The sequence below is a fragment of the Trifolium pratense genome, linkage group LG2, assembly GCF_020283565.1.
Source record: "Trifolium pratense cultivar HEN17-A07 linkage group LG2, ARS_RC_1.1, whole genome shotgun sequence".
Taxonomy (NCBI): domain Eukaryota; kingdom Viridiplantae; phylum Streptophyta; class Magnoliopsida; order Fabales; family Fabaceae; genus Trifolium; species Trifolium pratense.
In genome coordinates, this window is record NC_060060.1 from 68033643 (window position 1) to 68105731 (window position 72089).

Here is a 72089-nt window from a genome sequence, read left to right on the forward strand (position 1 = left end):
CTTGTGCCAATGAAGATTGGATCCTCTCCTTCACTATCCTCTCCACTTCAGGGACTTGGTTTGGAGAACTTTGCTACTCTTCTTTCTTTATTCATAGCTTTTCTTAAAACTATTTTCTTCAACCTTGTTAACCTTTCTGTCTTAAGTGGAGATGTTCAATTCTTTTCGTTTCATTATTTCTTTTATCGATCCCGAGAGCATATATTTTATTGATTAGTTATTTTCTCTTTGGTTCTGCGAGAGAGGTAATCGATAAACACAATTCCTTTTGGTTCTATCTTCCTCTTGATGTTGAGGTTTGATTTGGTTCTTCTTGCTGGTTTCGATCTTGGAATTTTCTGTTCATATTTTAATGATCTGCAGCTACTAATGAATCGTTTGGGTTTTAATTGATTTCTCTTCCAATTCTCCTTTGATCATGTGCACGTTTTGATATAATTTGTTACATGATAAATGTGCTTATTGCTTTTAAAATTATAAAGAATATTAAGATATTCGTTTATTCATTTTGTAGTCATCCGATTTCTGATTTCTGGATATCAGGAAAAATTTGCAATTCTTGATCATAATGGATACGAATGATAATTGCTACAGATTCATAGATAAAATTTCTTCATTGAATCGTTCTTTATTATTTTTGTTTGAGTTTTGATCGTAAGTCGGAAATTGAATTGTGAACCTGTTTTTTGCAGTGTGGTTCATCAAAATAATGATCTTCTTTCTCATGTTTGATCTTCCCGTTTTGTATTCCGATTCTTTTTTTTTTTAGTCTTTTGATTGAGGTTTGATTTGGTTCTGACTTTGATACATGTTAATCGAAAAATTGTATTAGGACTCCTCTGTATTAGGTGGAAGCCAAAATTGTATTATTTAATATGGCACATGATCTTGCAAATTTGATGGAAATATGTGTACTCTTTTTTATATAATTGTTCATTCAATAAATTTGCTATCGCTCGAACCTGTTCCGAAGTCAGTTTTGGATTCGGTTGGTGTTCCGACATCCCGAATCGAGGTGGCTCTAAATTCAGGTTTACCTACCTCTCTAGTTAAAGAGAGAAGATAGGGTTTCGAAATCAGATTTCCTCTCCTAAGTGCTTGATGGTTCCAGACTCCTAATCTTGGTTGGCTGTCATTTCTAGAGGAGTTGGACTGCTTTCCAATGATAGTATCCAACAAGGTCGCCAATGACCAGTACAACAACTGAAAGCCAGGGTATCTTACCCTAAAAGGCAGAGTTGGAATACTTAATTCAAATCCAATAGTAGTTAAAATAAAATGAATATCTGATATTCGTTGATCCAATTTTGCAGTGAGCTTATTTCTAATTTTTTATATCTGGAACAATTTGCAATTCTCGGTGATAATGGCTACAGATACATAGATCAAATTTATTTGATGAGTAATTCTTTATTATTTTTACTTTTGAGCTTTGAATGTAAGACAAAAATTGAATTTTGTGTACTTGTTCTTATGCAGTGTGATTTTCTCAAAATAATGATGTTCTTTTATGAGTCATTCTTTATTATTTTTATTTTTGAGCTTTGAATGTAAGACAGAAATTGAATTTTGTGTACCTGTCCTTATGCAGTGTGGTTTTGTCAAAATAATGATGTTCTTTCATCATAGCATGGAGCCTTGGGTTTTGGTTTGCATATCTCATTCTAAAGCATGTTTTGTTGATATTTTAGGTCATCTGGTGTTATAATTTTCTTTCTCTTGTTTGATCTTCAGATTTTGTATTCTGGTTCTTTTTTCTGGTCTTTTGATTTTGAGGTTTGATTTGGTTCTGGGTTTGATACATGTTAATTGAAAAATGACGTTGTTTTCTACAGTGCAACGTGTTTTGGAACAATAATATTTGAGTAGTATCAAGCCTCAGGTTTATGTTGGTACCTCTACTTGTAATGTGAAATATTTTCATTTCATTTTTTATCTGCTGATTCTTATTGTCTAGTCTTCTGGATTTTCTCCTGTATGATTTACCATTAATAACTTATTTTTTCTTTTGAATGTTCACATACTTCCCGTTCAGCCTATAATGTGTGGCTTTCTGGGATCCAGTGGCAGGAAGAGGTTCACATACTTTCTGCTCAGCCTTGGGATAGTGTTGGAGCATGACTGTGAAGCATTTAAGATTCCAGAGTAAATCTCTTTGCCATCCCTAAGGATGAGGAATTATTGACAAGCTTGGTTTGACTCTTCTTTTACTCATCAAGATTTTGTTTTGTATAATTTTTTGATATAACACTTTGTTTGATAATCGAGAGATGCATTTATCAAAGTTTGATATAACACTTTGCAGCGGGCTAAAAAGTTTCGATGTCCAAAATGACTTGATAAAATGGACAAGGGCGGAGAATGATTCAATATAGATAAATTAAACTTCTTTAATATGATTCGTTCTTTACTATTTTTTTTATTTTTTGGCTTTGATTTTAAGAAGTGCAAATTGAATTTTGAACATGTTTGTCTAGTTTGATTTTGTGATCTCTATTAAATTCTTTTCGTTTTAAAAAATTCTTCTATTATATATTCCTCTTGTTTTGATCTTCGCGTTCTGTATTCTTATTCATTTTTGGTTGATAATTTGGTATTTTGGTTGGTTTCGTTCTTGGAGTTTGCTGGTTTTATTTTAATGATTTGATATTATTATCGAGTTCAATATGGTTTTAATTGAATTGTTCTTGGAGTTTGCTGGTTTTATTTTAATGATTTGATATTATTATCGAGTTCAATATGGTTTTAATTGAATTGTTCTTCTAATTCCACTTATGCTTCAAATATTATTCTCCGTGTACAGATGGGTGTTACCCCATCACACTGAAATCATGTGAAGGTGATGAATTCTTCACGTTCCTACATCAAAGAAATTTTACCCCATCCCCTACACATGATTCACACTGAAATCTTTCAACATCGTGTCTACCTAAATCTTCTTTTATCATGTCTACATAACCTTGGTAGACAGATGAAATTTAAGTGATAGGAGAAACTGGGGGGTAATTTACCAAAGAAATCTCTTTCTTTTGATAATATTTTCGGATCTTTGTAACATGCAGAAGGTATATGTGAGTAAATATTTTTGACTGCTAGACATTTGATAGTTTCAAATCAGTGCATATCAACTTTCAACAACCATGCTTAATGTTGTTTCCATATTGTTTTTTTTTTTTAATTAAATAAGTTAATGATGGTTGCATATGATCTATATATCCAGGATATGTTCAAAACAGAGAAATAAAACTAAAAAAGTTAGCAATCCTTGCAAGCCCCTCAATGATCTGCTTGTTTACTCCAAGCAGTGCATTATTGTCCAATATGATTTTATATCCCACTATAAAGGATTTGGTAGAAAGGTAAACAGAGAAAGTGATTGATTGTAAAATTGATATATTAATACACTAAATCATGTTTTCCAATTTTCGTTTTTATATTCCAATTTTTGCCTTGATGAGAAAATAGGTTAATTAAAGAAGTTTTCCACCACACATTTGAAATATGATGAGACATCTCATTTTTTTCTTCAGAGACATCTCATTTATCTTGTAATGAATGCAACAAAATGTACAAACACTAAAATTGGACAAAAACCATATAAACGACCTAAAATAGGCCAAAAACATTAAAAACCACTACAAACATAAAAACGACTACAAACACTAAAATTGGCCAAAAACCATATAAACGACCTAAAATAGGCCAAAAACCATAAAAACAACTACAAACACCGAAATAGGCCAAAAACCATAAAAACAACTACAAACACCAAAATTGGCCAAAAACCATATAAACGACCTAAAATAGGCCAAAAATCATAAAAACGACTACAAACACTAAAATTGGCCAAAAACTATATAAACGACCCTAAAATAGGCCAAAAACCATAAAAACGACTACAATCACTAAAATTGGCCAAAAACCATAAAAACGACTACGAACACTAAAATTGGCCATAACCCAGAAAAACGACTACAAACACTTAAATTGGCCAATAACTACAGAACGATCCTAAAATAGGCCAAAAACATTAAAACCACTACAAACACTAAAATTGGCGAAAAACCATATAAACGACCTAAAATAGGCCAAAAACAATAAAAATGACTACAAACACTAAAATTGGCCAAAAACCTTATAAACGACCTAAAATAAGCCAAAATCAAATAAACGACTACGAACACTAAAATTGGCCATAACCCATAAAAACGACTACAAACACTAAAATTGGACAAAAACCATATAAACGACCTAAAATAGGCCAAAAACATTAAAAACCACTACAAACATAAAAATGACTACAAACACTAAAATTGGCCAAAAACTATATAAACGACCTAAAATAGGCCAAAAACCATAAAAACGACTACAAACACTAAAATTGGCCAAAAACTATATAAACGACCCTAAAATAGGCCAAAAACCATAAAAACGACTACAATCACTAAAATTGGCCAAAAACCATAAAAACGACTACGAACACTAAAATTGGCCATAACCCAGAAAAACGACTACAAACACTTAAATTGGCCAATAACTACAGAACGATCCTAAAATAGGCCAAAAACATTAAAACCACTACAAACACTAAAATTGGCGAAAAACCATATAAACGACCTAAAATAGGCCAAAAACAATAAAAATGACTACAAACACTAAAATTGGCCAAAAACCTTATAAACGACCTAAAATAAGCCAAAATCAAATAAACGACTACGAACACTAAAATTGGCCATAACCCATAAAAACGACTACAAACACTAAAATTGGACAAAAACCATATAAACGACCTAAAATAGGCCAAAAACATTAAAAACCACTACAAACATAAAAACGACTACAAACACTAAAATTGGCCAAAAACCATATAAACGACCTAAAATAGGCCAAAAACCATAAAAACAACTACAAACACCAAAATTGGCCAAAAACCATATAAACGACTACAAACACAAAAATTGGCCAAAAACCATATAAACGACCCAAAATAGGCCAAAAACCATAAAAACAACTACAAACACCAAAATTGGCCAAAAACCATATAAACGACCTAAAATAGGCCAAAAACCATAAAAACGACTACAAACACTAAAATTGGCCAAAAACTATATAAACGATCTAAAATAGGCCAAAAACATTAAAAACCACTACAAACATAAAAACGACTAAAAATACTTAAATTGGCCAAAAACCATAAAAACGACTACAAACACAAAAATTGGCCAAAAACCATATAAAGGACCTAAAATAGGCCAAAAACCATAAAAACCACTACAAACACTAAAATTGGCGAAAAACCATATAAACGACCTAAAATAGGCCAAAAACAATAAAAATGACTACAAACACTAAAATTGGCCAAAAACCTTATAAACGACCTAAAATAAGCCAAAATTAAATAAACGACTACGAACACTAAAATTGGCCATAACCCATAAAAACGACTACAAACACTAAAATTGGACAAAAACCATATAAACGACCTAAAATAGGCCAAAAACATTAAAAACCACTACAAACATAAAAACGACTACAAACACTAAAATTGGCCAAAAACCATATAAACGACCTAAAATAGGCCAAAAACCATAAAAACAACTACAAACACCAAAATTGGCCAAAAACCATATAAACGACCTAAAATAGGCCAAAAACCATAAAAACGACTACAAACACTAAAATTGGCCAAAAACTATATAAACGACCCTAAAATAGGCCAAAAACCATAAAAACGACTACAATCACTAAAATTGGCCAAAAACCATAAAAACGACTACGAACACTAAAATTGGCCATAACCCAGAAAAACGACTACAAACACTTAAATTGGCCAATAACTACAGAACGATCCTAAAATAGGCCAAAAACATTAAAACCACTACAAACACTAAAATTGGACAAAAACCATATAAATGACCTAAAATAGTCCAAAAACAATAAAAACCACTACAAACATAAAAACGACTACAAACACTAAAATTGGCCAAAAACCATATAAACGACCTAAAATAGGCCAAAAACCATAAAAACGACTACAAACACTAAAATTGGCCAAAATCTATATAAACGACCCTAAAATAGGCCAAAAACCATAAAAACGACTACAATCACTAAAATTGGCCAAAAACCATAAAAACGACTACGAACACTAAAATTGGCCATAACCCAGAAAAACGACTACAAACACTTAAATTGGCCAATAACTACAGAACGATCGTAAAATAGGCCAAAAACATTAAAACCACTACAAACACTAAAATTGGCGAAAAACCATATAAACGACCTAAAATAGGCCAAAAACAATAAAAATGACTACAAACACTAAAATTGGCCAAAAACCTTATAAACGACCTAAAATAAGCCAAAATCAAATAAACGACTACGAACACTAAAATTGGCCATAACCCATAAAAACGACTACAAACACTAAAATTGGACAAAAACCATATAAACGACCTAAAATAGGCTAAAAACATTAAAAACCACTACAAACATAAAAACGACTACAAACACTAAAATTGGCCAAAAACCATATAAACGACCTAAAATAGGCCAAAAACCATAAAAACAACTACAAACACCAAAATTGGCCAAAAACCATATAAACGACTACAAACACAAAAATTGGCCAAAAACCATATAAACGACCTAAAATAGGCCAAAAACCATAAAAACAACTACAAACACCAAAATTGGCCAAAAACCATATAAACGACCTAAAATAGGCCAAAAACCATAAAAACGACTACAAACACTAAAATTGGCCAAAAACTATATAAACGACCTAAAATAGGCCAAAAACATTAAAAACCACTACAAACATAAAAACGACTAAAAATACTTAAATTGGCCAAAAACCATAAAAACGACTACAAACACAAAAATTGGCCAAAAACCATATAAAGGACCTAAAATAGGCCAAAAACCATAAAAACCACTACAAACACTAAAATTGGCGAAAAACCATATAAACGACCTAAAATAGGCCAAAAACAATAAAAATGACTACAAACACTAAAATTGGCCAAAAACCTTATAAACGACCTAAAATAAGCCAAAATTAAATAAACGACTACGAACACTAAAATTGGCCATAACCCATAAAAACGACTACAAACACTAAAATTGGACAAAAACCATATAAACGACCTAAAATAGGCCAAAAACATTAATAACCACTACAAACATAAAAACGACTACAAACACTAAAATTGGCCAAAAACCATATAAACGACCTAAAATAGGCCAAAAACCATAAAAACAACTACAAACACCAAAATTGGCCAAAAACCATATAAACGACTACAAACACAAAAATTGGCCAAAAACCATATAAACGACCTAAAATAGGCCAAAAACCATAAAAACAACTACAAACACCAAAATTGGCCAAAAACCATATAAACGACCTAAAATAGGCCAAAAACCATAAAAACGACTACAAACACTAAAATTGGCCAAAAACTATATAAACGACCCTAAAATAGGCCAAAAACCATAAAAACGACTACAATCACTAAAATTGGCCAAAAACCATAAAAACGACTACAAACACAAAAATTGGCCAAAAACCATATAAAGGACCTAAAATAGGCCAAAAACCATAAAAACCACTACAAACACTAAAATTGGCGAAAAACCATATAAACGACCTAAAATAGGCCAAAAACAATAAAAATGACTACAAACACTAAAATTGGCCAAAAACCTTATAAACAACCTAAAATAAGCCAAAATTAAATAAACGACTACGAACACTAAAATTGGCCATAACCCATAAAAACGACTACAAACACTAAAATTGGACAAAAACCATATAAACGACCTAAAATAGGCCAAAAACATTAAAAACCACTACAAACATAAAAACGCCTACAAACACTAAAATTGGCCAAAAACCATATAAACGACCTAAAATAGGCCAAAAACCATAAAAACAACTACAAACACCAAAATTGGCCAAAAACCATATAAACGACCTAAAATAGGGCAAAAACCATAAAAACGACTACAAACACTAAAATTGGCCAAAAACTATATAAACGACCCTAAAATAGGCCAAAAACCATAAAAACGACTACAATCACTAAAATTGGCCAAAAACCATAAAAACGACTACGAACACTAAAATTGGCCATAACCCAGAAAAACGACTACAAACACTTAAATTGGCCAATAACTACAGAACGATCCTAAAATAGGCCAAAAACATTAAAACCACTACAAACACTAAAATTGGCGAAAAACCATATAAACGACCTAAAATAGGCCAAAAACAATAAAAATGACTACAAACACTAAAATTGGCCAAAAACCTTATAAACGACCTAAAATAAGCCAAAATCAAATAAACGACTACAAACACTAAAATTGGCCATAACCCATAAAAACGACTACAAACACTAAAATTGGACAAAAACCATATAAACGACCTGAAATAGGCCAAAAACATTAAAAACCACTACAAACATAAAAACGACTACAAACACTAAAATTGGCCAAAAACCATATAAACGACCTAAAATAGGCCAAAAACCATAAAAACAACTACAAACACCAAAATTGGCCAAAAACCATATAAACGACTACAAACACAAAAATTGGCCAAAAACCATATAAACGACTACAAACACAAAAATTGGCCAAAAACCATATAAACGACCTAAAATAGGCCAAAAACCATAAAAACAACTACAAACACCAAAATTGGCCAAAAACCATATAAACGACCTAAAATAGGCCAAAAACCATAAAAACGACTACAAACACTAAAATTGGCCAAAAACTATATAAACGACCCTAAAATAGGCCAAAAACCATAAAAACGACTACAATCACTAAAATTGGCCAAAAACCATAAAAACGACTACGAACACTAAAATTGGCCATAACCCAGAAAAACGACTACAAACACTTAAATTGGCCAATAACTACAGAACGATCCTAAAATAGGCCAAAAACATTAAAACCATTACAAACACTAAAATTGGCGAAAAACCATATAAACGACCTAAAATAGTCCAAAAACAATAAAAATGACTACAAACACTAAAATTGGCCAAAAACCTTATAAACGACCTAAAATAAGCCAAAATCAAATAAACGACTACGAACACTAAAATTGGCCATAACCCATAAAAACGACTACAAACACTAAAATTGGACAAAAACCATATAAACGACCTAAAATAGGCCAAAAACATTAAAAACCACTACAAACATAAAAACGACTACAAACACTAAAATTGGCCAAAAACCATATAAACGACCTAAAATAGGCCAAAAACCATAAAAACGACTACAAACACTAAAATTGACCAAAAACTATATAAACGACCCTAAAATAGGCTAAAAACCATAAAAACGACTACAATCACTAAAATTGGCCAAAAACCATAAAAACGACTACGAACACTAAAATTGGCCATAACCCAGAAAAACGACTACAAACACTTAAATTGGCCAATAACTACAGAACGATCGTAAAATAGGCCAAAAACATTAAAACCACTACAAACACTAAAATTGGCGAAAAACCATATAAACGACCTAAAATAGGCCAAAAACAATAAAAATGACTACAAACACTAAAATTGGCCAAAAACCTTATAAACGACCTAAAATAAGCCAAAATCAAATAAACGACTACGAACACTAAAATTGGCCATAACCCATAAAAACGACTACAAACACTAAAATTGGACAAAAACCATATAAACGACCTAAAATAGGCCAAAAACATTAAAAACCACTACAAACATAAAAACGACTACAAACACTAAAATTGGCCAAAAACCATATAAACGACCTAAAATAGGCCAAAAACCATAAAAACAACTACAAACACCAAAATTGGCCAAAAACCATATAAACGACTACAAATACAAAAATTGGGCAAAAACCATATAAACGACCTAAAATAGGCCAAAAACCATAAAAACAACTACAAACACCAAAATTGGCCAAAAACCATATAAACGACCTAAAATAGGCCAAAAACAATAAAAATGACTACAAACACTAAAATTGGCCAAAAACCTTATAAACGACCTAAAATAAGCCAAAATCAAATAAACGACTACGAACACTAAAATTGGCCATAACCCATAAAAACGACTACAAACACTAAAATTGGACAAAAACCATATAAACGACCTAAAATAGGCCAAAAACATTAAAAACCACTACAAACATAAAAACGACTACAAACACTAAAATTGGCCAAAAACCATATAAACGACCTAAAATAGGCCAAAAACCATAAAAATAACTACAAACACCAAAATTGGCCAAAAACCATATAAACGACTACAAACACAAAAATTGGCCAAAAACCATATAAACGACCTAAAATAGGCCAAAAACCATAAAAACAACTACAAACACCAAAATTGGCCAAAAACCATATAAACGACCTAAAATAGGCCAAAAACCATAAAAACGACTACAAACACTAAAATTGGCCAAAAACTATATAAACGACCTAAAATAGGCCAAAAACATTAAAAACCACTACAAACATAAAAACGACTAAAAATACTTAAATTGGCCAAAAACCATAAAAACGACTACAAACACAAAAATTGGCCAAAAAACATATAAAGGACCTAAAATAGGCCAAAAACCATAAAAACCACTACAAACACTAAAATTGGCGAAAAACCATATAAACGACCTAAAATAGGCCAAAAACAATAAAAATGACTACAAACACTAAAATTGGCCAAAAACCTTATAAACGACCTAAAATAAGCCAAAATTAAATAAACGACTACGAACACTAAAATTGGACAAAAACCATATAAACGACCTAAAATAGGCCAAAAACATTAAAAACCACTACAAACATAAAAACGACTACAAACACTAAAATTGGCCAAAAACCATATAAACGACCTAAAATAGGCCAAAAACCATAAAAACAACTACAAACACCAAAATTGGTCAAAAACCATATAAACGACCTAAAATAGGCCAAAAACCATAAAAACGACTACAAACACTAAAATTGGCCAAAAACTATATAAACGACCCTAAAATAGGCCAAAAACCATAAAAACGACTACAATCACTAAAATTGGCCAAAAACCATAAAAACGACTACGAACACTAAAATTGGCCATAACCCAGAAAAACGACTACAAACACTTAAATTGGCCAATAACTACAGAACGATCCTAAAATAGGCCAAAAACATTAAAACCACTACAAACACTAAAATTGGCGAAAAACCATATAAACGACCTAAAATAGTCCAAAAACAATAAAAATGACTACAAACACTAAAATTGGCCAAAAACCTTATAAACGACCTAAAATAAGCCAAAATCAAATAAACGACTACGAACACTAAAATTGGACAAAAACCATATAAACGACCTAAAATAGGCCAAAAACATTAAAAACCACTACAAACATAAAAACGACTACAAACACTAAAATTGGCCAAAAACCATATAAACGACCTAAAATAGGCCAAAAACCATAAAAACGACTACAAACACTAAAATTGGCCAAAAACTATATAAACGACCCTAAAATAGGCCAAAAACCATAAAAACGACTACAATCACTAAAATTGGCCAAAAACCATAAAAACGACTACGAACACTAAAATTGGCCATAACCCAGAAAAACGACTACAAACACTTAAATTGGCCAATAACTACAGAACGATCCTAAAATAGGCCAAAAACATTAAAACCACTACAAACACTAAAATTGGCGAAAAACCATATAAACGACCTAAAATAGGCCAAAAACAATAAAAATGACTACAAACACTAAAATTGGCCAAAAACCTTATAAACGACCTAAAATAAGCCAAAATCAAATAAACGACTACGAACACTAAAATTGGCCATAACCCATAAAAACGACTACAAACACTAAAATTGGACAAAAACCATATAAACGACCTAAAATAGGCCAAAAACATTAAAAACCACTACAAACATAAAAACGACTACAAACACTAAAATTGGCCAAAAACCATATAAACGACCTAAAATAGGCCAAAAACCATAAAAACAACTACAAACACCAAAATTGGCCAAAAACCATATAAACGACTACAAATACAAAAATTGGGCAAAAACCATATAAACGACCTAAAATAGGCCAAAAACCATAAAAACAACTACAAACACCAAAATTGGCCAAAAACCATATAAACGACCTAAAATAGGCCAAAAACCATAAAAACGACTACAAACACTAAAATTGGCCAAAAACTATATAAACGACCCTAAAATAGGCCAAAAACCATAAAAACGAATACAATCACTAAAATTGGCCAAAAACTTATTAAACGACCCTAAAATAGGCTAAAAACCATAAAAACAACTACAAACACCAAAATTGGCCAAAAACCATATAAACGACCTAAAATAGGGCAAAAACCATAAAAAACGACTACAAACACTAAAATTGGCCAAAATCCATATAAACAACCCTAAAATAGGCCAAAAACCATAAAAACGACTACGAACACTAAAATTGGCCATAACCCAGAAAAACGACTACAAACACTTAAATTGGCCAAAAACTACAGAACGATCCTAAAATAGGCCAAAAACATTAAAACCACTACAAACACTAAAATTGGCCAAAATCCTAAATATCGACCCTAAAATATGCCAAAAACGATAAAAATGACTACAAACACTAAAATTGGCCAAAAAACATAAAAATGACTACAAACACTAAAAATTGGCCAAAAACATTAAAAACCACTACAAACACTAAAATTGGCCAAAATCCTAAATATCGACCCTAAAATATGCCAAAAACCATAAAAACGACTACAAACAATAAAATATGCGAAAAAGCATAAAAACGACTACAAACACTAAAATTGACCATACATGTCATGTTGAGGTCCACTTTCAGCACGTCAAGCTCAACTCGACCATTCAGGGTCACATTGAGCCCCCCCCCCCCCCCCCCCTAGTTAAAATCTAAGTTATTTGGACCTCGAGTTAGTGTCTAAGTTGTGGTCATTTGTCTTGGTTGGCCACACATCCTTCTACAATATAGTGACGTGAACTACGTGTGCTCTAGCTCTACATGATTTGCATGAACGAGTGATGTGACCTACACGTGCTTCAACTCAACGTGTTTTGTACGGACCATACATCTCCCACTTCAATTACTTTAATTAGTTATTAAAATACAATTAAATGTGTATAAAATCAAATATATTAACTTGTAATGTTTTATTTATTTTATAGATAAATATTATTATAAGGCTTAATGTTGAATGGGTTGTGATGGGTTGGATCGTTCTTTCTAGTCAGCCTATTGAGAGGTCCATGCCTCCACTAGGTTGGATACACGGAAAAACAGAACACGCATAATGGCTCATCAGTGAGAGGTAGAAGCATCTCTTAACATTTTTTCTCAATTTCAGTCAATGGATTTTTCTTTCATTCCAGGTACACGGTTACAGTAAATTTTAATTCAATATTCATGTTTATACAATTATGTTATCCTTCATATCTATAAAATGATTTATAAAATTCTTTCAATTGGTATCAGAGCGGCAGGTTTAACCTTATGTTGAAAGGTCTAATGGGATAACGTTTATATAACTGAACGGCTGAGGGCAGGGACCTCTGATTGAGCTTAACTGAATGGTCTAACTCATCACGATCCATTCAGAAACAAGAGTCTAATCAAATAATTCATCAATAATTAAGTGTTTAATATAATAGACCATAATTTATATGAATAATAATTTTTAATAATTGATTATTGTCAATCGATGATTGATTACTTAAATAATTAATCCAACAATCTAGCCAAAAATTGTTCCTACCAGAAATCGAACTCGGGTTCTCTGAGCAATCCCAACAGCAAAGGATAAGGTTATAAAGAAAGACTGACTTAAACTAAGATACCAGCATCCTAAAATTAATTTATCAGGCTGAAACTAACCTAAGGTGAAAAAGATCATCAAAGCATTAGTGACATCTTACAATAAATTAATCTATTACTTCTCTTCAGTGATTATCTTCTATTCTAAATTAAAAATATAATAGATATAGATTATAATTTGTTCGATTCTGACTAAAATAAAAGCAAGCCTTTGAAATAAGAACTTGATTAAGGAAGATGATGACTTCCTCAATTTGATTATTTATCCTCTATTCCTCTATATGTTACTACTATCCAACTACAGACACCTAAACTGATTTGAATAAGGAACATTTTACACACTTGCATCAATTTACTCATAGTTCATACATGTTAAAGAATAAATGAAGATCCTATGTTTGTTTCTCTTAAGCATCATGTTGAAGATTTCATTAAAACAAATTGAATTTCATAATAAAAACATGAACACTTCACGCATTAGGCGTGTCCTGGTGTCAGATGCAACACCAACGACACAACGATATTTATAGTTACATTAAATTGTTTCATTTTCTCAAATTATGTGTGTTTCATGGCATAAAACCACGAGGATTTATTGACATTAGAGTATGTTAATTCATACAAATACTAATGTATACTAATAATGTCAAGTTACCAGTATTACAATAATCACTAAACTAAAACCTGAGCAAAGCACTGTGAAAACCTGAACAATAGACAACCTCACCACCTTACTGCAAAACCAAAATGATTCAAAAAAAGCAAAACATCAATCATAAAAACAAAACAGACCCATTATAATTAAAACAATAAAGTTATGTTTTTTACATCTTTGAGAGCTTGTTGGGTGCACCATCGGTGACTTTAGCAACACAGAGAAAGGAGAGTTCAGCTTTAAGGTCTTTCAACTGAGCTATTAGATCAGCTTTGGTTTTCTGTCTCAACTCGTGAACCTTGACTGCAAAACACAATACACATCAATTAGTGATATCAATCATATGAGAAAGTAGGGTTTTAAAAAAATTACCCATTGTTGAATTCTACAGATGCGGCTGAGAACCGTGACTATTGAGACGATGCAAATATCATGAATAATATATTGAGACTTTGGGTTTGGGTCATTATTTTGGTTTTAATTGGCCTTATTTTACCTATTTGGGCCATATTAGTTTTTTTTTATATATACAATGAGTTGAGGATCGAACTCATGATTTATAGCGTACTACTCAAACTCTTCACCACGAGACAAAACCTAGTGGTTTAAATTTTTTTATTCATTTTAACTATGATTGGACAAAATTACTAATAAAAAACGGTAAAATAAAATAGAAATATTAACCAAAAATAATATGGTCCCCAAAAATACCTCCACTCTTTTCAAAACTCTACGAAAACTATTCATTTGTTAGGTTTCGTGTTCGTTTGAATCCCCATCACAGTTGTTTGTACTTCTTCATCGTGTTTGTATCAAAATTAGACAATTTAATCGTTTGGTACCATCAACATTGCGACTGACATGGAATGGAAACGATTTTGGGGTTATGATTTTGATTTTGGGGTTTCAGTTTTATAAATTTGTAGATTTAGGATTTGTTAATTGAAGAAGAAAGACCTAACTATCGTTTTAGGGATTTACTTTCACGAGAATTAGTTTCACTTCTTCATTGTTTTGGTATTTTAGGAATTTGATTTTATTTTAAAGTTTATTTTAATATACTATTATCATTTTTAGGTTTTTAACTAATAAAATATATAAATTTCAGTTTTTAATTTTTTTTTAAATTCATTAATACAAGTATTTGCCACTTGTATGTCACTGGACAAGTCCAATAATTAAAAAAAACTAGATGGCTATTATATATTGATCGGCCAAGTTATATCTTGAAAATTGATATAACATCTTTTACTATTAGATGGAAGCTTGAATTGCTCTTAGGCCTTCTTTGTGATGATGTGACACCTCTAAGAGAATTTCTTACAAAATAATATATCAATAATGAAAAATGAAAAATTTAATTAAAAGTGACCAACTAATATTATAAGACCTACAAATTTATCTCAGTTATGGTTTAGAGAGAGACATAAATGATACTATGACCATCAAATTCTCATGATTGTAGGAATTCTAAAATGAAATTCTCACAAGAAGATATATCAACAAACAATTATGTATTCTTATATTATTTGTCTCAGCTTTCTACTAAATTTGGACTTATAATGATAAATGATAGTATATAATGTAATTGAGAAAAAACTGAATTACGCCATATTGACATTTTTGCGTCCAACTTTACTAAAAAATTCTCCGATAAACAAAAAAAAAATCTTCCTTAGAAAAAAAAATTAATAATATGTAATTTTATTAAAGTTATTGTATAACTATGAATATAATTTTATATTTGAAACCGGACTTTTTAGAAGAAAGAATTGATAAATACGAGAACAATAACTTGTCTATTATTAGTCCATTGAAGAAAAAATAATTGAAATCGGATATGAGATTTATTTTATGCTTAATTGCAAATAATTGGAAACACCAATTAATAGTGTGACTTTTGTTTATCTGCAAAATAAACGGCACACTAAAATGAAAAGAATAAAACTCCGTGTTATTGTGGTTTTTGCATAAAGAGTTCTAATTTCTTATGCTATAAATTAACCTTTGCATAGTTAATTTGTAAAAATATAATGCAATGATAACTAAACACTCATTACAATTAAATCTTATGACTATTGAAATGTTTCTCAATGTAACCATGGTCCTTATATAACTAATATCTATTCACCTGTATCACATACTTTTTGTTTAGTCATGCTCTCTCATTTTTTGTATTTAAATTATTTTGTATGTTTTCTATCTATAGATATTTTAGCAAATTATGTCTATATATATTCTCAACAAGTAAGTCAACCACTGTATATTTTTATCTTTTTAAGTATTTATATATATATATATATATGAATGTTATTTTTTTTTCAATATTCATTTTTCACCTTTTTAAGGACTGAAGTTTCAAGATTGCTTTATGGAATAAATGTGGTCATTGCAGTGTGATGATTGTGAATCACGTCAATTTGATTGAAAGTTTTCCTTCTATTTAAACCATGGATTTGGTATGTTTTGTAAAAAAAAAATGTATGTCTCAACTACATTATAAATAATTTGAATGTATATGACCTATGCAAAAGTTTAGAAGTTAAAGGTTATAATTTATTTTACGACATCTCTATAAGCGAACTTTAAATTGCCCTTATGTCTTATATTTTCTTATTCTTTTTTGACCAATAATACATTAAAGAGAAGTTAAATAAGCTATTTTAATATCTATCATTTAACTATATGATATTATTATATTTATAACAATTATTATTTTTCATTTATAAAAATATTTTAATTATATATTTAATCAAACCCGTGCAACGCACGGGTTTACCCTAGTTTATATAATCTAGCAAACAATTGATTACATGTTACTTAGTTTTCTTTTTTTTATTTTTTACCAAAAAAAAATACTATTTATTTAAATTAAGGTTAAAATATATTTTTCGTCACTTGTCACACTAAAATTAGCAAAGTTTAGTTTTTGTAGTTATAAAAAAATCACATTTGAAGCAAAAAAAAAAAAAATCACATGTTTTCATTCTAAAAAAAATATGTTTTTTTTTATGTTCCAGGTGATCGATTTATGTTTATTTTAACGGTTAAATATGTTTTTAGTCCCTACATTTTGTCATATAGTTAACAATAGTCCATACATTTTTTTATGGTAAAAAAAAATCCTACATTTTTTTCCGTTATCAAAATTGGTCCCTGCCATTAATTTTTTTTTAACAGAATGCTTATGTGGCGTAACTAGCCAATAACATGATGACACGTGTCTTCTTCCACCATAATTATTGTTAATTTTTTTTAACAGAATGCTTATGTAACCTACCATGGAAGAAAAAACGAGTTGGTGGAGGAAGAGAGATAGGGAAAGATTTGGTGTGAAACCGTGCACAATAATTATGGTGGAAGAAGACACGTGTCATAACGTTATTGGCTAGCTACACCACATAAACATTATGTTAAAAAAAATTAACGGCAGGGACCATTTTTTATAACATAAAAAAATGTAGGATTTTTTTTTCACCACAAAAAAAAATGTAGGGACTATTCTTAACTATAGGACAAAATGTAGGGATTAAAAACATATTTAACCCTTATTTTAATGTCTATATTATGATCATTTTATGTTCAAGATGTGTCTATATATATTATATTAAACCTAGATAAGTTTATATTATGTTGAAAAAATGTCAATTTTGTCCACTAGGAAATAAAAACAAACAGAAATTTTTTTGGGATGGAAATATTTGATTTTTATAGGAACGAAAATCAACATTCGCTACATTTCCTAAGTTAGACTAAAAAATCTAACTATTAGACTATTTGCCAAAAAGGATTTAAGAATACTTAAAATAGTGCTTAAGTCTTGGAATAAATAATCTTTGACTTTTAAATGATAAAATACACAATTTTCAATACAAAATTACTATCGTTATACACTAACAAATATTTTAAGGACAATGTCAAATTTTATCATTATTTATATCTATCATCATCACTTCACAAAAGCAACAAGGATCTGCAATCTACTTGGTTTTATTTATTTTTTAAAAATTGATCCATTATAGTGTGAGAGTATAATACTATGAGTGAAGAGTATTTGCCTAAAAATATGGAAACGTGTATTTACACTCCTTCGTGAAATTTCTCGTGATAAGATGTTCGCACTATATAGCAGTGCTCATATTGATAATAAGGTGGCGATTATGAATAAAAAGTCATCAGTTTGATATTTATTAATGCTATTATATTAAATGAAAGATATTTTTTTTTTGGCCTAGACCCATGAAATGTCAAGAACGACACTGACAACCGATGTAGGACTTGTTAACATTGATGTGAGACTCTCAACACTTAGGACAATTGTTAAAAAAAAAACTAATATAAAAATAAGTTAAATATAATTTTAGGCTTTATAATATTATAAGAACATCTCCGATAAAAATTTAGATTTTTTTAACATTAGGTGAATTATTTATAAATTTTTATGCGTAAAAAAAATCATATTCAATACTTTTTTATGAAATATTTAATTCACCTTTTGTTAAAAAAATTTAAACTTTTGCAAGAGAAATTCATATAATAAACAAAATTTAAAATTTCGAATGATATGCACAAGTTAAATGAAAAGTAAGGCAAAAAAGTATGACAGAAAATACTTCAAGAACAAAAAAATCGCGAAAAAAATAAAAACAAATTTTTTGAAAACTATAGTAACCATTTACTTATTTAATCCAATAAAATATTAATAAAATTTACGTTGACAACATAATCATGGCAAATATGATGACTGTTGATATTAAAATGATAGAGCACCATGTATTAGTAAATTTGGTCAAATGAAATTTATAAAAGATAGAAAATACTCACTCCGTGACACTTTATAAGCAAAAATATAGTTTTTAGGTTAATTGTATATTTAATGTATATAAACTATATTATGGACTAGATACGTTAAATATACAACCAACTATATTTTTGTCACGGAGGAAGTAGGTAGAGTAATTGGCAAAATTTTCTACCGAATTTACATACTAGCACTAGCATTTCCACTATTGCCTTATAGGTTCCGTTTAGCCTGATCCAAAACATGAATTTGTTCATGTTGGACCAATTAAATTGACTTGCTATCATAAGTTTGATCCGGTTACAATATTCCATACCATTACACACATGGCAACATAATAGTATATCCCTGTTAATATTATTTTAAAAAGAGGACAGCTATTTTTACTTGCAGGTTTATTTTTTTATTTGGATTGTTTATCATATGTCGTTAGGGTATATGTTAACACGGTCTTTAAAAATTCACCAATTTTATTTTTTATAAAAAAAGTCATTTTTTTGTCTCTATAAAACTTTTATGCACATAATTTTAATTTTAATTCTAAAAAAAGTCATTTTTATTTTTTATCATATGTATTTTTTACCTCTCTTCAAAATATAACAGATTTGTCAAAATAAAAAATATATATAACAGATTTTGATTTTTGTTTATAAAAATATAAAATAGGATGTTTTTGTCCTAAAATCTACTATTTTTGGTACATAAAATTTTGGGAGGACAAAAATATGCCATTTTTATTTTTAAGAACTAAAATCAAAATTTGATTTATTTTTAGGGAAAAAAAAATTTAATTATTCCTCTATTTAATTTGGTCTTTGTCAATAAAATCCCTTTTATTCATTTTAAAATTAAGTTAATGAAGTCCCTATGAGCTTAGCTCGGTTGATAGGGACATAACGTTATAAACGCAGGAGTTGGAGTTCGAATCCGGATACTCCAATTATCCACCTTTAAGATAAAATTTCTAGTCATTAACAAAAAAAATTAAGCTATTGAACATTTCGTTATAAGAATTATGTTACCAACGTTTTGGTCCAGTATTGACCCAACCCACCAATTCTGGTTGCAAACAAAAAAAAAGGAAAAGAGAGAGAATAAAATCACATATTGCCAAGTTTACTTAAGCATGTGTACCAGTATAACTTGACTATCAAGTTGTGAACTTTTAATCCCTATCATTCACATAAATATATATTAAATCAATGGACACAAAGCCAATTGATCCAAGATGGACAAATGAATTTGTTGGTCCAAATTATACGGACCCTGCCTTATATTACTCTTATACAATACACTCTCACAAACAAACGAATTTAACGTTCTTCAACCCACTCTTAGATTCTTCTTCTTCCTCCCTTCCCCTCTTGCTCTCAAATTTTCAAATTTTTGCTCTCAAATTTTCAAATTTTCAATCATTCCTATCGCTCTCGATATGATATCATCAAGAATAACAAAAAATCTGGATACAGAAACCTTTTATTTCCTCTCCCACAAAGTACGCGAGTTCTGAAAACCCTAACTACCCAAATCGATTTCTGTTCCGATCCACTCTCATGAAGCCTTCTCGCGATGTCTGTTCTGGAAACTGGATCCACTCTCATGAAACCTTCTCGCGATGTCTGTTCTGAAACCTTTTACTACCCAAATCGATTTCTGTTCCGATCAATCGCGATGACAGCGTTGTTGTTTTCCCTAATTTTTAGATTTCGAAACCCTAATTTAAAATTTCAATTCTTGAAAATTTCTCCTAACTTTCTTTCATCCATTTCTTCAAAATTTTAATTTTTAGATTTTGAAACCCTAATTTTTACTTTGGGTTTGATTTGTTTTTGTTTTAGGCGCCGGAGACGACGTGGCAGCATCATTTGTATGGAGAGATCAACATGTGGCTGCGGCGGCGGCGTTTCCTGCCCAAGGTGGTCGTGCTTCCTGCCCAAGGTGGTCGTGCGGCTTCCATAGAAACTGGAACCAAGCTCTATATATCTAATTTGGATCATGGTGTTTCCAATGATGATATAAAGGTATTTAATCTCTTTTTTGTATGTTTTATTACTAGTAATATAAATGTCTCACTTACAGGATCTATCATGGGACTCTATTAAAGGCTTGGCTTTACAATGTTAGACTATTTTTATGCAATAATCTCAATTTGTGAAACCTTTCTTTTCCGCAGATATATCTATAAATGCTGAAAATCTTTGCATGATAAGTTTTGAGATGGTAAGCCTTTTTTTGACAAATGAGATGTTATTCCTTAAGTTTACTTGGTTTTAGGATTTGGAGAATTTCGTGGTGCTAATTAAATGCACGCTTCTGATCCAGGTCAGGATAAACCAGAGGTTCAACGAGAACATAAATATGAGGTAAACTTCTCTGACTAGCATGGCTATCTAAAATATCCGGAAAGATCTTCTAGGCCAACCGCTTCAGCTACTCTCAGGTGTTGATATTATTGGGTGATGCAACCAGTGCACTTGGACATATGAGCAAAGGTGTAGCTGCATTGTCTATGGATAAGTTCATTCAAAGTCGACAGAGACAGGTTGTCTGTTCTTTTCTCGTGCTTTAAATTTTGATAGCCACATTGATATTACCACCAGACCTAAAATTTAAAGCTTTTGAGTAGTACTTTCCCCACATAATTTTTTCCTTAATCTCATTTTGAGTTTTAAAAAATCTCAGGTCATGTTTAGTGATTTGATAGGATGCTGTCATGTTGATACACATGTTTAATATAACTTTGTGTGACAGGAAAACAAATGTGCGGAGGATTTTGGTGACGTTGTTAGAGAGTGAGGTGGAGCATTAATTATGTTAGGCACCTTTCTTAATCCCAGATCAAAGGTTTGTCTATTTTTAATTATGTTAGGAACCTTTCTTATTAAACCACACAGTTCATTTTACTGCACTTTTGTGTTGGATACTGTTAAAGGACAATGCTAATGATACTAAGAATGATGCACAATAGAAATTGTTTGTTGATTTAGAGTTTTGGATGTATGATGATGTGTGGTTGAGTAAACGTGTATCATAAAACTTTCGAAGCAGGTTATAGTAGATTGGTCCCTAAGGTAGCTTAACCTATTGCAGAATCCATAAAAGATGGAGCTTAATATCCTATTGGGTTCTGACTAACTGTTAACATCTATCTTCAATATGTTTTTGGCTGATGTGGTTATTTGTTTATCTTTCGTGTACAATGCAGAAAATGTTATCTGGCATAAGTCAACGTCATGATGTTCCAGGTTTGTACATGCTTTTAGTCCTAACTAGTCATAATGGATTTTCTCTAACGCTGTTGTTCTCATCTGCTGTTATTGACCATAAATTGTTTTCTTCATCATGATTTTATATACTTTTTAATCAGACATTTGAGTTTCGACTTCCTTTTGGTTTCAATCTCTTACATTCCTCCTTTTATTTTAATCCATCTCTCATCTAATTATCTCTGACTTTACTTTTTCTTCGCACGTCTGAAATGCTCCTCCTCATACGTGAAGATGAGAATAATGTGCTGCTTGCCGTCACCGACGAAGGTAACGACGACCCAAACCTTTTTTCCCCCATGTTGCTTTCTTTTGTCCCCAATTGCTATTTTTAAAGCCTTTTTACGTTGTCCATATGGTTATGCTAAAAGTTATATCATTTTATTGATTTGCTTTCTACTCTCACTTGAAACCTAATTTCTTAATTGTTGCAAAGGGTAAAAGGAAACGGGAAGATAGAGCATGGTCGAGATTTCCCAAAAATTATAATAGATAGAATTTGTTATCGAATAATCAGGTGAGTATATCCAAACAAACCCATTCATTCTCTTTAATTGAATATTTTCTAATGTTGTCTCCTAATTAATATTCACCTTTTTTTAATTATGAATTTGGGGATCTTTGATTTTGTTTTTATGAAATATAGTGACTAAACCCCTTCCTGGGAGTCAAGGAGAGCATGGTGTTATTGGATCGGCGAGAAGAATTCCTTTAAACGATATTGCTAACGGTAATGAATCAATTTAAATGCAATTCTGTATAGTAGTGTAATCATTATTAATTGAAATACACTTCTGCAACTGCTATTTCAACCTGCTGTAGTGATTTTGGACGTACCTTTTTTTTTTTGCAGCATGAAGTGTGTTGGTTGTGTCTGTTTTATAGCAATTGTGCTTTGAACCAAATATGCCCTGTTTTTGCAGCATCGTTATTTTTCACTATCAGAATATAATTATTAGCCTTCTATGGAAGAAATTGAGTTAGAGTTTTTGAATTTGATTTTGTATATCTGCAGTTGGTTCTTCATCTTTAAAAAAAACAGCAAAATCACCAGCAACAACAAGTTCGTTGAAGGCAGGGAAATATACAGTACGTAATGGTACATTTATTAATCGCGCAAGATGTTCACTAAGAGCTTCGTTTAGGCGGAATGTGGAATCTATCAAACCACGTCATATTGCATTCCAAGGTAATTATGTTTGAATATGCTATTGGTTTATTAAAAACATAACTAAACAGAATGGTACTGATTATATCATTAAAAATATTTGTACCCTGTTTAAAAAACCACCAGCTGCTATATTAGATGCAATATCGGCTCTTATGACTATGATTTAGTTGTTTATAATAACTTTTCCTATCAGACATAACCAGCAGATAGGAAATATAAGTTCTTTATTGAAACATATAATTGTAAATATAAGTTTTTAACCTGTCTTCTTTAAGTATCCTTTTTTTTTTATAACAATAACATTTTTATCGCACAGATGTCGTCGATATTACATTGATTAATCATCATGACGAGAACCAAATGATATGCGCAAATAATGCTGAAGAATCAGATATACCGTCTAATTCGGGTTTTCTTATTCAGATATATCCGCTTTCTTATTAACAGATACTTCTTATTCAGTCTAATTTAGTTTTTTTTTTTTTTAATTTTTTCATTTATCTTTTTGATTCTAACACAATCAAATTTGTAACTTTCTATCTCTCTTTCTCCGATGTATAATAAAAATCAAATTAATCAGTATATCTTCACTTTATTTGTTTCTGATTATGATGATGTGTTGCTTATAAATCTCCAATCAAGGTTTTTTTATGAATGATTCTTTTCAATTCAACTAGTTTGTTTGTGTATTTGTCTATTTGTTGCTTCTCATATTCCCTAACTAACTAACAACATTCCACATTACTCATTCAACAACAGTGCTGCTGCAAACATGGCCAACCAACCTAACTTTGCCCGGGATACTTGGAAAGGTACTTTATGATTGTTTTTTGTGTGCGAAGAAATCTTATTATCGACTATTTACTTGTTTGTGCCACAACATAACCTAACCATACAATGATTCTCAGATACAGATGACTGGAAACGATAAAGACCAGAGATAAATGGCCACTTCTGATTTGGTTAATTAGTTGACCAAACCCACTTTTAGGGCCGATCCTGATCTCGAACTTAAATTGAAAAATATCATCATACAACAACTAGACATGCTGCTAGTGATGTTTCTGGACTTGCTGTCAAATGGTACATATATCTTTTTACCAACGAACCAATATCATATTATCAAACCACTCTCCACATTACAGATTAAGTGTTGTTTTAATTCTTTTTGTTATAATTTGCAGCCTTGCTCCGTTAGTCAGGAAGATGAATGAGCCTTGCACCGTTAGTCATCATGCCTATTGAAATGGTTGAGTTTATATGCTTTGCATATTAACTTATCTCTTTGTTTAAAACTTGTTGTCCAGAATCACTTTGGTGTTTTGTTCTCAATCCTTTATGCTTTCAACACCTTATTTTATATGTTTTCCTAGTTCTCTGTTCCTTGTATTACCCATTCTTAACATGATATTGAGAACATGCGTATGGTTATTGAGCTTTACCCTTTTTGCTAATTTAATTTATATATTGTTATGTGGTTTAGTTATAGTTTGCTGTTAAGTTCGCAGTAGCTTTATCAACACATTTAACAAGTTTTTATTGCTAGTTTGTGACTATTCTTTAGTTTTCATGCCTTTACTTATGCTATGTGTTTTGTATGTTATAGTTTCAGATGACAATGGAAGTTACACAGATCCAATTAAATGCCCAAGCAGTGGATGGTGCTGTGAGGAAACAAGCTGAAGATAACTTGAAACAATTCCAGGTTTGTTTTTCAGTTTATATTTTTGGACGGCTCTTGGCAATTTCTACTGGGAACACAGTAAGATGTTAAATCCTGCTCAGGGTTTTTTATGTTTACTTATTATTAACTATTTTTTATTTAAATTTGTTGTGAAGTATACACTATGTATATGCACCTTTTAGCTGATTGTCAAGCACAAAACCCATGCTTTTATACATATACACAAGATAGATTTTATACTTAGCTAAACAAGGGTGTTTTGTTGTATTTTAAAATGGTCATGCTACTAGGACAGATAACTTGCTGATGTAAAAACTTGCCGCTGGCATTCTCATTCCTATAAAATGAATTTATAGTAGTTAAAGCCAATTTTCAAGACAGCATTCTTTCAAAGTTCAAAGCTTTTTTGTTATTTGAAAAGTTGTATTTATATTCATTTTTGTCTGCTTGGAACATGTCTCATCTGCAGATACCAGCAGCAGCGAAGACACAATGATGGTACTGAAGATGCTGGCCTTGTTGGTCATATATTCATCTAAATGAGGTTTTTTTTCTTTCTTTTTTCTTTTCATGACATGTTAACTAGTACAATTTTAAATTTTATAATCTGTCTATCATTGAACCATCAATCAGTAACCTATTCCCCCTATGAGAAAATTTTCATATAAGGAGATCCATGATCATTGTTTGGCTTTGGTTGTTTTTCTAGTTCAAATTTTGGCGTTCCTCTGGTGGTCTATTCCAAAGGAAAAACTATCAATGCGAAGGAGGTGCTAGCTGCTGGTCCTCGGCCTCAACCTATAATGGAAACAGTTTTAATTACTCTGATGCATGTTGGATTACATAGTGAGAAGGTGGAGTTAGAGGTAATCTTATTGGTGCGTCATATATATATATTTTTATTTACTTTTAAATATGCTTTGATCCATTCTTGTACCTCTGTCTAGTGTTATTCTAGTGTATGATACAAAATAGTCAAGTTTGCTTTTTATTTAGTAGTGCCGTTTGTTTCCTTTCTGATTCTGGATGCCTTTTTTCAGGCTGTTTTTATGATATGCGTGGTTTCTGCTGTTGATTCTTGTCAATGGTAAACAATATTTCCGTGTCATTTTAAGAAGCTTCCCTTTAGTGTCTTATCTTCCGTAACGTGTTTTAGAGAATTGGTCTGCACTGTACTTGACGATCTTTCTAAGGAGCTTCAGTATATGACTAGAACGAAGGTAATTGTTTTTTATGTCTTTGTTTAAATTTTGACCTTGTGCAATATCTATTTGATTGTAGTTTGGTACTACCAAATGTCTTTGTTTATTTATAGTTAGATGCAAATTTAATTGTAATTTTGTTTTTTATAGAACCCATTTTTATTATAGAAAATTTTATTGGCAGATGCTTATTTGCTCTATTATGATCTCGGACAATAACTTGATTTTCATGCTTTTGTTCCGTATACATGTTACTAAGTATTGAGTGAGATTTACTGCAAGGTAATAGCTCAACTTTGCTTCTAGTACTGCTCTAATAAAAAGTCTGTTAGTTGCAAAGGCGATCTGCGATCCTTAAATATAGGACATGAACAAGCTGCGAGAGATATTTTGAATTCCATTTGTAATTTGATAAAAAATTTATGCTTCCGATTTGAAGAATTGAAAATCGTTTTATTTCTAAATTTTTAAAATTAGAAAATATTTTCTAAACACTATTTTCAAACCAGCGATTAGGGAAAGAGAGGGAGAGATAAGGCGAGGACGACCGGAAATGTCTTTGGTTTACAATAGAGGCTATTTGTGTGGATGCGAGTTGGTGACTGCAGTTGGAAAGAGAGAAATGTCCTGCTACCATCAAAGGGTGAAATACACTCTGTGGTGTGAGACATTAGGTATTGTGCCTTATGAGAATGTTGACATGGTAAGATGAAGTGTGGTCATGCTGACAGGGATCATGTCCTTGCAGAGCGGCAATTGGTGGAGATGGTAGCTGCGTGTGATGGTGTGTTCAGATCTTATTCTCGACGAAGGAGATGGAAGATAGATGTGTTGCAGATCTTGTGATGGAGGGCTGCTGATCTGGTTGTAGATCTTGTGGATGGCTGCCGATCTGGTTGGAGATCTTGTGAAAGAAGGATGCGGTTAGAGAAGAGAAGAAGAGATTGCGTGTTATGATGCAATAATTTTAGTTTCGTACTCTATTTTGTTCGTTGAATGTCTTCCAAGAATGCAATAATTTTTGCTTTTGCTAGTGTTATATTTCTTGTCCTCGTCTATAAGTTTTCACTTTTCACCTTTTTGTTCCTTTTTCCAGGTGTCCTGGACATTTTTATCATGTACGGTGCATATACAACTACCAGCTCTATCACGGATTTTTCTAAGATTTCTTTGGTTTAGCCTTGCTTTAGTTTTGTAACTTTCCTTTATGTGTATATTTGCCCAAAATAATGATTTTTATCTTATATCTTCAGGTTTTTGTTGTTTTTTATTGATGTGTTGATGATGTTTACATTTACAACTCTTTGTTATGATGGCAGAAAAGCACTCCAGGAAGAGAGTAAAAGCGATTCAAATTCGGTTATTTTCAGATTTTATGTTATTGTTGTCGGGATTTATGCCGCTGTCCAGTTTTTCATTAGTTTCCTCATGCAGATTCCTGCATTGTCATCTTCTGACAAACCAATGTGATCGTTGGCCTCTCATTCGCTTTGTGAAGTGGCCGCGCCAGGTTTTGTGTCTTCATTTGCACTTGTTTTTGTAATTGTATTATCGATTAATTCATCTTATTTTGTATGTTCAATATCTTTTGTGGTTATGCTGAATGCCGATATCGGTTTTTATATTGACTAATGAAGGAACGACATTATGTTGGATGGGGAATGTATGAAAGGAGTTTCGATTTCATAAAGTATGCACTGGATATTGTCTTGTATAATTTTTCTTTACTTATAATACATGTAGAAGTACTAAGATATTTGCTTCCATTTCCAATACATTTTTGTGAGAAGTTTAGGGGCTTTAGTTTTTTTAATTAGAAGCGAGTACTATAAGAGAGACTCCTCTTTGTGAGGGACTGTATCCTGTGTTTTTCCCGGTTTAATTTAGAAATATATAATTAAAACTACCTTATTTGTGTGATTTTTTTTATTAAGATACACCTTGTTGCTTTTCTCAGGTATATGCTGTTTTGGCTAGTCATTTTGAGTGCAAAATTTTTATTTGCTTACTTTCTTCAGGTACGTGACATACTCATAGTTGCCTCCAAATTGGAATTATACTGTTAGAACTGGTATCTAAATTAATTAAATATACTGAATTTACTAGAATATTTTAGATAATAAATCTTGAAGCACTGTTCCGAAGAGCAGTGATTACATATAATGCAGTAGCAGTTCTTCCTCTGGCCAAAACTGACAGATTCATTTTCTGACGTAACAATTACAGAAGTTACACACAAATGACAGGAATTTGAGAGCCCGTCCTCTCCCTAACCAACCGGTTTATACCAAATAATGCTTCAATTAAAACAACAAACTACTATTTATAGAGTTACACACACACTAATAAAAACATAACTGACATAATTAAAATAACTTCTCCTAATAATATAATAACTGCCATTAATTACATAATAAATACGTAATAATATTTACTAATAAGTGGTCTAACGTATGCATCTGTTTGTTCTTGTGTGCCTATATGTGGGTGAGTGGATAATATTGCTTGTACCTACTGTGCGTATGCTTATATGCTTGTACACTTGAATGTTTTATTTTTGAGGTTTTCAGATCAAGCCACTTGTGAAACCAACAAGGGACATAATAATAGAGAAAAACTTAGTTTACTCTTGTCATGATTTTGTATCTAAAAGTAAGCGGTGGTCTGTTTAAGTTTGTGGTTATGTCTTTTTGTTTCCTGTTGATGCTATTGGCTACTAAAGTGCCTTTATTTTTGCTGATAATCTCAATGCTTTGACAATTGTTAGCATATGGTCTCCAGTGGTTTTCGTAAGTGCATCACTGTTTTGCCTTTTTACCCCCTTGTATGCTTTAGTTCTACTTTTTTCGTTAATGATAGCTTTCTTCTCTCGTGGGGATGAAATTGTGTTTCAAGAGGTTGTTGAAGTTTGGTGTGAACTATGAAGTAGCACAGATATTAATGTGATATTTATGTACGGTATCATTTCTGAAGCCTTCTAGCATTTTATGTTTATGTTCATTTGCACTCAAAACAAGCTTTTCTGCTGAAAGCTATATCTTGAAAAACATGTTTAGCTCTTGTAAGTTGTAACTCAAATACTCAAATAAATATATTATTTTAGGAGGTATTGAACTAATATTGAGTTGGAACATTTTCAGTACTGATGGTTGTTTTTGTTATTGATTTATCTCATCCTTTTCACCTTGACTGTTTCTATTGTGCAGGAGAATGAGGATAGATATATTATACTACCTAGGAGATGCTGCTCTGTTTTCCTATTAATATAAATAAAATACTTTACATTTTTTTTTTTTTTTTTTTTAGCGTTTATAATATAGCTCCATTACTAAGATTTTGCATCTACAAACGGTTCCCCCCGAGAGCCCCTTGATTGATTATTTGGCTTTCGTCAGGCTCACAACGGTAAATAAGCGATTCGCGGGAGGCCACCTGTGTCCATTGTTTTATATTTTAGTTTATTATTATAATTTTATTATGTTGGCATGTTTGATTTTAATTTTAGGAAATTGAACGTCTTTTTCCCAGAAAGTTGCGCTCAAGATGGCTTGTACCTTACACTGTTAGTCAAGTCTTTCTTCATGGAGCACTTGAAGCTTCTAAAGAAGATGGCACCACTTTCATAGTTAATGGACAACATGCAAAACATTACGAGGAAGGGTTGCTCCAAGTGAGATATGTCGTTTGCCTCAGTGATTGAAAGCTTTCTCAGGGAAGTCACTGTTACTCTCTCTCACTTATTTACTTCTGTGCCTGGTTGAATATTTGACATTGAAGACCATGCTCTGAACTAGCACAATGTGCTATGTTGACTATCTTTTTGTAAACTATCTTCTAAATGTGAGATTTGAGCCTCTATAAGGGGATACATTCTAGAACTTGTCTTGTGTTCCACTGAAATTGAAATGCATAAAATTGCAGGGTAAGGGGACATATAAGAATGATAAGGCTGGATTGACACTTGCTGATCTTGCTTACCGACGTGCAAAAGCAGTGAAGAATCATCAAAAGAAATCTAATAAATCTAATCCTTTGCCAAAACCTTCCTCTTCCAGGCTAGAGGAAATGCGGGAGCTATTCCAGAGTGACGTGAAGGATAAAAAGCCGAAACGGAGAGGTTCTTGAACAGGAAAGAAGGCGAAGAAGTCATTGAAAAGCAAGTCAAGGTATCAATTGAAAAATCTATCTCATTTTTGAAACTCTTATCTGATCTTTTTAGGCATCGATAGAAATATTAATTTTGTTCTTGATCAACTCATAAAAATGTCTTTTGTTTCTGTTCTGTAATTAATGTGGAGTTGTGGTCTGAGGCTTTCAATCGGGCAACTTAACAAATAATGATATAATCCTTTTCATTTTCTTGGTGCTAAAAAAATGTCTAAATATTTTTTACTTAATATCTTCCTCTAAATAGAAAGCAGAACATATCAGTTAATAAATTTGTGATATTTTCTTTCTTTTCCAGTGTAAGAAAATATGGTTTATCCTTTAATTCACTTCCATAACTCTCATTATACGGTGACTGAGATACTACATTTAACAGTGAGATTCATCCCATTCCCATTATATTTTAATTTTTTTTACCATTTTCATGTGGAAAATTGACATAAATTCTATTGCATTTCAATCTTCTAACTTTACTTTGTTTTCATTTTTTTTCTTCCAGAAAAGTGGTTTCTTTTATCAATCACAAGTTTCATAACACTGGCAGGGTTGCAATGCATGTCTCATATAATTTTTGTAATGCCAATATTTCTTTTCAGTAAACTTTCACTTTATTGTCTATGGCTTTGTTCTCAAATTGAGAACCCAAAATCTGCACTACTCACTAACTCAAGTTGTTTTGCATATTATGTTGTCTATGGTTTACAATGTTTGATCTACTTCTACTATATTTTAAACGTATACGGAACAAAAAATATTTTTGAATTGTGTGGGAGATGATTTTGAACCAGTTATGTTGAATTGTGGCTACCATATTAATTTAAGAGGAGATACTTGGAATTTTACACAGAACTTAGAGTTAATTTATCTCGTTCTTTTTGCAGCTGTAACCAGTGCTGCCATGCTGATCGGTTGCAGTTCCCAGGAATTAATAACGGCATTATCTACCCATAAAATCCAACCTTGCGAGCGAGGACACTGTTGCCACAAGTTTGACATTATTGCAGGTTTGTTTATTACTCAAACACGTCCGTTCAATTTTTTGTGGCTCTAAATGCTCTATATTCAGTATGTTTATCTATCCATCTTTTTCACATTCTATTCTCAGGCAATTGAAACAAGAGATACAATTGCCAAATTTATTTATGCAAGCTTGTTTGAATGGCTTGTACAACAAGTTAACAAGTCACTTGCAGTGGGTGAAAACCATACAGAGAAATTCATTAGTATCCTTGCTTTTTATGTGTTTCAGCCATTCCAGGTATTCAATTTGTATTAATTTGCTAACATGGAGATAAGAGACTCTTGAAGTAAACAAATTGTGTGCATTTTTTGGAACAATGAAAATGCCAAAAAGAATTCATTATTTCCAGAAATAAATCATTCCTACTTAACATTTTATCTTCTTTCCATCACAATGATACACTTCAAGAGTCCCACATCTTATTAGCAAGTTAAAATGAACACATTTTTTGAAAATGCAAATAGAAAATGTTTTCATTAAGTCAACGGGGCCTTAAATTTTCTGTTTCAAAAGAAATATTTTCATTGCTTTCATGATAATGATATCAATACAGTATAGCATATTTAATCATGTAGGTACTCGTATGATAACATTGTTTTTCCTCGTCATTCCCCTAAAACTCTACACCCTTCACTAAACCCTCACTTTCATACTTGCTCATGCTTGTACCTACTGTGCGTATGCTTAACATGCTTGTACACTTGAATGTTTTATTTTTGAGGTTTTCAGATCAAGCCACTTGTGAAAGTCACTGTTACTCTCTCTCACTTATTTACTTCTGTGCCTGGTTGAATATTTTACATTGAAGACCATGCTCTGAACTAGTGTGGGGGAGGATATTTATCTTGGTACTTCACTTCTGCTAGTTCTTGTTGATTGAATTTTCTGGCTTGTTTTACTTAAGTTATAATAGAGATTATGTCTTTGAGGGACCCTTGAAAATTTTATTTGACAGACTTGTTCAATGTTGATAATGGGGTTGTCTTTTGAAAGCTAATAATTAGCACAATGTGCTATGTTGACTATCTTTTTGTAAACTAACTTCTAAATGTGAGATTTGGGCCTCTATAAGGGGATACATTCTAGAACTTGTCTTGTGTTCCACTGAAATTGAAATGCATAAAATCGCAGGGTAAGGGGACATATAAGAATGATAAGGCTGGATTGACACTTGCTGATCTTGCTTACCGACGTGCAAAAGCAGTAAAGGCCACCAAGAGGGCACTAGACTCTGGCAAGATTGTGAAGAATCATCAAAAGAAATCTAATAAATCTAATCCTTTGCCAAAACCTTCCTCTTCCAGGCTAGAGGAAATGCGGGAGCTATTCCAGACTGGCGTGAAGGATAAAAAGCCGAAATGGAGAGGTTCTTGAACAGGAAAGAAGGCGAAGAAGTCATTGAAAAGCAAGTCAAGGTATCAATTGAAAAATCTATCTCATTTTTGAAACTCTTATCTGATCTTTTTAGGCATCGGTAGAAATATTAATTTCATTCTTGATCAACTCAAAAATGTCTTTTGTTTCTGTTCTGTGATTAATGTGGAGTTGTGGTCTGAGGCTTTCAATCGGGCAACTTAACAAATAATGATATAATCCTTTTCATTTTCTTGGTGCTAAGAAAATGTCTAAATATTTTTTACTTAATATCTTCCTCTAAATAGAAAGTAAAACATACCAGTTAATAAATTTGTGATATTTTCTTTCTTTTCTGGTGTAAGAAAATATGGTTTATCCTATAATTCACTTCCATAACTCTCATTATACGGTGATCTGAGATACTACATTTAACAGTGAGATTCATCCCATTCCCATTATATTTTAATTTTTTTACCATTTTCATGTGGAAAATTGACATAAATTCTATTGCATTTCAATCTTCTAACTTTACTTTTTTTTTCATTTTTTTTTCTCCAGAAAAGTGGTTTCTTTTATCAATTATAAGTTTCATAACACTGGCAGGGTTGCAATGCATGTCTCATAATTTTTGTAATGCCAATATTTCTTTTCAGTATACTTTCACTTTATTGTCTATGGCTTTGTTCTCAAATTGAGAACCCAAAATCTTCACTACTCACTAACTCAATGTTTGATCTACTTCTACTATATTTTATAACGTATACGAAACAAAAAATATTTTTGAATTGTGTGGGAGATGATTTTGAACCAGTTACGTTGAATTGTGGCTACCATATTAATTTAAGAGGAGATACTTGGAATTTTACACAGAACTTAGAGTTAATTTATCTCGTTCTTTTTGCAGCTGTAACCAGTGCTGCCATGCTGATGGGTTGCAGTTCCCAGGAATTAATAACGGCATTATCTACCCATAAAATCCAACCTTGTGTGCGAGGACACTGTTGCCACAAGTTTGACATTATTGCAGGTTTGTTTATTACTCAAACACGTCCGTTCAATTTTTTGTGGCTCTAAATGCTCTATATTCAGTATGTTTATCTATCCATCTTTTTCACATTCTATTCTCAGGCAATTGAAACAAGAGATACAATTGCCAAATTTATTTATGCAAGCTTGTTTGAATGGCTTGTACAACAAGTTAACAAGTCACTTGCACTGGGTGAAAACCATACAGAGAAATTCATTAGTATCCTTGCTTTTTATGGGTTTCAGCCATTCCAGGTATTCAATTTGTATTAATTTGCTAACATGGAGATAAGAGACTCTTGAAGTAAACAAATTGTGTGCATTTTTTGGAACAATGAAAATGCCAAAAAGAATTCATTATTTCCAGAAATAAATCATTCCTACTTAACATTTTATCTTCATTCCATCACAATGGTTCACTTCAAGAGTCTCACATCTTATTAGCAAGTTAAAATGAACACGTATTTTGAAAATGCAAATAGAAAATGTTTTCATTAAGTCAACGGGTTCTTAAATTCTGTTTCAAAAGAAATATTTTCATTGCTTTCATGATAATGATATCAATACAGTATAGCATATTTAATCATGTAGGTACTCGTATGATAACATTGTTTTTCCCCTAAAACTCTACACCCTTCACTAAACCCTCACTTTCATACTTGCTCTTGCCACCACATCGCCTTCATTGCATGAACTGACTTGATGATTCCCTCTCAAAAGGTATTCAACATGATTCGTTGCGTGTGACAGACTTGATAATTCCTTCTCATAATATGTAGGTATGTTCTTCGAACTTCTTTGGTTTTTTTTTGGATTCTATTTTCTTTTTAATTATTTTCAATATTTCTCATCTGGGTTTCCAATTTCAATTCTTAGCTATTCTTCTTTCAATTTTATTTTCTTGCCTTTTATTATTAGGATTTACTGTTTTTGGTTATTCTTTTGGTAGTTCATTATATAATTGATGATTTTGTGCCGTTTATTTAACACAATGATTTTGACTTTGTTGGTGATGTCTTTTGAATGATGAGAACTGATTTTGAAAGGATTTGTTATACTAAAGTTGTTTTGGACAAGAAATGGTTTTCTGAATTTTAATCAACTAGATGGTTGTGTGTAACATGTAGTCCACTTTACATGGTAGAAACAGTCTTTGGTAGTTTTTTTTTTTGTTCTTGTTTTTTTTTTTTAGAGTTTCTCGTTTCTAATTACTACACCCCATTTTATAAAACTTTAGCTAAATGGGTTCTTCGGCTAAAATTACAACTCCATTATTTTTTGTGTGTTTTATGATTTGGTCAATTAATATGGTCCTTTGTCATGATTCACAATTACACATTTCCACTTAGAGAAACGATCAAAATACTCTTCAAGAGTGATATATGAGGAATATACTATATGTGCATCTGATAATTTTTTTGTTCTATATATGTTTGCTGTCATCTATTATATTTATGTTTTTAATCTATAAATATATCTATAACTAGAATACATGGTTTTCACATACCCTATTTTCTTTTATTTAACTGCAATCACACACGGTTTCTGAAATGTTATCCCCTTCCACCCTTTCTCAATCTCTCTCCCCTTCACTTCTCACAGAAATGCATTCTTATTCAAACCACACAACAAATGAAATAAATGATGGGAAGGAAATAGAAAACATAGAAATGTGGTTTTTTATTTTGTCAATTACATAAATTGTCTTTATGATGGGAAAGAAGGAATTACATAGTATGTCGGAAGAGACTTGAAGAGGGAAGGGAATTACATAGGGCAGTATTAACATGGCGTTTTTTGTTTTGTTTTTGACATCATCAGTTGAAGCAAAGGTGATTTTCAATTTGTGTTTTGAACCGTCGATCACATAAGAAAGATCACTCACGCAGTCATGCTGCAAAGGTTTGCGGCACTCTGTAAACTTCTATTGTTTCCTCTTCTTTTGCTATCTCTCTGAACTCATTTTTATATTTGCTATTTTCACTTCCTAAATTCATTATGATTTCTATTGATCACTGTTTTTTCTCCCTTATGATTTTTCACCCGTTTGGTGAATTTTATGAAGTTTAAAAAGTTTTATAATTTCTATTGATCACTTTTTGAAAAGTTTAAAATGTCTATTTATGTCAAATTTGATGGAAAAAAGATTGTAAATACCTCTTGGTGAATTTTATGAAGTTTAAAAAGTTTTACAATTTTTATTGATCACTTTTTGAAAAGTTTAAAATGTCTATTTATGTCAAAATTGATGGAAAAAAATTGTAAATAGAAGCCATTGTTTGTGGTTGCATCTTTCTCTTGGCATATGTTCGACGTGAAAGGATGAATGAGTCTTATAATTTTGATGTTTTGAATTCAAACTGTGATTTAGAAAGTGAAATGCATAAATGAAGGGGCCATATGGTGCAAAAGAGTGTAACCGCAACAACTCAAAAATACGAGGAAGTTCCATGGTTGGCCTAAGCGAAAATGGAAGAGAAAGTGCCCTCTCTCTGCTGCCAAATAGGTTTCCTCTTCTCTGTTACTTTTATTGTTCTTACTTTCTTCTAACTTTAATTGCTTTTTCAAAATTTCAATCAGGTTATTTTGCTTACAAACACACAATTTACACACTTATTATGTTTGGGTTCCATTTTTTATATGTTTTTGAAATTTTTATTTAATTATTAGGCTAAAACTGGATGATGTCTTTGGGGCTCCAAAGTAACCTCATTAATGATAACACAGGTCAGTTATTATTCAATCGATCAAAGATTTTTCATTTCATTCTTAGAAGCATTAAAAGTTTCAAACTTTGGAATAAGTTCTTGTTTTGATCAAATTTTCATTGGTGGATCAGTTTGTGTTATTTTGGGTTTTTTGTTTAAATTTGGTAATTAGGTTTTTGAAATTTATTTACTAATTGATTTATTGTTACAAACCGTCTTTTGTAGCTTCAGATTCAATCTTCGTTGAGATTCAATGAAGCTTCAAATTCAATCTTCCTTGAAATCCAGGTTCAGTTGAAACCCCACTACATAGCTAGCTTATTGTATGGTAACTCTAATTTGAGTGATAAAATAGAATGAAATAATATCGAACAAGAAGTTCTTGATATGATTAAAATAACCTTATAAAATATGTTGATTATTGTTGGTGGTAATAGGAACGTTAAAACTTAGAAGTTGCTCAATGGAAAATGTAGGGTAATTTACAGGGTTGTTAAGCATTAGCTGGATTGACTTTTATTTTTATGTTGAGCATTAGCTTAGGTGTATGTGCAGGGAATTCTTCACTCTGATATGTGGGGTGTGACACCCTCCAATTTGTGGGACTGGGGTGTACTTCGGGAGATGATATCAAAGATAGGTGTAAGAAATTCACTTCGTGTTGCCCCTATGCCAACTGCATTTAACAGTCAAATTCTAGGCAACAATTTGTGTTTTGTACCATATACTTTTAATATATGACTATGATGCTCCTATTAATTTTCATCACTGAACTGCTTCAGCCTTATGTAAACTCACAACAGATTAAAAGAGTAAAAATATCAATCACAAATGTAGAGTCCCACAACCTCAATATACTAACTTCAATCTAAATTGAAACCTCTTAATCTAAATCTTGTTGCATTAAAATGCTTACTTCAGTTAATGATCAGAAATTTTGTTTGCTTACACAATGATGTTTTTCTTGTTCACCAAATTGAGAGCTTTTAGCCTTAAGACTTAAGAGGTTTTAACAAGAGTTAGATTAAGCGCTTTTTGCCTAGTTTAGGATTGAGATGAGCTTATTATTATTCGTTTCCTTTGTGTGATCCCTTGGTCGTATCTCAATCCCTTGTTCTGATGCTGCGGAGCTGCAGCCGAAGTTTTATTCACTGCGTAATTTCCGTGTGCTCTGGTGACTAAGGGACGAGATCCCGGGTCGGACGCGCTAAATAACTCATTCTCAGTCTTAGGCAATATTAACGGTCATCAGAGTTTGGTTCCCTGTGTGCTGCGGGGTGTGTTAAGGACCATCTGTTTTAGTGTTTTATCTGCTAAGCTTCAATTTGTAGTGTGGCTGGTTGTAACAGGCTGAATGTTGTTTATCTGTTCTGTCTGTAATGGGGACTGGTAGATGTTGGAAACCTGCATAATTAGCTAATTGTATGTGTAGGGGTTGTTTTGTTCTACCTGTAGTCTTTGTATCTTTTAGGCCTCTCTTATGCGTCAATTTAATAATATTCCCCTTTTTTGCTGTTGCAACAAAAAAAAGAGGTTTACTAATCGTTAGTTGGTTCAGTGGTGATTGGCGCTGAACTTGGTAGGGAGGACCGCGGTTCGATCCTCCGCAACTACGATCGGGAGGGGGCTGGATCCACTCGATGCCAGAACCGACCCCCGAACCAGATTCAACTAGTGGTGGAAATAAAAGAAGAAGAAGAGGTTTTCAATGTTTTGATTATCTCTGTGAATCTCTTCCTTGAATTCTATGTAAACAGTTGCTTTTGAATCGTTAATGATGCGAATTGAATGATTCATTTGATTTTTTGCTTCTTTATACACAAACATAAGTTAGTTTAACAATGAGAAAGTTATATATAGTTTAACATTTATATGCAATACAATTAAATGTGAATGTGTGTTTGTGTGAAGCAAATGATGGAACAATGCTATTGGAACAGATGACTGTTGTTAACCAGATTGCGAAGCTGATGGTGGAGTTTATTGAGGAATCAGGACTATGAAATTGGTGATGGTACTACTGGAGTTGTTGTGTTGGCTGGATCTCTTACAGCTTGGAGGTTTTGTATGACAAACTACTCACGATAATGACTGGAAATCTACATATTGCAAAGACTTTTGTAGTGTCTTTAACCATATGGTAAGCAAGCATGAGACTACGTAACAATTCGTATGGACTATTCTTGTTCTAATTTTCTGCTGTTTTTTATCGTTGCTTTGTTTGATGTGGCAGCTTGACAATAAATACATCGTTGCTTTTTGGAACACAGCATATTGAACAATTCTTCAGTCAATTTGTTACAACACATGTAACCTTCTTAACTCTGGTCATTTACACTAGCAGTTCTACACACAAAAAAAACTGCCACATATCTTATCTACGTTTTCATTTGAATGAATCTTTCTATCTAAAATATTAAATATCATTGTCTGAGTTTCATTTTCTTTTCTTTCTAATGGGGCTCTGCAAAGAATTTGCCTAGATCATGCACTTCAAGGCTGGTAAGTTTGTGAACTATAGTTCTATTTTGTTATCATTGCGATTTCATTTTTGGTGTTACTCGTACTTCCGACTTCTAAACTATGTTGCAATGATTTTCCCTCAATATGTTGTATCAGAAATCACCACACCAATTTTCTTTGTCAACGCGACATATGACTCATGGCAGGTTAGATTGTTTTGTTGCCCAATATAAATTAGTAATTGATGTTTTTGGTGTTAGCTCTGAATATATGAGATATACAACAAGTCTTTTCCCTGATCCTCAAGGGCACTGACAATCTGGCATAGCTGCAAGTTAGATATAAACAACTGCTCTTCTAATCAACTTGATCTAATGCAAGGTGAATTTTTTCCTTCATAGGTTGTCAAATCCCAAGTCCTAACTGCAAGATATTACAGAATTTATCTGACATCACTTTTACCATGACTTGATTGTCAGGCTTTAGAACACAATTTCTAAGAGCAATGACTGTAGCTTCAATTTCACGAGTAGATTCTAATTTATGAATGAATTTGTGTAGTTTATTTATCACGATGATTTTGACTTTGTTCTTGCTCTTGCCACCAAATCGCCTTCATTGCATGAACTGACTTGACGATTCCCTCTCGTAAGGTATTCGACAAGATCGACATGATTCGTTGCGTGTGACCGACTTGATGATTCCCTCTCATAATACGTAGGTATCTTCTTCCAACTTCTTGGGTTTTTTTTGGATTCTAGTTTCTTTTCAATTGTTTTCAATGTTTCTCATATGGGTTTTCGATTTCAATTCTTAGCTATTCTTCTTTCATTTCTAATTTCTTTCCTTTTATTATTAGGATTTATTGTTTTAGGTTAATCTTTTGGTTGTTTATTATCTAGTGATAAATTAGTAGCTTCAGTTTCACGAGCAAATTCTAATTTATTGATGATTTTGTGCTGTTTATTTAACACAATGATTTTGACTTTGTTGTTGTTGGTGATTTCTTTTGAATGATGAGAACTGGTTTTAAAAGCAATTATTATACTAAAATTGTTTTGTGATTTTTTATCAACTAGATGGTTGTGTGTAACATGTAGTCCACTTTACCTAGTAGAAACAGTCTTTGGTAGTTGTTTTATGTTCTTGTTTTTTTTAGAGTTTCTTATTTCTAATTACTACACCCCACTTTATAAAACTTTGGCTAAATGGGTTCTTTGGTCTATCAATATGGTCCTTATAAAATTAGAACACCATTATTTTTTGTTTGTTTTATGATTTGGTCAATTAATATGGTCCTTTGTCACGAGTCATGATACACATTTCCACTTAGAGAAAAGATCAAAATACTCTTCAAGAATGATGTATGAGAAATATACTATATGTGCATATGTGTGCTATCAACTATTATATTTACGTTTTTAATAATTATAATAATTTCACCATATCATCTTTTGTATGTTCCCTCTGCATATTAATGTTCAAGGAGGTATATTGTTTTGACTTCTAATTTAAATTACTGTTTCAATTGAAAATATGATGTTAGCATGCAAATAAAACTAGTAGGTTATTGTCTACTGCAGTTTTTCACTTACTGATCATTACATTATTCATAGGATACGGGACTAGTGTAGAAGTATATTTGATTGACAATTAAATTTCAATTTATTTTATATTGTTGAAACAAGATGAATGTACTTGTTTCTCATATGTGTTTATTTGTTATTGTTATCGTTCTCTGCTGTTGGATATATGATATTCTGTTTAACACAATAGTATTTGATTTTCTATTTGGTTCCAATGTTTGAACTTTGTTGATGATGCTAATTGATTCTTATCTAACTGCTCAACATTGATGCTTGAACAAATTTCTCGAATATCTAACACCTATTCTTTGTTTCCATTTTCATCTATGACCGAGAAAATTGGTAAAAAGGAAATTGGTTTCTGTCTGACCAGCTGAAATCAAATTTGTCGCCTTTGTCAAAAGTTGACAATGAGACCATTATGGTATGTTGTTCTTTAAGTGTTCTTCTTTCTCCTTATCCTTCATCTCCATAGTGCATGCTCTACTTAGATGTCTGTGTAACTGTTAATCTAAAATCTTCGGATCTATTTGATATGCCCTCACATATCCACCACTCTCACTCTTCATATCTTGAACTTAACTAAAAAAGTATCAAACTTATTTACCAAAAATAAAAACAATCTTTTACTCCTTTATCTACTAAAGTTTCAAACTTTGGAATCAAGTTCTTGTTTTGAACAAATTTTCATTGGTGGATCCGTTTGTTATTTTCGTTTTTTTTTTGCTATTACTATGTGCTACTTTTTTCTGGCGAAGACAAAAAAATAAAATAATTGTGGCTGTTTAATAATGTAACATAAACATAAGTATAAATAAGTTGTTTTTTCTTTTTCAGTTTCTGAATTTTTTATTTCTAGGTAAGAATAGTGATCAAACTATTCTCTTTTATACATTTTCAAACAAAAACAGATGTCAGATGCAGGTCTTCTTTCTAATACACTTGCACTGGATGCAATTCACAATATTGTTCCCTCCCATGTTATAAAGTAAGTAAAGTTACCTCGAAATTGATTTGTGTTGTTTCTTATGTTTGATTTTTGTTGCAAAGCTATGGTGACCAAACACCATTAACTATTTGATTTTACGTAATGTTTATGACACACTAGCATGTCAAGACTATATTCTACAATTGTTTTTTACATAACATTTACTGATTGAGGAAGTATGCTTACTTTGTTCCCAGTGTCACGGCCTTGTTTCTGTGCCTACTTTACTTGGTCAATGATCCAAAGGTAGTATATGGGGTGAGATTGAAATGCAGCAAGATGTCTTATGAGCCAAGCTTTGCATAAGATGTCTGGAATTGCCTTTAAAGACGGTTGTCCAAATATGATATAAGGTGCTTGTATTTAATTATAAGTTCCCTCTATTTGTATGCTTAATCATATGAGTTCAATGATATATGGCATTGTTAAATCTCTTGCTTTAGTTTTATGGTTTGAGTTTCTCGTCACTTTTGTAGATTGGTGACTATTATGGAAATCCAGGATGTTATCAAGCTATTTGGTCTTTCTACTCCAAAATATATTTGTCCCTAATATGAAGAACTAATCTGCATTTTCCCTACATTTTAGGCCAAAAGAGATGAATAAATTGGCCTTAAAGTTTGTACTACTATTTCACTTTTTTCTTTACCTATTCTATAGTTGTGGCCAATGACAACAATACAAGCCTTATATATATATATATATATATATATATATATATATATATATATATATATATATATATATATATATATATATATATATATATATATATATATTTGTTTATTTATTTATTTATCAGAATTAAATGGACGCTCTAGTTTTCTTTGTTTTGCAATTCTAACAATTTTTTTTTTTCAATTCCAACCTTTGATTCACTTGCTCATTCACTTCAGTCCCTTACTCTTCTTTGACGTATACAGACTTTCTATTTCTCCTTCTCAACTTTAACTGCTTTGCTTCATATACTCTATGTCTTTCAATTCTCATTGACCATTCTCAGTTTCACCTATGTTTCTAAACTTAGAATGTATCTTTTTTAACCCTGAAACATAAAAGGTTTCTTATGATTTTTATGTAATTAGGTTGTAATTGCATCTAACTTTTTGTTGTTTCATTTTCTTAGGCATTCATACAGGTTTTTGTTATTGATTTACCTCATCCTTTTCACCTTGACTGTTTCTATTGTGCAGGAGATTCTATTGTGCAGGAGAATGAGGATCGATATATTATACTACCTAGGAGATTCTGCTCTGTTTTCCTATTAATATAAATAAAATACTTTACATTTATTACAAACTCCTTTTCTCAAATATAATATAGCTCCATTACTAAGATATTGCATCTAAAAACGCTTTGCCCTTGGAGAGCCCCTTGATTGATTATTTGGCTTTTGTCAGGCTCACAACGTTAAATAAGGGTTTCGCGGGAGGCAACCTGTGTCCATTGTTTTATATTTTAGTTTATTATTATAATTTTATTATGTTGGCATGTTTGATTTTGTTTTTAGGAAATTCAACGTCTTTTTCCCAGAAAGTTGCGCTCAAGATTGCTTGGACCTTACACTATTATTACTCAAGTCTTTCTTCATGGAGCACTTGAAGCTTCTGAAGAAGATGGCACCACTTTCATAGTTAATGGACAACATGAAAAACATTATGAGGAAGGGTTGCTCCAAGTGAGATATGTCGTTCGCCTCAGTGATTGAAAACTTTCTCAGGGAAGTCACTTTTATTCTCTCTCACTTATTTACTTCCGTGCTTGGTTGAATATTTTACATTGAAGACCATGCTCTGAACTAGCGTCGGGGAGGATATATATTTTGGCACATTACTTCTGCTAATTCTTGTTGAATGAATTTTCTGGCTTGTTTTAATTAAGTTATGCTTAAAAATAGAGATTATGTCTTTGAGGTACCCTTGAAAATTTTATTTGACAGACTTGTTCAATGTTGATAATGGGGTTGTCTTTTGAAAGCTAATAATTAGCATAATGTGCTATGTTGACTATCTTTTTGTGAACTAACTTCTAAATGTGAGATTTGAGCCTACTTATTTACCTTGTCCTGTAATTATTAAACTATTTTAAACTTTTCAGTTCAAACTAAATAAATTTTCCTGTATCTGAATTATGTGTTTGGGTAATGTATACTTCAAGCATATTTCATTTAGTTCGGTGGCTGTTCTGAGTCTGCACTTCCTAGTCAACCATTTTTCTTTTCTTGTCTTTGGCGCTGTAACTTTTAGGCTCGAGTGTTTAGGAATTGAATAAGTCTTAGACTGTGAATTGGAATTAGTAAGCTAGAAGAGATACTCCCTGGACTCTCTCCTCAGTAAGTATACTCCTTGAACTTCTCACTTATGCGGTTTGTATACAAAAAGAGAAGTTAGCACTATTTTAAACATGAGTTAGTACCTAGGTAATACTAAATTTTTAAATTTAAGTCAAATTATTGTATATGCTGTCACACAACCCTTGAATACAACCAATTCTTAGAGTAAAACTAAAAGCAAAACTTAAAAATTGTCATATAGCATATATGCTAAAATACTATTCCAAACACAAGATTCATATTGCATAATTGTGAACTCTGTTGTTAAAAGTGGCCGCTATTGTGGCGCGGCGTGGAAAAATCGAGGTCACTGCTACTAGCCGTGTCGTAGCAGCGCAGACGAGTGATGCGGTGGGAACTGTTGGGGTCGCAGGCGCAATTGCAGATCGGATCGGCGTTGATATCTTTTTATTGCTTTCTATTATTTTTGGTATACACTTTGCTTTTTATTCTCTTCTACAATACAAATTAATTTCTTTTTTTGTTCTCAATAATTAACTCATTAATAAAAAGTCAAACAATAGTAATGATATTCATAATAAAATTTATTTTTTATTCATTAAGTAATTGTGGTGTTTTGAAATGTTTATACTCTTATATTATCTTTTCAAAACAGATTGATGTGAGAAAGTAGAATAGCATTTCGATTGAAGAGTCATCAAAACAGATTGAAGACTCATCAAAACAATGTTTCCTTCCAGGGATTGGGGTAGGCGATTTTTCAGACTATATCAACAATTCACATCTTGGGACATCCTGAACGGCCTCTTGTGATAAGATATGTATCTCTTAATTATTTTACAAACTCTTTTATATTTCATGGAATCTTCCCTTATCTATTACGACTACACCAAATATAAAGTGATTAAACATTCAACGTTTGCCAAGGTATCCATGTATCAATGCTTCATATAATTTTGTTAATGTATTTCATAAATTTTTGAAGTTTTTGCGGTGTATTTAGGCTTACAATAGATAATTGCATGATATATTTTCCACTTCAATCTTAAAATTAGAAGCTTAGTTTATCTTTACTCTCTGACATGAACTGAAAAAAGTTTTGGTCTGTTTGCTATTGAATGTGTTTCTTTTTCTTTGATAGTAAATATTTGAAACAAATATTAGAGGAGCTTGAGACAGTTTTTTTTCCAGGGTAACTGAAAATGTCTTTTGGCAGAGTGATTTGAGATCTTTTGAATTATTGTTACTTTTTTTTGGAAGCAAATGACACAATTGAAGAAATTTTTTCAGTGGCCTCTTAGCGATTGGTACTCCAACATAATATTGAAATGTTCTTAGATATACGATATATTTTTTAAGTTGTGCCCCCTATTCTGGTTTCATGTTGTAATTCAATCAGGACTGATATACATAAGGTTTAAGTATTATAAAGTTACAATTTTCACACGAGCCAATATACAATAAGCTTTCTGGAGAGTATCTACTTGATTATATCCTTACACTTGCTGAATTGATCTTTTGGGAATGTTGAAATTATGATCTTCTACTTGCTTTAAGAGATCTTGATAAGCATTGCAAAACTAACGTTTAGTTGTCATAAGTCATGAATGAAGTTGCTAGCGGTTTTTAGTTGTCATAAGCCATTGATCTAGCCATAGAAGTAGATTTATAGTACCATGATATATGAATTGTCAGACTTAGTAGGAGAGAAGCAATTCTAGCCTGCATGGAGACATCAACATAATGTTTTCAGATAATTCAGATTTCCATCATTTGTCTTATCCTCGATATGTCTATTTTTTTCCATTTCAAAATTGATTTCTTGTGATGTTCCTGGCAGATGCAAAAAGCATTCGGTTTAGAGAAAGTCCTAAAGAAGGGTGGGATCTGGAAAAATATTATGGGACTGATCAAAAGAAGGTCGCCGATGATATTTTGGTAGAACATACTAGTTATACTGCAAACAATAAGGTGGGAATGATGGCATGCCTACTTGCTCTAGGTATTTTTCACAATTCTGTATGTATACTTTTTCCATTGTTCTTCAAACTACATATTTTATTATTCTTACTTTCCAGAACATATAGTTTTCCTTTTTATATTCCAATCTCTGTTTAGTTTATCATTTTTTTTGGTGAATATGCAAATTAGTTCTCAAATAGTTGTCCTTTCTATTTCTCCTTCTCAACTTTAATTGCTTTGCTTCATGTACTCTATCTCTTTTAATTCTCATTGACCATTCTCAGTTTCACCTATGTTTCTAAAATGTATCTTTTTTAACCCTGAAACATAAAAAGTTTCTTATGATTTTTAGGTAATTAGGTTGTAATTGCATCTAACTTTTTGTTGTTTCAATTTCTTAGGCATTCGTACAGGTTTTTTTTATTGATTTATCTTATCCTTTTCACCTTGGCTGTTTCTATTGTGCAGGAGAATGAGGATAGATATATTATACTACCTATACGAGTTGCTCCTCTGTTTCCTATTAATATAAATAAAATACTTTACATTTATTACAAACTCCTTTTCTCAAATATAATATAGCTCCATTACTAAGATTTTGCATCTAAAAACGGTTCCCCCCGAGAGCCCCTTGATTGATTATTTGGTTTTCGTCAGGCTAATAACGTTAAATAAACGATTCGCAGGAGGCAACCTGTGTCCATTGTTTTATATTTTAGTTTATTATTATAATTTTATTATGTTGGCATGTTTGATTTTGATTTTAGGAAATTCAACGTCTTTTTCCCAGAAAGTTGTGCTCAAGATGGCTTGGACCTGACACTGTTAGTCAAGTCTTTCTTCATGGAGCACTTGAAGCTTCTGAAGAAGATGGCACCACTTTCATATTTAATGGACAACATGCAAAACATTACGAGGAAGGGTTGCTCCAAGTGAGATATGTCGTTCGCCTCAGTGATTGAAAGCTTTCTCAGAGAAGTCATTGTTACTCACTCTCACTTATTTACTTCTGTGTCTGGTTGAATATTTTACATTGAACACAATGCTCTGAACTAGTGTGGGGGAGGATGTATATCTTGGCACTTTACTTCTGCTAGTTCTTGTTGATTGAATTTTCTAAATGTGAGATTTGAGCCTTTATAAGGGGATACATTCTAGAACTTGTCTTGTGTTCCACTGAAATTGAAATGCATAAAATTGCAGGGTAAGGGGACATATAAGAATGAAAAGGCTGGATTGACACTTGCTGATCTTGCTTACCGACGTGCAAAAGCAGTAAAGGCCACCAAGAGGGCACTAGACTCTGGCAAGATTGTGAACAATCCTCAAAAGAAATCTAATAAATCTAATCCTTTGTGAAAGCCTTCCTCTTCAAGGCTAGAGGAAATGCGGGAGCTATTCCATACTGACGTGAAGGATAAAAAGCCGAAACAGAGAGGTTCTGGAACAGGAAAGAAGGCGAAGAAGTCATTGAAAAGCAAGTCAAGGTATCAATTGAAAAATCTATCACATTTTTGAAACTCTTATCTGATCTTTTTAGGCATCAATAGAAATATTAATTTCGTTCCTGATCAACTCAATAAAATGTCTTTTGTTTCTGTTCTGTGATTAATGTGGAGTTGTGGACTGAGGCTTTCTATAGGGCAACTTAACAAATAATGATATAATCCTTTTCATTTTCTTGGTGCTAAAAAAATGTCTGAATATTTTTTACTTAATATCTTCCTCTAAATAGAAAGCAGAACATATCAGTTAATAAATTTGTGATATTTTCTTTCTTTTCCAGTGTAAAAAAATATGGTTTATCATTTCACTTCCATAACCCTCCCTTGTATTTATGTCCCTATAGTTCATAGTTGTAGTTTCCCTGTGTTTTGGGTTTTATTTTTGTCTGTCCCCGTATACTATCAAGGAGATGCTGCTTTTTTTTCCTACTTTACCCTTTTATCAAAATTCAAATACTTTCATACCCCTCCACGCAAAACAACATCCCACGTAACATATTAACTTCTAGGCTGAAAATTCGGTTGCTGAAAATTGAGAAAGATGAGACTTCAATTTGAAGGAAATTTGACGGGAAGAGAGGGGCTACATTTAACGGTGAGATTCATCCCATTCCCATTATATTTTAATTATTTTCCATTTTCATGTGGAAAATTGACATAAATTCTATTGCATTTCAATCTTCTAACTTTACTTTGTTTTCATTTTTTTTCTTTGCAGAAAAGTGGTTTCTTTTATCAATCACAAGTTTCATAACACTGGCAGGGTTGCAATGCATGACTCATATAATTTTTGTAATGCCAATATTTCTTTTCAGTAAACTTTCACTTTATTGTCTATGGCTTTGTTCTCAAATTGAGAACCCAAAATCTGCACTACTCACTAACTCAAGTTGTTTTGCATAATATGTTGTCTATGGTTTACAATGTTTGCAGCTGTAACCAGTGCTGCCATGCTGATGGGTTGCAGTTCCCAAGAATTAATAACGGCATTATCTACCCATAAAATCCAACATGGCGAGCGAGGACACTGTTGCCACATGTGTGACATTATTGCTGGTTTGTTTATTACTCAAACACGTCCGTTCAATTTTTCGTGGCTCTAAATCCTCTATATTCAGTATGTTTATCTATCTATCTTTTTCACATTCTATTGTCAGGCAATTGAAACAAGAGATACAATTGCCAAATTTATTTATGCAAGCTTGTTTTTATGGCTTGGACAACAAGTTAACAAGTCACTTGCTGTGGGTGAAAAACATACAGAGAAATTCATTAGTATCCTTGCTTTTTATGGGTCTCAGCCATTCCAGGTATTAAAAGTTTCAAACTTTGGAATAAGTTCTTGTTTTGAGCAAATTTTCATTGGTGGATCAGTTTGTGTTATTTTGGGTTTTTGTTGAAATTTATTCTAATTGATTTATTGTTCCAAACCGTCTTGGGTAATTAGAAAGGAAATTAGGCACTGTTGAGCTCTATGTAATTTGTTATAATACAATGTTAGTTACCTAGTGGATGTTATTCTTTATCAATTTTAGTGACTTGCTTTCGGAACTCTTAACTACCATTTGGAGAAATAACTATTTTTTAGGATTGGGAAAAGAGACCAAGTTAATGGTTGTTTGTGGTATTTGATATTTAGGTTTCTATTCTTATGTTCTGTTAACTTCACATTCAGTTTAATGAAATTTTCCTCTTTGTGACCATATAACGAATCATTGAAACAGACACAAAAACTAGAAACACATTGGCACATAGACATGAGTACCTGTAGTGCCAGTGTTTGAGACGTGTTGGTTACTAGACACACTTTCAATCTGAAATGTCGATTCTATGTATTTAAGAAGTTAATGTGAGATGCTGTTCTTAAATTTCAGTATGGGAGATACCAACGCGAACTACTTGTGGAGGACTTGGATAAGAATTGAAATTGAATCATATTGAATAACTCGCTATCTTCTCTGCATATTATTTCTTTGACATTACCAATGTGCTTTATATATGAAGTTGACTAAAATTTCCTATTCATATAACCCATTACACCATTGGAGCACTGTGAAAGGCTGAATAAATCGTTGACAGAAATCTGGCCCAACTATTTTAACCCCAAGCTTTCTTCAAGGTTATCAAATATAGTTGAGGTAAACTTTCACCGCCTTTTCTCAACTTTATTTTTATTCAGAAGATAACACTAAAATTGCATATTAACTTTTATTTATTAAAGTTGAAGTACATTTATCTATTCAACATACTTTAAGACATGAACTAATTTTTTGTTTTTGTTTTCTGGAGACAGCGATTTCTTGTACGTAAACTCTTTTTTTTTTTCTCCAAATTTTTATTTAGTATTCCAAAATAGTTTAAAAATTTCATAGATGGTGAATTTTTGGTTGACATATACTGAACTAGAGCAATCCTTGTGTGTAGGAAAGAGTTGAGCTGCGGGAGTTTTCATTCGGATCATTCCCTCCTAGCTTGGCGTTGCAAGGGATGCGATGGTGAACTATGGGTGATCAGGTTTTAATTCTCTTCCCATTTCAAATATGACCAGTAACTAAAGTTTTTAGATATTTAATTACAAGTATATTATTCTTAGTGTCTAATGGTATTTGGGGAGATTAAGAATTGATACATATTACAGCGAGTCATGCAACTTGGTTTTGATTGGGACACCAATTAAATGAGCAATTTAATACTTGCTAAGCTTGCGAAGCCTTTGATGGGAACTACACGAATTGTTATTAACACTCTTCATATCAAGGGAGGTGTATGTAAAGCAATATTCTTTCCGTTTTTGTTTTTCAAACTTAACAAAAGGTATATAAAGTAGGAGATTATAAAAAAATAAGTTGGTTTGATATTTCTACCATTCAATTCATTTTTCAGCTTATCTTTACACCGACTCTTGATGGAAGAGCGCTTTTATACTCGTTTGTATCAGCTCCTGAGGTGAGTGCAGGAGTTGGCTTTGGATGCGGCGGGAGTCAGTCACTTCCAGCTCCTGAGTGGCCTGGTGCGTTTCGACTATTATCTTCCATGCTCACAGTCTTAGCAAATTTCTGATATTTTTTCATTATTTTATTTCTTTTCCATTTGCCAACGTTCTACTTCTTCCCTAAAGGATTCTTTTGTTTCTAGCTGATTGTAAGTTTAAATGCTATGCAGGAAAAGTTTTTACTGACACCTTGGATAAAACTTAATTTTGGCTGTAAACACCAAGGGTTCTTGAGCTGTCGTATGGAAGTAAACTTGTAAAAGAAAATTATGTAGTTCAAGGTAATACTGATGTGGCGTGTATATATGAAAGTTTAGTAAATTAGATATTATATATGTGTGCATTTATTTATTGCAGGATTTCTTACATGTATTCCTGATTCTTTTGTGTTTGTATATCTAGAAAGAATGGTTCTCCTCCTTTATGTAGTAGAGGCTATGATGTGGAGTCTCCGTACTATTGAGAACTGCAAAATTGCGTAGGAGGAACACATAGCAGCCGTTGGATTTCTATTGAACAGAGGGCAACCTGACCTTCAAGGGATCACCCGAAAAAGAATGAGCTTTCAATATATGCTAACATTTATGGTAACTGTTATTCGTTTCATAACTTTCTCGGGTGTAAAACATTATTACATTGATGGTTTGAGCAAAGCCTCATACTTATTTATGTTCAGGTAGAGTTTACAATTTGATTTTCTTGGTTCTAAAATTTATTTGAGTTGTGAGAAGAGACTGGTTTTATATAGCAGCACAAAAAAAAATGCAGTTTGTTTTTTTTAAAAAAATGCAATTAATATTTGATACTCTGTTAACAAACTTATAATTTATTGGAACTCATGCCTATGATTTAGTAATTGATATATAAGTGTATTCTTCCAGCAATTACCCATAAATTTGAATTAATATTGAAAAAGACTTACTTCCAGTGAAGAACTCCTGTTATGGACAGTTGAAATAGCAGTTACTTGCATTATAAGTACATATTGCTTTATGCATTTTCCATTCTTCTTTTATTATTCAATTTCAATGAAACCATAGGTACAAACAATGATTGTCTTTAGAGAAGTACTCCACCACTAAAGACAATCATTTTTTATATTTACAATTTACAAGTTATTCATTTAATGTTTTATATTCTTAATATTGTATGCTCATTCCTCTTTTATACAACAAATATATTATTATTCAACTTTATGTTGGTATCAGAGCCTGTTTAATTCACGAACCTGTGGGTTATTGATGCCATCTTTTCCTTGCTTGTAGTGAACTGGAGTTGCTTTTAATGCCTAGAAATTCTTGAGATAATCCTCTGGTTCAGTGGCCAACTCTTTCTACTCGCAAGCAAGGTATTTTAGATATTTCAATCTCGGTTGTATCACAAGCTCATTTTGTCTTGAAATAAATCGTTAGTTTTTTTTTGTTGTTGACATTTTGTATGATTTCATTAACTTCACATATTACTACAAATACAAGGATTCCTCACCCTGAACAAACTCAAAATAGAGATGCTCCACCCTGTTAAAAACTAAGGCGTACCTGATCCTAGTAGATAAAAGTAAAACCAGTCATTCTTTCTAGAGTTGATAATACTAGGTGAAGCATTATGACCTCACAAAATGACACAAGGAGGCACACACGATTATTTAGAACAAAAGTGTTTCCACAAATGTTAAAACATTGTTCTCTTTTGCCTTGAACCCTATAAACAAGTTGGTACTCATACAATTTAGAAAACAAACCATATAGTTAAAGTCGATTTGAAAAGATTTAGAATGTAATAATAGTTAGATTGATGGAGATACTGAAGTACAACACAAGATATACAAGGAATATTTTTTCATAGAATTAAATTGGGATAGAAAAAGGATATTAGATAATAACATTAGTTGGGTAAATGTTATTTACTTCCCCTCAATTCCTTTTTATCTGCCGCATTTGTAGTTTTTTTTTCCACATTTACTTGTCATTTTCAAATTTCAATGACACATTAATTATTGTTTTGTCAATAATACCTTTGAGCATTTATCGCAGCTGATTTGCATTGCAATATTCATTAATTTATAGTTATATATCTTTTAAAAAAAATTGGACCATTTCTCAATTTGTGCGTGTCATCCTTGCGAAGGGGCCATGCTAATCTTTTCTGTATCGTTCCAATTTTATCGGATGTCCCCGAAGGGACTTATTTATTTTAATATTGAACGATAGTATTAAATATTTATTTATTTATTAGGTAAAGATTAAAAAAAAGAAGGATTTGACGTGTTGACTAATGAAGAGGGGAGATAAAACAAATCAAAAAACAAAACCCTATTGTTCTAACTTCCCACACTCCGACGTCAAAAAAAAACTTCCCACTCTCCAACAAACAACGCTCTCTTTCTCTCTTCTTATCTTTTTTTCCACCTCTCATTCCCAAAACACACACTCTAGGGTTCACGTTCTTCAATCCACTCTTAGATCCTTCTTCTTCTTCCTCCCTTCCCCTCTCGTTGAACTCTCAAATTCTCAACCATGTCTGCCGCTCTCGATATGACCCTCGATGATATCATCAAGAACAACAATGGCGAGTTCATCGATTTCCCATTGAATTTGATTTCGATTGCGAAGATTGTATTGAAGAGTAAGATTGTTTATCTGACATGGATATGTTGCAGATGGATGTATTTAATACGTTCATTGAGCTCTTGCGTCAATTTGGAAATATCTCAAAACGGTAGACTGATGCAAATGAAACGAGGCAAGAATGAACCCCTTTTATTGTTGTCTAATCATCACCTCTGTTTTATTTTATTTTTCAATTTTTAAAGATGATGCTCACATTAGTTGTCTAATCTTTAAACTTTCTTTCTGATGGGAAATAATGGTAACTTTTTGGATTTTATGACTTTCAAATTCACAAGTCCCGTGATGAATCAAGGCGTGCTAATTAGACTCTGATGATCTTCTTCCGCTACTACCTGATATGAGTCCTTTCTGTCATGATATAATTTTATCCAGTTGGCGAGCTCAATTGAGTAATAATGGTTCAAACCCTTCCTTGTTTAGAGCAGTCTATAATGCATCTGGATGGCCATAGCCTTGGGTTATCGAAGGTACTTTTCTGATCCAAATCACAGTTTCCACTCTTGTGCTAGATAAATCTAAGTTCATAAAACATTGAAGCTTGCACCGTTGCTTATAAATCTCCAATCAAGGTCTTTTGTATGCATGATTATTTTCAATTCAACTAGTTTGTTTATATGTTTGTTGCTTCTCATATTCCCTAACTAACTAACAACATTCCACATTACTCATACAACAACATCGCCGCTGCAAAAATGGCCAACTTAGCTTTGCCCAGTATACTTCAAAAGGTACTTTATGATTGTTTTTGTGTGTGGAGAAATCTTATTATCGACTATTTACTTGTTTGTGCCACAACATAACATAACCATATAATGATTCTCACACACAGATGACCGGGAAGACAAATATATGGCCACTCTGATTTGCTTAATGAGTTGACCAAACCCGCTTTTAGGGCCGATCCTGATCTCAAACCTAAATTGAATAATATCATCATACAACAACTTGACGATGCTGCTGGTGATTTTTCTGGACTTGCTTTAAAATGGTACAGAATGGACCTAATAACCACCCTAGTAGAACCAATTTTATATTATCATATCACTCTCCACATTACAGATTAAGTGTTGTTTTAATTCATTTTAATATTATAAATTGCAGCCTTTCTCCGTTAGTGAGGAAGATGAATGAGCCAAGGGTTGTCGAAATGTGCAGTCAACTGTGTGACAAAATACTAAGCAGGACACAGGGACACTGCTGCTAGCATTGCTTTGAGGACAGTTGTTGCTGAAGTTTCTACCCAATCCCTTGCGCATTCTATTCTCACCACAATTGATAAAAGGAATTACCGGCAAAGTAAGTCCTTCAAACTTACCAACCCATATGTGCTTATATCCGACACATTCCGCCTTTACCAATGCTTAAGAATATGGTTCTCTCGAAGGAATTTTGTTTATTGATAAAATAAGATGTTAATCAAGGGTTTTTGCTCTTTTCATATAGTTAAATGATAGATATTAAAATAGCTTATTTAATTAAGGGTTTTTGCTCTTTCAAAATTGGTCCCTGCCATTATTTTTTTTTTAACAGAATGCTTATGTGGCGTAACTAGCCAATAACATGATGACACGTGTCTTCTTCCACCATAATTATTGTTAATTTTTTTTAACAGAATGCTTATGTAACCTACCATGGAAGAAAAAACGAGTTGGTGGAGGAAGAGAGATAGGGAAAGATTTGGTGTGAAACCGTGCACAATAATTATGGTGGAAGAAGACACGTGTCATAACGTTATTGGCTAGCTACGCCACATAAACATTATGTTAAAAAAAATTAACGGCAGGGACCATTTTTTATAACATAAAAAAATGTAGGATTTTTTTTTCACCACAAAAAAAAATGTAGGGACTATTCTTAACTATAGGACAAAATGTAGGGATTAAAAACATATTTAACCCTTATTTTAATGTCTATATTATGATCATTTTATGTTCAAGATGTGTCTATATATATTATGTTAAACCTAGATAAGTTTATATTATGTTGAAAAAATGTCAATTTTGTCCACTAGGAAATAAAAACAAACAGAAATTTTTTTGGGATGGAAATATTTGATTTTTATAGGAACGAAAATCAACATTCGCTACATATCCTAAGTTAGACTAAAAAATCTAACTATTAGACTATTTGCCAAAAAGGATTTAAGAATACTTAAAATAGTGCTTAAGTCTTGGAATAAATAATCTTTGACTTTTAAATGATAAAATACACAATTTTTAATACAAAATTACTATCATTATACACTAACAAATATTTTAAGGACAATGTCAAATTTTATCATTATTTATATCTATCATCATCACTTCACAAAAGCAACAAGGATCTGCAATCTACTTGGTTTTATTTATTTTTTAAAAATTGATCCATTATAGTGTGAGAGTATAATACTATGAGTGAAGAGTATTTGCCTAAAAATATGGAAACGTGTATTTACACTCCTTCGTGAAATTTCTCGTGATAAGATGTTCGCACTATATAGCAGTGCTCATATTGATAATAAGGTGGCGATTATGAATAAAAAGTCATCAGTTTGATATTTATTAATGCTATTATATTAAATGAAAGATATTTTTTTTTGGCCTAGACCCATGAAATGTCAAGAACGACACTGACAACCAATGTAGGACTTGTTAACATTGATGTGAGACTCTCAACACTTAGGACAATTGTTAAAAAAAAAACTAATATAAAAATAAGTTAAATATAATTTTAGGCTTTATAATATTATAAGAACATCTCCGATAAAAATTTAGATTTTTTTAACATTAGGTGAATTATTTATAAATTTTTATGCGTAAAAAAATCATATTCAATACTTTTTTATGAAATATTTAATTCACCTATTGTTAAAAAATTTTAAACTTTTGCAAGAGAAATTCATATAATAAACAAAATTTAAAATTTCGAATGATATGCACAAGTTAAATGAAAAGTAAGGCAAAAAATTATGACAGAAAATACTTCAAGAACAAAACAATCGCGAAAAAAATAAAAACAAAATTTTTGAAAACTATAGTAACCATTTACTTATTTAATCCAATAAAATATTAATAAAATTTACGTTGACAACATAATCATGGCAAATATGATGACTGTTGATATTAAAATGATAGAGCACCATGTATTAGTAAATTTGGTCAAATGAAATTTATAAAAGATAGAAAATACTCACTCCGTGACACTTTATAAGCAAAAATATAATTTTTAGGTTAATTGTATATTTAATGTATCTAAACTATATTATGGACTAGATACGTTAAATATACAACCAACTATATTTTTGTCACGGAGGAAGTATGTAGAGTAATTGGCAAAATTTTCTACCGAATTTACATACTAGCTCTAGCATTTCCACTATTGCCTTATAGGTTCCGTTTAGCCTGATCCAAAACATGAATTTGTTCATGTTGGACCAATTAAATTGACTTGCTATCATAATTTTGATCCGGTTACAATATTCCATACCATTACACACATGGCAACATAATAGTATTGAAGTGGAAGAAATAGTCACAAAAAAGGGGGGGGTTTGAATTGTGACCCTTTTTTTAAAAATTAATTCTGCATTCTACAAAATTGATCTCAAGTGTATACTTGGATAAATGTTAGTGAATTATAGAACAACTTGGTCTGAGAACGTTCTTTACTATAAAATAGATTGTTCTGGGAACGTTCTCTACTGCGTGACAATTCAAATTAAATATAATGAAGTGCTTTGTGTGATGTGTGTTTACAATAAATAAAAGAGAATAAGGAAGAGAAACAACACACAAACAATTATCCTGGTTCACCCCCTAATAGTATGGGCTACTCCAGTCCTCACGCTCCTGTGAGATTATCCACTATGAGATACTACCGATCTCAAATTACACTTCTTCCTTGATCTAGTCCAAGATCATAATCTTCCAAGCTTCACTCGCTTGATCTACCTAAGTCCTCCAGACTTTATAAGGTGTCACTCAATCAATAGTTACGTATTGACTTGAGCCAATCTTTTACAAATGATGATGGTTTGGATCTTCAAGCTTTTACAAAAACTCAAACAATTGAGAAGCTTGTTACAATGAAAAAACTCTCAGTTCACTCAAATGATATACTGATCCTAGTATTGAGATTACAATGTTTGGAGTGAGAGAGATTTAAATAAAGAGACAAAGATGTAACCACTTAAAAATGGGTTATGTTGAAAAATGGTCTCTTGAGTTATTTGCTTTTAGAAACTCAAAGGTTAGTTTGAGAAGCAAATAAAAACACTCTAAACTCAGAAGTATGATGAGAATGTAGATCTTGAGTGTGAGTGATAAAAGAAGAGTTTCATGACTTGTAGACAAAAACAAGTGATTGATGATTTGTAGCTTCAACTCTTGCTCTTCAATGTTGCCAAAGCCTTCCTTTTATAGTTGAACCTTGAGTTTTCAGTTCCTTGGTCCCAAAGGAAGTTCTCCAACGGCTAGTTGATTCAAAATAGACAGCTCATGCTGAATTGTTAAGTGGATAAGCTCAAACTGATATTTCTCAGAACGTTCTCCCTGCTGTTCTTCATATTTTCACTTAAAAGGGCCAAAATGACAGCTTGCAATGGGCTGTAGATAGTTGTTCATTGCTTCCTCACCAAGTATATCCGTTATAGACCATTTAGGCACGTTTTGGCCAGCTGTAGATGAGCTTGCAACTTCAAAAGCAAAGGACAGTCATTCTCAGCATCATTCTGAGATCGTTCTCCAATCTGGGCGAATTTTACACTTGATCTTCAAATGGAGAATGATGCAGAACTGTGGCCAGCTGTAGTGTGAAGGGAATGCAGCTGTGATGTCCTTGCATGACTATTCACTTGTCCTTTCCATGTACTTCCTTTTCTTGATTAATAATTAATCTCTTGGAGAATGTTCATTAAATAATGTCTTTGAAGGTACATGACAACTATGAGTTGAATGTGTGTTGTCTCATCCTTATTGGTCTATGTAATCCTTGTCTAAACATTCTTGATCCACATGATGAGATGATGCCTTGAGAATTTTTCATGTTGCACATGCTTGATCATTAACTTTGTCCAAAGAGGAAAGTCACTTTTCTTCCAATTTATTCCTTGCCTTAATTGTTCATGAACTGTTGTGATCTTGTGAGTTAAAACCAAGATAAAAGTGTTTCTTTGTCTTGAACAGAGTTGACTTAAAGAAATAAGTACTTTTGCTATGAAGCTCGTTCTTGGAGAGAATGAAGCATAAACTGTAGAATGTTCTCAGAGCATTCTTGAACCAGCATTCAAGATTTTCTTCAAGGAGTGAGACACGTGATCTTGATCAATTAACTTGAAATCTTGCTGCTGCAAAACTTCCCACAATTCCTCTTTGATGTTTTGCACACATGGTTGCTTGCTCATTGATGATCTTTAAGATTCTTTAGTGGAGGCATGAGAGTACTCATCATTGAGAATGATTAAAACTTTTATTCCTTGTGCATAAGCTCATTTGAAAAACTCATGGACCATCATTCTCAAACGTTGTCATCTTGAGAAGCTTTAGTAAAATGATACTTTGAGTAGGTTTTGAAGATCCTCAATGAATGCATCATTCCCATTAATATTAATTGTAGTAGTAAATCCTCAAAGCATATAACTCAAAAACTCATTGTAACCCTTGTCACATAAAATCAATATATTCTTGAGTAGCTTGTGATGTAGGTTTTTCCATCCTGATTCTTCAGCTATGATCCTCAAATTTTTCCTTGATTATTCAATACTTGTTGTGATCCTTGAGTGATGAGGAAGACAATTATCCATGAAACTCACTTTCTTGCTTGATCCTTCGATGAATCTTTTTATGATTCAAAACAACAGTCTTTAAAAATCTTCTTGAAGCTTGTGATACTACTGTTGTAATTATCTGATGATACTCCAATTCTTTCATTGTTTGAGTATATAAATGCACTTGTTGACGTGAGTAGCCTCTAGCTCGTCCACTTGATAATATCTATCTTTCAACAAAAACTCAAGTGCAAACATCAGTAGATCACCATTCATAAAACTTAACATTTATTCCATAAGGTTTGTTGTCATTAAAATACTAAAATGGATTTTGCCTCAACAATCTCCCCCTTTTTGATGATGACAAACCTTTTGAATAAATTTTATGTTTTATGGATGGAAATAATAATAAATGCAAGAATGTTCATAGATATACAATTAAGCTCCCCCTAAACACATGCAAGAGTTTAATTTATATCATTCTAATTAAACTCCCCCTAAATACATGCAAGAGGTTAATTCATAACATTCTTCATTAATTAGTTCCATAACAATTCTCTCCCATCATATATATCTCTCCCCCTTTTGTCATCTATCAAAAAGTATTGGGAAAAATATGAAATATGAAGTGCAATGATAGGAATCAAGAGAAGAAATGTATTGCATATACAAATCATGCAATTAAGAAGTTCATTCATATATCAAACATTAAAGCACAAATCATGTATGGCGATCAATAATCATTCCATTCAATATAGCAATCATAACATGAATAATGATTAAATCACACTAAAACATTTGTAATCATTTGATTTTAAAAATTGATGCTAAACACTCAATTTTTAGAAAATGTGATTTTGACCTCAATGACAATGCAAGTCAAACATTCTCAAATTTAGAGAACTCCCCCTAAGTCTTATGAGATGGACATTCTTTTAAAACATGATCATTCTTAAAATAAGGAAATGATAGACAAGACTAAAATATCTTTTGAAAATCTTCCAATGATTTTTAAAACTAGAGAGAAAATTGCGCATATGAGGAAGCTGCGAAATCAGAGTTAATTGACATCTTGTCAAAAACAAATTCTCTCTTTTTTGAATATTCTCATAAAGAAGATGATTATGTTTCAAAGCAAAATATTCAAAGAATACTTCATTGTAAAAAAATTTGATCACAATTCTATTTTGACAACTTAACACGCAAGTAGAAACAACACTTTTATGTTAATAAAAAGTCAAATATGAGTTCAAGAATACAATGTGCAAGAACTATTATTCTTAGACCAAATTCTAATTTTATGGAGAGTGGACACACAAATTATTCTCATGAAGACCAATCATATGTTCTCTTGTTAAAATCCTTCAAATAATAAATCCAACAAAAAATGGATATTAATTTAAAACCTTTGAAGGAGGATCTTTTACATAAGTCATAACAAAATCTCAATTTTTTTAGAAGCCATGTTCAAAAAGTTCTACTTAATCATCAATTAAGCAAACTATAGGTTAATCAAGATGTGCAACAAAATTAGATTCATCCAAAGTTTTATATTAAGAAAGGTGCACATATAAAAGACTTATTGAAAAAAAATGTTTTTCATGAAAAAGTACTATAAGTCAAGCTTATGGAAGACCAAAATATGACATATATTGATTATCAAAATTATGAGTTTTTGTCATTTTTGTTCTAAATGTTTTGGTCTATCATGAAGAATAATTAAGAGACTAACTCCAAAAATTATTCATTGATCATCAAGGATAATTTTTCATTAAGCACATAACATAGCTTGCACAAAAAAAAAATTGATTAACACTGTAATCAATATACTTTTTAAAACATATGCCACAAGACCATAAAAAATTGAATTAAGACAAATGTTAATTCAATCGATTTTTGGCATGTTAAATTAAAACTCGATCATTGTGAAAATAGAGAAAATATGACTTGATATCAAATTAAACAACCCTTAACAAAATTTTAAAAGCAATATGAGTAGCATATTTGAAAAAGAAATGCTTACAAGGGTGTAAAAAGATGATATTGCACAAAAATGAAGTTCATTCACTTCACACTTAACATGATAATATGAAAGAGATTATTTTGCAATGTGTGAACCAAAATCATGAAAAGTATAGGAACAAGGATTGCAAACCTTATTGCTTTAAAGCTATTTGAAAGCATAAACATATACAATTCAAAAAAAATGATGTACAAGTTAAGCTTTAAATTCATATACTTGCATTTCAGACACTATTCTTGATTTCAAGATCATTCAATCAATCACATAATAACATTTCATAAAGATATTCAAACTTATTATAATGCAAATGTGATCAAATTTAAAAATTTGTGTACCTCATTTAATGACTTCCCTCTCATGAGATTTTAATGATGAGAACATCTTGAATTGTTTTATAATTCCACCATATGCTGATCATTGTAAATAGAGGACACTTTATTGATGACTGAGGAGAAAAGATTTATCCTTTGATGCATTCTCCAATGTTGAGTAAATTCATCCTCTTAGATATTCTCTAAGAAAAATCATCTACATTGAGGAGAAAAGATTTATCCTTTGATGCATTCTCCAATGTTGAGTAAATTCACCTTCTTAGATATTCTCTAAGAAAAATCATCCTTGTAGAGTAACTTTAGGTAATAGGGATGAAGAGGAAATCATGTTTAGAACAAATTACTCATAACTCAATGTTGTAATCAGAAACATTTGGATTTCATCATCATTTGATTTTCCTTGAGATCATTCTTAGAACTTTATGATCCTTCAAGAATGAGATCCACATGCTTATTCATTTTTCATTTTCTTCAAAAGAAAATTTAGTTGACATTCCATCAATGGTAATTTTAACAAATTACTTGAGAATTCATAACTGAAAAAGGATTCTATAGATCCTTGGGTAGAATTCATCAATAGTGAAAAGAGTGATTGATTAACCGGTTTGGTTGTGAGAGTAAAACCTTCAAATATCATTGCAGCAATTTGAGAAGAGGTTAATCCAAGACCAATGTCAATGCTTTAACTAAAATTCAATGAGGTGTCAAGATAATAAAAGCAGGACTGAGATTGGTTATCTTCAAGTAGAACTTATTTGCCTTTGACACTTGTTGCCTTTGCAGGGAGAACATTCTTAGATTGATCTGCTGAATGAAACGGAGAATTTAAGTAACTCGTCCAAGTTATTTTCTTTTCCATATTCCTATCTCCTTTTTTGTTCCCAACCTCAGTAGTAGAGTCCTCAGGATTAACAAACTCATTTTTCATTTGATGAACATTTGAAGTCAAAGGTAGTGCAAAAGTTGACTGTTTTCTTCTTCTTGAAGTCAATCTTGATGATATGAATAATCTTGGTGAAGATCATCCCATAAGGGAGAGTAACTTTCCTTGTTACAGACTCTGCTGCATTGATCGTATGTTGCAAGATGATGTGTGAGAGATTCAGCTTCAATCACTTAGTAAGGTGATACATGACAAACATGACATTCTCCAAAACCTTTTCTTTGCTTTCTTTTCTAGGAAATACACAATGTTGACATATATTGTGAAACAACTTGAATTCTTTCTCAAGAGTTGATGAAGGAGATTCATTCATCTTAACACCAATTGCAAATTGAACATTTCTATGACTAAATTATTTCTTCGCAATTTCAAAACGGTGTACCAATACCATTGTTCATTCCAATGGAGAATGTTATTGTTATATCAATGGAGCTTTTAAAGGTTCCATCTTGAGGATGATGGAAAGTCAACTCCCAACTCTTTGGATGTATTTGTAAAGATGATGTTCGAATAATTTCAATCTATTGATCCATGATTTCTTGTCGTTGTTGTTCATTAACATCAACACCACTATTATATCTTCTCTTCATATCAAACTCATTAAAAGTAAAATGCATAAAGAGAGTATCCCAAAAATTGTTTTCTTTACTATGCCAAAAATAGTAATAACATCAAAAATATAAAATCATGATATGATTGAATTTTTATACTTTCAAAATGGCATGAAGTTTTACTCAAGATACAAACATGATTCAAAAACATAACATGTAATATCTATGGTTTCTTTCAAGAGTATTTTTCAACGTTTAAAAATATTTTAGCCATTAAAACAACTCTATTTTTGTTGAAATTCTAAATCAAGAAAAATCAACTGAAATACCATTTTCTTTAAAGAAAGTTGTGAAAGAAAGTTTTTTATAATCTCCACATGATCACTACTTATAGAAAATGATTTTTGAGCTTCTAACAAATGAACCCTTTTTCAAAGAACTTAAAAAGGGTTAAAAGGCACCACTCTTATGCTCTTAAAAATAATGTCCAAGTGGATCATTGAATAAATCATTTAGAATAAAGAAGTCATAAGACTTGTAGTTTTGACAAGAACAAATAAACCAATATGAAGTGGTTCAAGAGTTTTTTGGTTGAAATTGTATTTTTGAAAAAGAAGACAACTTCTTGATACAATAAATATAAGTTTACAAATTATATCATTTTCACAACCAATTTTGAAAAATATCTTATCAGACCAAATTTGAATAAATTTGCAATAGTTGTCATATTTGACAAAACTCTTTTATGCCAAAAACATTTAAAGTATCATATGGTCTAAAATTCATCTATGTATTAACATAAAGATTTTAAATGAAAAATCATGATCATGAGGATGAATATGAAATAACTTCAGTTCCAATGTTACCAAATTAGAGAAGTTATGTGTTACACCTTTAACATATCAATCATCCTTAATTTATGCAAAATCATTTTAGTAATGATACAAATACCTTTGGTTTGATTTTTGTCAATGATTCCAAAGGTTGCAGATCACATTCATCCTTTTTTAAATATGAGGAAATATTGTCTTTCTCAAGTCATATTCCTTGAGTATCAATTTTCCAAGTCTTAAGGCTTTTTCTTGACTGCTTAAAGATGTTCCTGCAACACAAGTTAGTAATGATTTTGGTACCCATAGTGATCTGGGTCCTTGAAGGTTAGTGTCATTCCTCTTATAAGATTTCTTCTTATGATGATAAGTTGATATCTTATAGGAAGTTTTGGAATAAGAATGTATTTTGAGAACCTTCTGAGAATGTTCTTGTTTCTGATGAGAATGTTCTTTTCTTTTGAATTTTTTCTTAAAACAAAAGGATTCAATATGTCCATATTTGTAACAATATGAGCATTTGTATCTCTGTAATTTTTTATCTTTATGAGGAACAAGAAAATTCTCATAAGACTTTTGTTTTTGAAAATTTCCACAACCTAAATAAGTTTTTTCAAAAATTACTACTTGTGATTCCTTTATGTTTTGAAAAGTTTCTCTAGATTTTGCAGAACTTGTAATGTCGTTTTTCAATTCTAAAACATTTCCTTTCAAAACATCATTCTCTTCATGATTCATAGAGCATTCTGGAAGATGATTATTGATTTCTTCCTCGTTGAGAATCTTTGTTTGTTCAAACATTTCCAAATGAGAGTATTGCAATTCTTGAATCATTTTAAAATATTTATCATTTAAGATTTGCAATTTCTCATTTTCTTTCTCAATCTCAAATAGTCGATTTTCCATAATTGTATACTTTTGAGATATAATGTTTGAGGTTTTTAGAAGATTATCAAATCCAACTTCTATTACTTTACATGCAGGACAAAATTCAAAAGTTGTTACCTCTTTATCTACCATTGAACATGAGTTGCCTTTTTCTTCTATTTTTGAGCCATCTAAGTCATCTTTAGTTGCCATCGTAGATTTCATCTTTGAAGCAAGCTTTCTTTGCACTTTCTTGTTCTTAGGACATTTAGTTTTGGAATGTCCCTTCTTTTTGCATTTATGGCTCGAACTTTGATTTGCAGGTTTCGTCATCACTTCCTTCCTGAATCTTTTCCTCTTACACTGTTAAGTGCTCAAACCTTAGAGGCAGAGCTCTGATGCCAATTGAAGTGGAAGAAATAGTCACAAGAAAGGGGGGGGTTTGAATTGTGACCCTTTTTTTAAAAATTAATCCTGCATTCTACAAAATTGATCTCAAGTGTATACTTGGATAAATGTTAGTGAATTATAGAACAACTTGGTCTGAGAACGTTCTTTACTATAAAATAGATTGTTCTGGGAACGTTATCTACTGCGTGACAATTCAAATTAAATATAATGAAGTGCTTTGTGTGATGTGTGTTTACAGTAAATAAAAGAGAATAAGGAAGAGAAACAACACAAACAATTATCCTGGTTCACCCCCTAATAGTATGGGCTACTCCAGTCCTCACGCTCCTGTGAGATTATCCACTATGAGATACTACCGATCTCAAATTACACTTCTTCCTTGATCTAGTCCAAGATCATAATCTTCCAAACTTCACTCGCTTGATCTACCTAAGTCCTCCAGACTTTATAAGGTGTCACTCAATCAATAGTTACGTATTGACTTGAGCCAATCTTTTACAAATGATGATGGTTTGGATCTTCAAGCTTTTACAAAAACTCAAACAATTGAGAAGCTTGTTACAATGAAAAAACTCTCAGTTCACTCAAATGATATACTGATCCTAGTATTGAGATTACAATGTTTGGAGTGAGAGAGATTTAAATAAAGAGACAAAGATGTAACCACTTAAAAATGGGTTATGTTGAAAAATGGTCTCTTGAGTTATTTGCTTTTAGAAACTCAAAGGTTAGTTTGAGAAGCAAATAAAAACACTCTAAACTCAGAAGTATGATGAGAATGTAGATCTTGAGTGTGAGTGATAAAAGAAGAGTTTCATGACTTGTAGACAAAAACAAGTGATTGATGATTTGTAGCTTCAACTCTTGCTCTTCAATGTTGCCAAAGCCTTCCTTTTATAGTTGAACCTTGAGTTTTCAGTTCCTTGGTCCCAAAGGAAGTTCTCCAACGGCTAGTTGATTCAAAATAGACAGCTCATGCTGAATTGTTAAGTGGATAAGCTCAAACTGATATTTCTCAGAACGTTCTCCCTGCTGTTCTTCATATTTTCACTTAAAAGGGCCAAAATGACAGCTTGCAATGGGCTGTAGATAGTTGTTCATTGCTTCCTCACCAAGTATATCCGTTATAGACCATTTAGGCACGTTTTGGCCAGCTGTAGATGAGCTTGCAACTTCAAAAGCAAAGGACAGTCATTCTCAGCATCATTCTGAGATCGTTCTCCAATCTGGGCGAATTTTACACTTGATCTTCAAATGGAGAATGATGCAGAACTGTGGCCAGCTGTAGTGTGAAGGGAATGCAGCTGTGATGTCCTTGCATGACTATTCACTTGTCCTTTCCATGTACTTCCTTTTCTTGATTAATAATTAATCTCTTGGAGAATGTTCATTAAATAATGTCTTTGAAGGTACATGACAACTATGAGTTGAATGTGTGTTGTCTCATCCTTATTGGTCTATGTAATCCTTGTCTAAACATTCTTGATCCACATGATGAGATGATGCCTTGAGAATTTTTCATGTTGCACATGCTTGATCATTAACTTTGTCCAAAGAGGAAAGTCACTTTTCTTCCAATTTATTCCTTGCCTTAATTGTTCATGAACTGTTGTGATCTTGTGAGTTAAAACCAAGATAAAAGTGTTTCTTTGTCTTGAACAGAGTTGACTTAAAGAAATAAGTACTTTTGCTATGAAGCTCGTTCTTGGAGAGAATGAAGCATAAACTGTAGAATGTTCTCAGAGCATTCTTGAACCAGCATTCAAGATTTTCTTCAAGGAGTGAGACACGTGATCTTGATCAATTAACTTGAAATCTTGCTGCTGCAAAACTTCCCACAATTCCTCTTTGATGTTTTGCACACATGGTTGCTTGCTCATTGATGATCTTTAAGATTCTTTAGTGGAGGCATGAGAGTACTCATCATTGAGAATGATTAAAACTTTTATTCCTTGTGCATAAGCTCATTTGAAAAACTCATGGACCATCATTCTCAAACGTTGTCATCTTGAGAAGCTTTAGTAAAATGATACTTTGAGTAGGTTTTGAAGATCCTCAATGAATGCATCATTCCCATTAATATTAATTGTAGTAGTAAATCCTCAAAGCATATAACTCAAAAACTCATTGTAACCCTTGTCACATAAAATCAATATATTCTTGAGTAGCTTGTGATGTAGGTTTTTCCATCCTGATTCTTCAGCTATGATCCTCAAATTCTTCCTTGATTATTCAATCCTTGTTGTGATCCTTGAGTGATGAGGAAGACAATTATCCATGAAACTCACTTTCTTGCTTGATCCTTCGATGAATCTTTTTATGATTCAAAACAACAGTCTTTAAAAATCTTCTTGAAGCTTGTGATACTACTGTTGTAATTATCTGATGATACTCCAATTCTTTCATTGTTTGAGTATATAAATGCACTTGTTGACGTGAGTAGCCTCTAGCTCGTCCACTTGATAATATCTATCTTTCAACAAAAACTCAAGTGCAAACATCAGTAGATCACCATTCATAAAACTTAACATTTATTCCATAAGGTTTGTTGTCATTAAAATACTAAAATGGATTTTGCCTCAACAAGTATATCCCTGTTAATATTATTTTAAAAAGAGGACAGCTATTTTTACTTGCAGGTTTATTTTTTTATTTGGATTGTTTATCATATGTCGTTAGGGTATATGTTAACACGGTCTTTAAAAATTCACCAATTTTATTTTTTATAAAAAAAGTCATTTTTTTTGTCTCTATAAAACTTTTATGCACATAATTTTAATTTTAATTCTAAAAAAAGTCATTTTTATTTTTTATCATATGTATTTTTTACCTCTCTTAAAAATATAACAGATTTGTCAAAATAAAAAATATATATAACAGATTTTGATTTTTGTTTATAAAAATATAAAATAGGATGTTTTTGTCCTAAAATCTACTATTTTTAGGGACTTTGGTACATAAAATTTTGGGAGGACAAAAATATGCCATTTTTATTTTTAAGAACTAAAATCAAAATTTGATTTATTTTTAGGGAAAAAAAATATTTAATTATTCCTCTATTTAATTTGGTCTTTGTCAATAAAATCCCTTTTATTCATTTTAAAATTAAGTTAATGAAGTCCCTATGAGCTTAGCTCGGTTGATAGGGACATAACGTTATAAACGCAGGAGTTGGAGTTCGAATCCGGATACTCCAATTATCCACCTTTAAGATAAAATTTCTAGTCATTAGACTACTTGACAAAAAAATTAAGCTATTGAACATTTCGTTATAAGAATTATGTTACAAACGTTTTGGTCCAGTATTGACCCAACCCACCAATTCTGGTTGCAAACAAAAAAAAAGGAAAAGAGAGAGAATAAAATCACATGTTGCCAAGTTTACTTAAGCATGTGTACCAGTATAACTTGACTATCAGGTTGTGAACTTTTAATCCCTACCATTCACATAAATATATTAAATCAATGGACACAAAGCCAATTGGTCCAAGATGGACAAATGAATTTGTTGGCCCAAATTATACGGACCCTGCCTTATATTACTCTTATACAATACAATCTCACAAACAAACGAATTTAACGTTCTTCAACCCACTCTTAGATTCTTCTTCTTCCTCCCTTCCCCTCTTGCTCTCAAATTTTCAAATTTTTGCTCTCAAATTTTCAATCATTCCTATCGCTCTCGAAATGATATCATCAAGAATAACAAAAAATCTGGATACAGAAACCTTTTATTTCCTCTCCCACAAAGTACGCGAGTTCTGAAAACCCTAACTACCCAAATCGATTTCTGTTCCGATCCACTCTCATGAAGCCTTCTCGCGATGTCTGTTCTGGAAACTTGATCCACTCTCATGAAACCTTCTCGCGATGTCTGTTCTGAAACCTTTTACTACCCAAATCGATTTCTGTTCCAATCAATCGCGATGACAGCGTTGTTGTTTTCCCTAATTTTTAGATTTCGAAACCCTAATTTAAAATTTCAATTCTTGAAAATTTCTCCTAACTTTCTTTCATCCATTTCTTCAAAATTTTAATTTTTAGATTTTGAAACCCTAATTTTTACTTTGGGTTTGATTTGTTTTTGTTTTAGGCGCCGGAGACGACGTGGCAGCATCATTTGTATGGAGAGATCAACATGTGGCTGCGGCGGCGGCGTTTCCTGCCCAAGGTGGTCGTGCTTCCTGCCCAAGGTGGTCGTGCGGCTTCCATAGAAACTGGAACCAAGCTCTATATATCTAATTTGGATCATGGTGTTTCCAATGATGATATAAAGGTATTTAATCTCTTTTTTGTATGTTTTATTACTAGTAATATAAATGTCTCACTTACAGGAGCTATCATGGGACTCTATTAAAGGCTTGGCTTTACAATGTTAGACTATTTTTATGCAATAATCTCAATTTGTGAAACCTTTCTTTTCCGCAGATATATCTATAAATGCTGAAAATCTTTGCATGATAAGTTTTGAGATGGTAAGCCTTTTTTTGACAAATGAGATGTTATTCCTTAAGTTTACTCGGTTTTAGGATTTGGAGAATTTCGTGGTGCTAATTAAATGCACGCTTCTGATCCAGGTCAGGATAAACTAGAGGTTCAACGAGAACATAAATATGAGGTAAACTTCTCTGACTAGCATGGCTATCTAAAATATCCGGAAAGATCTTCTAGGCCAACCGCTTCAGCTACTCTCAGGTGTTGATATTATTGGGTGATGCAAGCAGTGCACTTGGACATATGAACAAAGGTGTAGCTGCATTGTCTATGGATAAGTTCATTCAAAGTCGACAGAGACAGGTTGTCTGTTCTTTTCTCGTGCTTTAAATTTTGAAAGCCACATTGATATTACCACCAGACCTAAAATTTAAAGCTTTTGAGTAGTACTTTCCCCACATAATTTTTTCCTTAATCTCATTTTGAGTTTTAAAAAATCTCAGGTCATGTTTAGTGATTTGATAGGATGCTGTCATGTTGATACACATGTTTAATATAACTTTGTGTGACAGGAAAACAAATGTGTGGAGGATTTTGGTGACGTTGTTAGAGAGTGAGGTGGAGCATTAATTATGTTAGGCACCTTTCTTAATCCCAGATCAAAGGTTTGTCTATTTTTAATTATGTTAGGCACCTTTCTTATTAAACCACACAGTTCATTTTACTGCACTTTTGTGTTGGATACTGTTAAAGGACAATGCTAATGATACTAAGAATGATGCACAATAGAAATTGTTTGTTGATTTAGAGTTTTGGATGTATGATGATGTGTGGTTGAGTAAACGTGTATCATAAAACTTTCGAAGCAGGTTATAGTAGATTGGTCCCTAAGGTAGCTTAACCTATTGCAGAATCCATAAAAGATGGAGCTTAATATCCTATTGGGTTCTGACTAACTGTTAACATCTAACTTCAATATGTTTTTGGCTGATGTGGTTATTTGTTTATCTTTCGTGTACAATGCAGAAAATGTTATCTGGCATAAGTCAACGTCATGATGTTCCAGGTTTGTACATGCTTTTAGTCCTAACTAGTCATAATGGATTTTCTCTAACGCTGTTGTTCTCATCTGCTGTTATTGACCATAAATTGTTTTCTTCATCATGATTTTATATACTTTTTAATCAGACATTTGAGTTTCGACTTCCTTTTGGTTTCAATCTCTTACATTCCTCCTTTTATTTTAATCCATCTCTCATCTAATTATCTCTGACCTTACTTTTTCTTCGCACGTCTGAAATGCTCCTCCTCATACGTGAAGATGAGAATAATGTGCTGCTTGCCGTCACCGACGAAGGTAACGACGACCCAAACCTTTTTTCCCCCCTGTTGCTTTCTTTTGTCCCCAATTGCTATTTTTAAAGCCTTTTTACGTTGTCCATATGGTTATGCTAAAAGTTATATCATTTTATTGATTTGCTTTCTACTCTCACTTGAAACCTAATTTCTTAATTGTTGCAAAGGGTAAAAGGAAACGGGAAGATAGAGCATGGTCGAGATTTCCCAAAAATTATAATAGATAGAATTTGTTATCGAATAATCAGGTGAGTATATCCAAACAAACCCATTCATTCTTTTTAATTGAATATTTTCTAATGTTGTCTCCTAATTAATATTCACCTTTTTTTAATTATGAATTTGGGGATCTTTGATTTTGTTTTTATGAAATATAGTGACTAAACCCGTTCCTGGGAGTCAAGGAGAGCATGGTGTTATTGGAACGGCGAGAAGAATTCCTTTAAAAGATATTGCTAACGGTAATGAATCAATTTAAATGCAATTCTGTATAGTAGTGTAATCATTATTAATTGAAATACACTTCTGCAACTGCTATTTCAACCTGCTGTAGTGATTTTGGACGTACCTTTTTTTTTTTTGCAGCATGAAGTGTGTTGGTTGTGTCTGTTTTATAGCAATTGTGCTTTGAACCAAATATGCCCTGTTTTTGCAGCATCGTTATTTTTCACTATCAGAATATAATTATTAGCCTTCTATGGAAGAAATTGAGTTAGAGTTTTTGAATTTGATTTTGTATATCTGCAGTTGGTTCTTCATCTTTAAAAAAAACAGCAAAATCATCAGCAACAACAAGTTCGTTGAAGGCAGGGAAATATACAGTACGTAATGGTACATTTATTAATCGCGCAAGATGTTCACTAAGAGCTTCGTTTAGGCGGAATGTGGAATCTATCAAACCACGTCATATTGCATTCCAAGGTAATTATGTTTGAATATGCTATTGGTTTATTAAAAACATAACTAAACAGAATGGTACTGATTATATCATTAAAAATATTTGTACCCTGTTTAAAAAACCACCAGCTGCTATATTAGATGCAATATCGGCTCTTATGACTATGATTTAGTTGTTTATAATAACTTTTCCTATCAGACATAACCAGCAGATAGGAAATATAAGTTCTTTATTGAAACATATAATTGTAAATATAAGTTTTTAACCTGTCTTCTTTAAGTATCCTTTTTTTTTTATAACAATAACATTTTTATCGCACAGATGTCGTCGATATTACATTGATTAAT

The 72089-nt window shown here is 31.9% G+C and overlaps 3 long non-coding RNA genes and 1 other non-coding gene across 58 annotated transcripts in view; 3 read left to right on the plus strand and 1 right to left on the minus strand.

Annotated features, from left to right (window-relative positions):
- Window positions 1–3442, plus strand: part of LOC123907804 — a 9002-nt gene extending 5560 nt beyond the window's left edge. For all 6 annotated transcript variants that reach the window (XR_006809438.1, XR_006809439.1, XR_006809437.1 and 3 more), the window contains one exon: window positions 1–3442. This exon is cut by the window's left edge and continues 7 nt beyond it. This is a non-coding gene — a long non-coding RNA (uncharacterized LOC123907804).
- A 17131-nt stretch (window positions 3443–20573) lies between these two features.
- Window positions 20574–45249, plus strand: LOC123907805. 50 transcript variants are annotated; one of them, XR_006809467.1, is made up of 41 exons: window positions 20578–21355; window positions 21508–21554; window positions 21657–21697; window positions 21775–21876; window positions 22086–22178; window positions 22540–22579; window positions 22835–22870; window positions 23037–23117; window positions 23247–23330; window positions 23616–23789; window positions 24531–24583; window positions 24680–24854; window positions 24956–25020; window positions 25378–25476; window positions 25925–25999; window positions 26165–26321; window positions 26496–26542; window positions 26612–26675; window positions 26842–28016; window positions 28092–28167; window positions 28295–28347; window positions 28615–30062; window positions 30186–30823; window positions 31123–31199; window positions 31324–31397; window positions 31706–31828; window positions 31930–32082; window positions 32575–32693; window positions 32977–33260; window positions 34106–34228; window positions 34330–34482; window positions 34948–35006; window positions 36049–36129; window positions 36599–36733; window positions 36898–36954; window positions 37161–39075; window positions 39169–39604; window positions 39800–41408; window positions 41896–41972; window positions 42170–42325; window positions 42449–42627. It is a non-coding gene; the product is annotated as an uncharacterized LOC123907805 (long non-coding RNA). The 50 variants fall into 50 exon arrangements; XR_006809469.1 differs by lacking the exon at window positions 31123–31199; XR_006809452.1 differs by lacking the exons at window positions 31123–31199; window positions 31324–31397 and having other exon boundaries at window positions 31930–32693; window positions 39169–39244; window positions 39408–39437; window positions 39555–39604.
- A 7556-nt stretch (window positions 45250–52805) lies between these two features.
- On the minus strand, window positions 52806–52908 carry LOC123911971. Its single transcript, XR_006810829.1, has one exon. It is a non-coding gene; the product is annotated as a U6 spliceosomal RNA (small nuclear RNA).
- Window positions 52909–68561: 15653 nt separating this feature from the next.
- Window positions 68562–72089, plus strand: part of LOC123907806 — an 11125-nt gene continuing 7597 nt past the window's right edge. Inside the window, exons 1-10 of the long non-coding RNA XR_006809491.1 lie at window positions 68562–69330; window positions 69483–69529; window positions 69632–69672; window positions 69750–69851; window positions 70061–70153; window positions 70515–70554; window positions 70810–70845; window positions 71012–71092; window positions 71222–71305; window positions 71592–71765. This is a non-coding gene — a long non-coding RNA (uncharacterized LOC123907806). The remainder of the gene's footprint in view (window positions 69331–69482; window positions 69530–69631; window positions 69673–69749; window positions 69852–70060; window positions 70154–70514; window positions 70555–70809; window positions 70846–71011; window positions 71093–71221; window positions 71306–71591; window positions 71766–72089) is intronic.